Here is a 72,089-nt window from a genome sequence, read left to right on the forward strand (position 1 = left end):
CGTGTTCAGGTTTGAACGTGGCCCTGGCCTCTCTCTGCATCCACCTGGCACATGCAACACACATCCACTCCCTGCTGAGCTGCTTGTATTTGATGTGTTGAAGTTTTGGTAAAGTTTGAATAAATTCCACTTTATTTATAGGAACATTTCATCTGTGGACTCCTGCTTCCCCTCTCCTTGAGCCAGTTTGTGACGGGAACATGACATAAGAAAAGTAATTTATCCCTTTTTGATTCTGTGTATCTGGCGCTCATCCAGTGAGTTCACACTTGGCAGAAACAGACTGAATTTGTCTGGAGAACTTTGGCTTCAGCCAAGTTAGATAAACACACTGTGTCTCTGTCAAAACAGCAGTGTAGTTGTGGCACCCCTGTGAGGGAATGACCACATGAATATTATTTTGTGTAAAACACTCATGTAACGGGACATTTTTCATTGCTATATGTATTTATTTTCAGTTTCTTTAAGAGGATAGAAAATCCATGTAACAGGGATTCATTTTATGTTAGAAAGCAGTGAGGGCGGAACTTTGGTGCTTGCTCCGGGGTTTCGGGGAGCAGTAAGTGGAGCCCACCTTCCGCTGCTTCCTCAGACACGTTCTGGAGGAAAGCAGAGACGCATCGTGTCTTCCTTACTCTGCTCTTCACCTGCTTTTACAGGTCGGTACACGGTGCTCGCACCGAAAATGTTGTTTATTGTCACCATGGTTACCCACGTTAATGTGAATGGGAGAGTTAAGGCGGTCCGCCAAAGTTATTTATATGTAAACACGGGAGAAAACCAGAGGAGTGTCCCGCGCGACCGCACCGCGAGCCCGCTCGTTAGGTGGAGCGCTCGTGAAGCAGAGTCAGTGCGCTCCTATGCTCTGTGCAAACGTGTTGTAATGCTCCAATCAAATCAGTTCTGTGAGATGTGAATGTTAATAGTTCTGTTAAAGTGACTGAGTAGATTAGCTAGTGTAACACAAGCACTCTGAGCAACTCTGTGTAGCTAACAGAGGCATTCATGGGTTGATTAAACAAGCTGTGTTTCATGATGCACTAAATAGTGATTTTGCCAGTAAATTACTGGAGGGAACAAATGTAATGTATTTACCAATGCTGTTATTGAATAGAACTGTTTAGCCAGTAAGACACTGCAGAAGACAATGTGATGTGTTTATTGATATGATAAAAGGATGTAGCTGTTATGGAAAGAAGTGTGAACTTGAGAAACTGAACCAGTTAAAAAGAGTATATTTCACTGATGTTGTGAAATAAGTAAATGTAATTGATGTGAATGAGGAACCAGCTGAACAGTATATTGAAAGCTCATGTTTAGTGTTTTATAGCATTTATTTGTGTGAAATAAATCAGACTCAGACACGTTCTGGAGGAAAGCAGAGACGCATCGTGTCTTCCTTACTCTGCTCTTCACCTGCTTTTACAGGTAACATATTTGTCATCGAGGTCTTCATCCTTGGGACCCGTAACATAGTAACTTCTTCATTGTTATACTTCTATAGTTTTCCCATTTTGTGAGCTGTGGATGTGGAAAGTGTCTCAGTGACACATCCACATGAAAACGGCGTTACCTTCGTTCATTTGCACGTCAAATGAACGAGCTGTTTGGACTTTAACGTCACAGCTGATGCTTCGATACTCGAACTCAAGAGTTCAGCTTCCACTCAGAGGTACAAGTACACACAGCAAAGATAAACGTGTACACAAGGTGGAACCCACAAGTGCACAGCTCCAACCAGAGATGGGCAGTAATCCGATTACTTTTTTCAAGAAACGAGTAAAGTGAGGGATTACTATTGCAAAAAAGGTAATTAGATTACTGTTACTTTCCCGTAAGCACGCTGCGTTACTGCGTTACTAAAACCGCAGCTGTGTGCAGATGAACAATGGATAATCTATCGAGTGTGGAGAGAGTGTGAGCGTGCAGCGTTTAAAGCGTGGAAGCACTGACCTTACTTTGAGTTTGACTCTGTAAAAAGTGACAAAAACATTAGCGTCCGCTGTTCACTGCGTGGGAAGAAAACATGCTCACTCACTATGTGTTAATGGGCATGCTTATTTATAACTTTGATAAAATGTCATAAAAATAATTCCATGCCAGCTCACCATTGGTGATCAGGTAGTTTCTGTTCCAGTTCCAGTCCCATAAATCATGAAGCTTGCTGCCAGAAAAGCTTCAAATCTCCTTTGAAAGCTGTTTGTGGTCTTGATTGTGGGAGCTTCAGTTGTCTGACTCCAGCTGCCACACAGTGCTCACTGATATCATTTGCAAAAACCCCAGTGTGACAATATTTATCAGTGAAGCAGAAATCAGGAAGTGACGACTTTTCTTTGAACATTTGCTAAGGCTAAGCTGTGCTTTCTACCACAGTTGGGAATTTCCTGGTTTACAACAAATTATTGTGTCAACACCGCATAAGATTTCAAACTACAGGAAAATCACTGGAGTTATAAGAGGCAGACAACGACACACACACCACATGCATGCTGTTGCTATTTATTGTGGATTAACCTGTCAAGGGCAAGAACAAAAGAATTCTGCCTCAAATACAGGAAATCATAGCTTTCCTGTATTTCCTCCATTGTTGGCATGCTGGTTAGTGCTGTTGCTCCACAGTAAGAAGGTCCTGGGCTAAATTATCCATGAATGTAAACGGCTGTGTGTTTCTATCTGATAGACTGGTGAGCTGTCCAGGGTGTACCCTGCCTGGTAACCTATCACTTCAGGGTTATTTCCCAGCCCTGCTGCAACCAGGATAGAGATAGGAGGATGGTAGTTGTTGTAGACCCATTCAATTTCAATTGAAGGATTAAAATGTTCCAGGAGCTCAACTTACTCCATCTGAACATGTTTCAATCGTGTTTTATGAACACAACATGCAGCTTTACTGAATATGAAAAGGTTGTGTTGATTTAACTCAGTTGTTTAAGTTTCTGCCAAAGCAAAACCTTTGTGTGCAACCAGTGTCCACTATTGAATCAAGTAAATCCAACATGTTTTTGTCAGTGCAAAAGGAGTTACGGTGCCTGTATTCCTGCACAATATTGTCCCGGGAGGGAGAAAAACTTTCTGGTGAAATTTTGGTTGATTTTTGGGTTTTGCTTGACACTAGGTTGATTTTATCAGTGAGGTTTGGATTGTTTTCTTTCTCTAAGAGAGAGAAAGATGGTTTTATGCTTGGACATGTTTGCAATGGGCCCCAGTATTTGTTACTTTATTAGTATTTTATTGGTTGCGTTTGTTTGTGCTTTTGTTACAGTGCACTGAGATAAGAACATCTGAGAGGTGTGATCCACCGGTGGTGATATTTTGGTATTTTGTGAGTTCCCGATTTAACAAATCAGCTCTTTAATCCAGACCTGAGAGGTTGAACTTTAAAGCGCTATAAAATATTCTTACTGGAAACAGTGGCAAAGTGTTTTTCTCCATGATTATAATGGGCTTGGGAGAAATTCACTTATATGTGACATTGATCACATGAGAAGTCCTGAGCCTAAAAGGATTGCAGCGAGTCAATCCAGTCCAAAAACAAGGAGCTGTTTTCCTTTAAAATGATGACGTCATCTTGCTGGTGATGGAGGCTCGAATAGGCTGCGCGTGAGACTCCATTATCAGCAATATCTGGTATGAATGTGTGTGGATGTATGCATGTGACTGGACTGTGACGGACTGACGACTAAAAGTTTAACTGACTTGATACTGAGACAAAAACGGTGCCGACTTTAGGATTAGTGAATGTCCACAACAATTCACCCAGCCTGTAGAAGAAGGGTGGAGGTTTTGTCTTGCTTTGTTTGTGCAGGAGCAGAAGGATGACAGAGACTAAAGGGGGAGGCTGTAGCTTCACATGAGTGTGATCTGCAGACTGAACCCTTTGGTTGCTAATGTTGAGTCACTGATGTTTGCATTAAGAAAATTGTGTTTTATTAGCTGTGTTTTAATTAAGGTATCACATTATATTGTTGGGAATGTTAAATGCTAAAGTGAAGAAAAGCTTTGATTTCACTCATGACTGAACATGTTATTATTAACCATAGCAGGCCACTGTAAAGAGTCAATTAACTGTTATAGAGGAAAAAAAGGCCAAAAACTCTGTTAATACCTATGAATAACAGGCAATGATAGACTTGTCACATTCAAAATAGAGAGATGTAATAACAAACACGGGTCCGTGTCATTTAGGTTCTCCATTGAAATAGTCAATCATTTAGAAAAGTAGAATATATATATATATATATATATATGTCTCAACGCTGTTTCTCAATAATATTAAAAACCTAAAAACTATTGTTGTGGAAGATAGAAGTCACTGTGACAGCCCTCTGACTGTGGAGGACGTTTGTAATCCTATTTCTGCACTTAAGGCCAACAAATCTCCCGGCACAGATGGTTTAACTGCAGAGTTTTATGAATCATTTTCTAATCTCCTGGCTCCGTTCTTACTGCAGCTTTTCATAGGAAGTGTAGAGAATAACATCCTCCCTCCTACTCTTACTCAGGGTCTCATAACACTTATTCCAAAGCCAAACAAAGACTTACTTATTGACAATTGGAGACCCATCTGTCTGCTCAATGATGACTATGAGATTAAGGCTTTAGTACTTGCTAACAGAATGAAAGAGTTCTTGGACACAATTATCGATGAGACACAATCAGGCTTTATGAGAAACAGACACCTTTCTAAGAACATGAGACTGGTTTTAGATCTACTTGATTACTCTGATTTGGTATCTGACTATAGCTTCATTCTCCTCCTGGATTTTTTAAAGGCTTTTGATACAATTGAACATCAATTTATTTTCCACTCTTTGGAAAAATTTGGCATTTTTCTGTAAAGCTATCAAAACCTTGTACACGAATGGCAATAGCTCAATTAAAATGATTAAGACTCCACCCCGAGATTTGACCTGTTATACAAGGAATCACCACAGCTGATAAGGAGCTCATCATCAGCCAGCTAGCTGATGACACCACACTCTTCTTGAAGAATGCAAATCAAATCCGTCCAGCCCTTAGTGTTATTAGTGATTTCTCTGAGGCATGTTAATACTTTTAGCTATTTTATATCCATAAATGTAAGTTTATTAATAAAACACCATATTTCTGCCTTTTTATAAGGATATGAATTGTACATACAATCAATTTCAGACTCAACCAACAAAAAGCCTCTCAGAACAATATTTATATTGTAACAGTTGCTATTGTAATGCAGTGTATCACCACATGGCGGCGCCTCCTGTCTCACGACTGGTGTCACCCCCTTTTTGTTCTTCTTTGCACTCCTCCTGTAATGGATGCTCCCATGTGTACGCAGACTAGTGTGCTCTTTAGTAATGTGTGGTAGAGGTAGCACTTTTATTTTTGATATTGTAAATAAATGAGTACTTTTTGGAAAGTCAGAAGCTGTTGCTCATTCGCTATCCACCTGCACACCTCCGCGGCTGGCTTCATCTCCACTGCACGTTACAATATGTTGATTTTTTTCGCCTACTCATATCATAATTTTTTTACTCCTGGTTCTGTATGTTCATGTTCTGTTCTTTTGTAAACTTCATCTGTTTGTATGTTGTATACTCATTGTGTTTCAATAAAGTTCGATTTAATAAAAGGTACGTTCTAAACGAAGCTTCAGACGTCACTGATCACGTGACTCTGGCCAAACGAATCAAGCCTCGACACGGTGCTTCTGAAGCAGCGCGTTGATCTTTCTGACACACGCACCGGAGCGTCAGCTTCAAGCTGGCCATCACTACGTCTCACATCTAAAGGTGTCAAGGTAACTTTGAACTGAGTTCAGTCAATCTGGAGTTTTTCCAAGTTTTCTGTTGCTCTCTGTGAGAGAAGAGCGTTAAAGGCGGGGCTCTCCAGAGTCCAGCAAAACAGGAAACCACAGCTGGGTGTGTGTAAGTGTGCAAACCAATAGAATGCATCGTGGTGGGGGGGCATCACGGGCATTGGCAAGAAAAAAAGAAAATAATCGGTCGTACCCATGCTTCCCCGACGTCATGCCAGCGCATATTGGGAAATTCGTAGGCACCGATCGGTTTTCTATCAGCCATTTGCTGGGAGTAAGGGCGCCCTCCGTTTGCGAGGTGCGCCTGCTGCTGGCGGCACAGGGAGGAGAGGGCGGGGCGGCGGGGAGTCTCTGGCTGGCTGGAGCGGCATCTAATAACCAACTCGCAAAACAAAATAAAAACAACAAACAGATATTATGATACAGACTTATAATCTGCACTGATGTTTTTTCTAAATTCTATAAAGTGAGCGCGAGAGCCCTCGGTGCGCCTGCGCGCTGCTGAAGTCAAAGTAAACTTTATTGTCATCTCCGCTACAGACAGTCCAGCATATAGAGAGACGAGACGACGAGGCTGCAGTTACAGCGGTGCAAGTAAACAAACAATAAATATAAGAAGAGTAAGAAAATAAATCTACACTTTAGGACTCGGGGTAAAGGATCAATAACAATTTAAATTTATAATTTACAGTTTGATGATTTAAAGTCTCACACAACCCGTCAAAAGGGGCGGGGCCGGCTGCTTCCAAGTAGAGCACATTTCATTTATAATGATGTAAATCCAAGCCCATCATGGATTCACGATCTGAATCCTGGGTTGTGTGAAATCCCAGAAATCAACCTTAGACAAAGTGAATCTGTGAACTAAGGTGTAGGTCTGTTAGGTTAATTGTGCTGATCCTCGGGTTGGGGGATTTGTGTTTGTACTGGAGCGCAAAATTCAAACCAATGGAAGATGGACAACAAAAGTTCAAAGCCATCAGGTGCTCAGGTTAGAAAAAAGAGAAAAGATGCAGGTAAGCAGACGTGTGATTGGATAATGGCAGGTCATCCTGAACCAATCAGACTAAACTCCAAACAATACATTATGTTACAGATTTTAATATTAATTAGTCATTGTTACTTGTTGATTTGTCCTTTTCTCATTGTGTGACGAATTATGACGACTGTTTGGTAGCTGTTATTGTCTCTCTCTCTCTCTTCATGTGTGTTTCTCTGGTGAAACAATAGTTTTGTGTTAATGTTAGGGCTGCACGATTTTGCATAAAATGAGAATCACGATTTTTTGGCTTAGAATTGAGATCATGATTCTCTCATAACAATAAATAAACATAAAACAACAAATGTCTCACGTTTTGTTGTTGCAGCAAAATGTTGTCCTGCTTGAAATTCCGTCTCCACCGTTGCTCGACGCTGCGTGTACAGAGCAGGTAGTGCAACAATAGAAAAATAGTTGCGGGACGGCACTGTGTAGCGTTTGTCTAGGGTGTTGATCGTTTTCCTAAATCCCTCGTTTTGCACAGTGTTGATGGAGCCATATCTTTGGTCAGGTGATAAGTGATAGCCTCCGTGATGTCTTTGTGCCTGCGGGAGTTCGACGTGTATAGGGAAGCGCTGTATAAGGTTCCCGTTATTAATGTTTGGGTGGTTGACCGGGACGGATTTTCTCCTGTCACTTTCTCGTCATCCCTGACGTGCTCTCCGTTGTTGTTTCCCTGCTAATTTTAGCATCACACGGCACAGCTTCTGTATCACGTGGTATAAGGCTCCGCCCTTGTCATTTGTTGAGCAGGAAGAGTGAGCGCTTGTTTTCATGCAGAGTACGTCCCGGATCAAAATGTGAAGTTTTACAAATCACCACTTCTTTAGTTAATATCATTTCAGTCTCAGACAATCTCGTTTCTCTTACAGAGGTTGAATGCACCTTCTGCGGATGGCGGTACCACACAGTGTGCGTGGACTTCCCCTGCACAGAAGGCAACTACAAATGCTGTGAATGCTAAATAAACAGAAACAAATGATCCCTGTTGTCTTTGCTTGATGATTGGTTTGAGTCTTGACAATCCACATTGCTGGCGTTGCATCTTTCAATGGCAGCAATGGCAGGTATCAGTGCTCAAACCTTTTGTGTTTGTTTCCAACAAGTTGCCCACCTCGGGAAACAAAAATGTGTTCTTTTACTTGTCAGATGAACATATGAGCCACTTTGACTCTTCAGTGCAGTGTGGAGCCTAACAAAGATCTGTTTTGTGTCCCAGCTGATCAGCAGGAGGAGGAGAGTCTGACGGAGCAGCAGAGGAACATTTTCAGCTACTTGGACTCAGCTCAGCTACTACAGAGGAAACAATGAACTCAACACAGAAGGTGACAGACAGAGCAGGACCATATGACCAAAGATATTTATCACCATATACATTTGAACATTTGCCATAACGATGTAGCTGACGATAGAATTGACAGCAGACAAAATACTTTACAGCTGCACAACTTTATTAAAAAGCCATCAATGTATTTTCACTGAAACAAGCAGCTGTTGTTTATGTGCATTAAAGTTATATAAAAATGTAACAGTGCAAATGCAAATTCCTCGCTGACAGTTTAACCAAAAGGCGTTTCCAGTGGAAACTGGCCGACACATCCTGAGCATAACCATGTATAATATCCACTAAACTTCAGAAGAGGTTATACAGTCGTGGCCAAAAGGTTTGAGAATTGCATAAATATTGGAACCTGGAGAAGTTGCTGCTTAAGTTTTTATAATAGCATTTTGCCTGCACTCCAGAATGTTATGAGGAGTGATCAGATGAACTGCATCGTCCTTCTTTGCCATGAAAACGAACTTAATCCCCAAAAAGCCTTACCACTGCATTTCATTGCTGTCATCAAAGGACCTGCTGAGACCATTTCAGTGATCGTCTTTGATAGGTTTTAGAGTATAAACCTATTCGCTGGAACGTTGAAGACAATATAATTACACTGCAAAAGCAAGACACTTGTAGGCAAGCTTCTTCATGTTACTCGTGCACGGGAGAGAACTGGACAACCGCTTGACTCCAGTTGGTCTCGTCCGTCCTCCCATACCACTGTCCTTTTATTGAGGTTACATGAATATGCATAGGTTCATTAACATATGACGTCCACATACACACAAAGAGTACCTTGCCTGGGTGTGTGTATGTGTGTGTGTGTGTGAGGTACTGCTGATCAAAGGGTCATAAAAGCACACAAGCAAACATCCTTGGTCAGGAAGAGGGTAGACTAGACACCCCCCCCCCCCCCCCCCCCCCGGTAAGGAAGTCCAGCAGGTCATCTGAACAGAAAAGCACTCAGACTAGAACAGACATAGCTACGTTAATCCTACCATAAATCAGCAAGGGAAGATACGATCTCTCCTCTCTTCATGCTACACAGAGTTGTTACAGACCTCTTAGGATGAGACATTCTTTAAATCTACAAATGATTATATACTTCTAAGCATATGTGAGTAAATGTTTCTAAGCATAAATGACAATCAACAATACAACTCTAACAGTCTTCTTAACTCAGGTGAGAATGTTGGCGAGCACGAGGCTGGAGATCATCACGGCTGTATCCCGATTCAGGTTCTGCAGCTTTAAAGTCCTCAAGGGCCGCGTACTCAAAGACCGCTAAGGCCGAAGTGCGAGGCTCGTAGGCTCGTGAAATGGGACGTCTAGCCTCCGTCACGCTGCCCAGGTTGCCTAGCAACCATGATACTAACAGCTGGAAACGTTTCATACAGCTTTGTTTGACAGAAATGAAGGAGAACATATTTAGTTCATTTGTTTCTACATGAGCTCTGTGTGATTTGATGAGTATCTGAGGCTGAGACCACAGGACTGTGAAACATGATTGTTGGGCTTCATTTCTGTGCTGAACAGTCGTTTAAGATTAGCTGTAAATAACAATTAGCTGATGTTGTTCATGAGACTAAAGTCATCTCACTGTGGTAATGTAAATATAATGTGACCAATATTATAGTTATTATATTAATCACTTCACTCACAGACAAGTATCTGTGACAGCGTGTATATAGATGTATCATATATAAGAGACAAATATTGTTCATTTAATATGTTGGTACTAAATTTGGCTCAGTGCTTACATATATGTGTAAAAAGCAAATGTAGGAGCTGTGATAACTGTGTCTGATAGAATGAAGAGTAGACTGATAGATGAAATATTCCTTTATTGGGTGAGAAAATCAGACCATGTCATAACTGCTTTAAGTCACACAGAATAGATATCAGAGCCTTAAACAGGCTGACTTCTGCTAAATGGGTCAAACTGGGCAGAAAGTCTACAAACACATAACATCCTTATAGAATATGATGTAACACTATAGATCAACTTAGCTCAGAATATATAAAGCATATAAACAGTTACAGCAATACGTTGGCGATTCTGTTCTCAGACATGTGAAGCTAGAGACACCGGCAACCATAGTCAATTGTCTTCCAGGGGCCAGAGCAGGCGACATTGAAGGAAATTTAAAACTGCTGGCTAAGGGTAAACGTAAATTCAGTAAAATCATAATTCACGTCGGCAGTAATGACACCCGGTTACGCCAATCGGAGGTCACTAAAATCAATATTGAATCGGTGTGCAACTTTGCCAAAACAATGTCGGACTCTGTAGTTTTCTCTGGTCCCCTCCCCAATCAGACCAGGAGTGACATGTTTAGCCGCATGTTCTCCTTAAATTGCTGGCTGTCTGAGTGGTGTCCCAGAAACGATGTGGGCTTCATAGATAATTGGCAAACCTTCTGGAGGAAACCTGGTCTTGTTACGAGAGACGGCATCCATCCCACTTTGGATGGAGCAGCTCTCATTTCTAGAAATATGGACAAATTTATTAAACCCCCCCAAAATATGACTATCCAGAGTTGGGACCAGGAAGCAGAGTTGCAGTCTTACACGCCTCTCTGCAGCTTCTCTCCTCCTGCTACCCCCCCCCCCCCCCCCCAAAAAAAAACCCCATCTCCATAGAGACTGTGTCAGCTTCCAAAAAGACAAAAAACAAACTAAAAACCAGCAACAAACAACTTAAACATAAACAATTACAAAGAAAGAACAATACAGTATCCACATCTGAACCAAAGAGTAAAACAGTGAAATGTGGATTATTAAATATTAGGTCTCTCTCCTCCAAGTCTCTGTTAGTACATGACTTAATAATTGATCAACAAATTGATTTACTCTGCCTTACAGAAACCTGGTTGCAGCAGGATGATTATGTTAGTTTAAATGAATCAACACCCCCGAGTCATTCTAACTACCAGAAATCTCGAAGCACAGGCTGAGGGGGCGGTGTGGCAGCAATTTTTCACACCAGCCTATTAATTAATGAAAGACCAAAACTAGGGATGGGTATTGATAAGATTTTAACGATTCTGATTAGAGCAGGGCGATATGGCCAAAAATATTTATCACGATATATATTTGAAAATTTGCGATAACGATATAACTGACGATATAATTGATGCGAGACAAAATACAACTCCACAACATTACTAGCGCAAAAAGACAACCTTCCATTTATTTTCACTTAAACAAGAAGCTGGTTTTTATGTACATTAAAGCTTTATAAAAATGTAACAGTGCAAATGCAAATTCCTTGCTGAAAGTTTAACCAAAAGGCATTTCCAGTAGAAATGGGCTGACATATCCTGAGCATAACCATGTATAATATCGACTGAAGTTAAAAAGAGGTGCTTTGCAACATTAAACTGCAGTGTGCAGTACGTATTTTTCGGACCATAAGGTGCACGTGATTATAAGGCACATTAAGCGAAACAAAGCAGTCAGATAAATCAAACTTTATTAAACTCATTCTTCTTGCTTCCTCCACTTCTGTACCATTGATTCATTAATGTTGAATTCTCTGGCAGCTGTTCTATTCCCATGTTGTTGCAGTATATTAATGACTAACCTTGTATTGTGGATGGATTATCTCAGTTGTTCTCCTGACTGAAGTTTGGTCCATTTACAGCATCCTGCCATGCGATTGCATTTGTCTCTAACTATCAGGCACGTTAACTTTTCTAAGTGGAAAAGTGTTGGTGTTCGTCCTCCAGCTTCACTGTTTATGTTATGCTAACATAGCTGTGTTGCTAGCGATCACGTAGCATATCGTTATATACCAGTTAGCCCACCTTCAGTAACCCTACAAACGTCACTGCTGTTTAGTTTCCTGTCTTCATTTATGTTGGAAGTGATAGCAGAGCTGTACGTTTGAATTTTTCCAGAAATCTCTGTCAGAACATGCTATATCATGCTTGGGTAACTAGCAAAACTAGTGAGCTAACTTCCGCTAGCTTCCTGCTAACTTCTAACTCCGTTAAATGTAATAACTTTTGTTTTCATGGATGCCTGGAAGCTAAACTTCATAGTTACACCTGGTAAAGCAGCAATGCTGATCGTTTTATTAAAGATGAAAGAATTTAGACAGTTTTTAAGTCTAGGTGATGCTGCAGTGTTCGTTTGACCTATAGCATACGGAGTTTAGGACCCAGATTACTCCCAGATTTAAGAGCATCTTAGTCCGACAAATACGACAATAACGACGGCCGCTTGCATGTTCTGCAAAAAATGTGCTTTGTGTATCTGACGGACAAACACCAAACCAGTTCCACATCACTGAAGTTGCACCATTTTTACAAACCAATTCTGGTTCATTTGTTTCACTCAACAATCGGCCATGTGCGTATGAAAACAAAGGCACTGCGCATGCGCGTTTTACTCATATTCTATCGCGATATTTCATTTTCCTATCGTTGCCTAACTTTATACCGGTATTACCGTGAACGGTATAATATGGCCCAGCCCTAATTCCGATTCCATTTTCGATTCTGTTTAACGATTCGATTCTTTATCGATTCTCTTATCAATTCTTATTTTTAAAAAAGGAGAACACTGAGGTCGATTAGCTTAGAACTTTATTTTTTATCTTCTCTTTGAACAAGATAGAAATTTAGGAGTAACATGGCCTTACAAACCCAACAGTGAGATCTTAAGAGATCCAGCCTGCGGCTCTTCAATGGGGTGTCACAGGGTCCCCAGGAAAAAAATGTAAATGTAAAATAATAAAATAAATATTCTCCTGTAGCAATAACAAAGTGTAACATAAATTATTCTGTAGCAATTACACAAGAATATCCAGTAATGTCCCTGCCTACAATTAAACACATTCACTTACCAAAGTGAAATCGGGGGCATCTGCTGTGGCAAACGGGTGCAAGCCTTTGACCACAAACTCAGTCACTGCTCGGTGACATTCGTCTATCCTGGCCTGAAAGGAGACGCTACCGGTAGACTGCAGTGAGAACTGCCAGCATCTGAGCCAGCCAGACTCTGTCTGTCTCATCACGGTCCCCTAAATGCACAGTAATGGCAGGTTTGTAATAAGGCAGATCGCGCTAACATAATATGCACTGTTAGTTGATTATTTACCTGCCGCATTAACGGGAGAGGACGTGCAAACGTTACTGCTGCTGCTGGGTTGAGATTCACGAGTCCGGAGCGGAATTAAAAACACGACATTCATTTAAGGTTATCACGTGTTTTGTGAGCAAATGCTTTTGCATATTCGTAGTGTTTCCTCCCTTAAATGAAATATCTACTTTGCAAGTATTGCAAGTTGCCCTGTTGTCATCCGTTCTCGTAAAGTATAACCAAGCTTTTGAGCATTTGAGCCGCTGGCGCCGTGTTTCCTGCCAGGTAAATGACGCTCCGCAACGTGGTGACGTCATTCGGGGCGACTGGAATCGATAAGGGAATCGTTTGCAAAAATGGCAAACGATTCCAAGGAATTGAAACAGTGGGAACCGGTTCTCAACAAGAACCGGGTTTCGATACCCATCCCTAACCAAGACAGACTTTTAATTCATTTGAAAGCCTGATGCTTAACATTGTCCACCCCAGCTGTGAAACTCAGAAACCAGTCTTACTTGTTATCATCTATCGTGCACCTGGGCCTTACACAGAGTTTCTGTCTGATTTCTCAGACTGTATATCTAATTTAGTTCTGAGCTCAGATAAAATAATTATTGTGGGTGATTTTAACATCCATGTAGATGCGAAGAATGACAGCCTCAACATGGCATTTAATCTGTTATTAGACTCAATTGGTTTCTCTCAAAATGTAAAAGAACCCACCCACCACTTTAATCACACTCTAGATCTTGTTTTAACATATGGCATCGAACCTGAACATTTAACAGTGTTTCCTGAAAACCCTCTCCTGTCTGATCATTTCCTGATAACATTTACTTTTACAATAATTGATTACACAGCGGTGGAGAGTAGACTTTATCAAAGTAGATGTCTTTCTGAAAGCACTGTAACTAAGTTTAAGAATATAATCCACCCACTGTTATCATCTCCAATGCCCTGTACCAACACAGAGCAGAGCAGCTATCTGAACGCTACCCCAACAGAGGTCGATTATCTTGTTAATAATTTCACCTCCTCACTACGTACGACTCTGGATACTGTAGCTCCTGTGAAAACTAAGGCCTCAAATCAGAAGTACCTGACTCCGTGGTATAATTCTCAAACACGTACCCTAAAGCAGATGACTCGTAATCTGGAGAGGAAATGGCGTGTCACAAATCTAGAGGATCATCATTTAGCCTGGAGAAATAGTTTGCTGCTTTATAAGAAAGCCCTCCGCAAAGCCAGAACATCTTACTATTCATCACTGATTGAAGAAAATAAGAACAACCCCAGGTTTCTCTTCAGCACTGTAGCCAGGCTGACAAAAAGTCAGAGCTCTTTTGAGCCAACCATCCCTTTAACGTTAACTAGTAATGACTTCATGAACTTCTTCACAAATAAAATTTTTATCATTAGAGAAAAAATTACCAATAATCATCCCACAGATGTAATATTATCTACAGTTACTCTTAGTACCATTGATGTTAAGTTAGACTCTTTTTCTCCAATTGATCTTTCTGAGTTAACTTCAATAATTACTTCCTCCAAACCATCAACGTGTCTTTTAGACCCCATTCCTACAAAACTGCTCAAAGAAGTCCTGCCATTAATTAATTCTTCGATCTTAAATATGATCAACCTATCTCTAATAATCGGCTATGTACCACAGGCCTTCAAGCTGGCTGTAGTTAAACCTTTACTCAAAAAGCCATCTCTAGACCCAGCAGTCTAGCTAATTATAGGCCAATCTCCAACCTTCCTTTCATATCAAAAATCCTTGAAAGAGTAGTTGTCAAACAGCTAACAGATCATCTGCAGAGGAATTGTTTATTTGAAGAGTTTCAGTCAGGTTTCAGAGCTCAGCACAGCACAGAAACAGCTTTAGTGAAGGTTACAAATGATCTTCTTATGGCCTCTGACAGTGGACTCATCTCTGTGCTTGTCCTGCTAGACCTCAGTGCAGCGTTCGATACTGTTGACCATAATATCCTATTAGAGCGATTAGAACATGCTGTAGGTATTACAAGTACTGCGCTGCAGTGGTTTGTATCATATCTATCTAATAGACTCCAATTTGTGCATGTAAATGGAGAGTCCTCTTCACACACTGAGGTTAATTATGGAGTTCCACAGGGTTCAGTGCTAGGACCAATTCTGTTTACATTATACATGCTTCCCTTAGGCAGTATCATTAGAAGACATAGCATACATTTTCACTGCTATGCAGATGACACCCAGCTCTATCTGTCCATGAAGCCAGATAACACACAACAATTAGTTAAACTGCAGGAATGTCTTAAAGACATAAAGACCTGGATGGCCGCTAACCTTCTGCTTCTTAATTCAGATAAAACTGAGGTTATTGTACTCGGCCCTGAAAATCTTAGAAATATGGTATCTAACCAGATTCTTACTCTGGATGGCATTACCTTGGCCTCCAGTAACGCGGTGAGGAACCTTGGAGTCATTTTTGACCAGGACATGTCCTTCAACGCACATATTAAACAAATATGTAAGACTGCTTTCTTCCATTTGTGCAACATCTCTAAAATTAGAAATATCCTGTCTCAGAGCGATGCTGAAAAACTAGTTCATGCATTTATTACTTCCAGGCTGGACGACTGTAATTCATTATTATCAGGATGTCCAAAAAACTCACTGAAAAGCCTTCAGCTAATCCAAAATGCTGCAGCAAGAGTACTGACAGGGACTAGAAAGAGAGAGCATATTTCTCCTGTTTTGGCTTCCCTTCATTGGCTTCCTGTTAAATCCAGAATTGAATTCAAAATCCTGCTCCTCACATACAAGGTCTTAAATAATCAGGCCCCATCTTATCTTAATGACCTTGTAGTACCATATCACCCTATTAGAGCGCTCCGCTCTCGCTCTGCAGGCCTACTTGTTGTTCCTAGAGTATTTAAGAGTAGAATGGGAGGGAGAGCCTTCAGTTTTCAGGCCCCTCTTCTGTGGAACCAGCTTCCAGTTTGGATTCGGGAGACAGACACTATCTCTACTTTCAAGATTAGGCTTAAAACTTTCCTTTTTGCTAAAGCATATAGTTAGGGCTGGACCAGGTGACCCTGAATCCTCCCTTAGTTATGCTGCAATAGATGTAGGCTGCCGGGCGATTCCCATGATGCATTGAGTTTTTCCTTTCCAGTCACCTTTCTCACTCACTATGTATTAATAGACCTCTCTACATTGAATCATATCTGTTATTAACCTCTGTCTCTCTTCCACAGCATGTCTTTATCCTGTCTTCCTTCTCTCACCCCAACCGGTCGCAGCAGATGGCCGCCCCTCCCTGAGCCTGGTTCTGCCGGAGGTTTCTTCCTGTTAAAAGGGAGTTTTTCCTTCCCACTGTCGCCAAAGTGCTTGCTCATAGGGGCTCATATGATTGTTGGGTTTTTTCTCTGTATCTATGAAGCGCCTTGAGGCGACTTTTGTTGTGATTTGGCGCTATATAAATAAAATTGAATTGATTTAAATTGAATTGATGCAACAAACACAGCAGCTACTGATCCAAAATACTCAAAGCTTCATAGAACTGAAACCAACATTTATTTTTAGCTCCATTCTGCTGCTGATAGAATGGAGGTTTCTGAACATTAAACTTGTTGCTGCCTTTTATAGTGTGTAACTTGAAGGCCCTGAGTACTTTCTCCCACACTGGAAACACTGGGATGATCACATTATTTGAACATTACCTAATAAGACTCAGGACAGACAGTTATGTTAAACTTTCCTAGCAGTCCTTCACAAACAGGGAACAGTCTGTCTATTCTCTCCATCTGTCAGCTGCTGCTGGCTCTTCCTCCTCCTCTTCCTCAGACACTGCTGAGTTTGTCCTGGTGGATCATCAGGGCTGCAAAGCCTCACAGATGATGTGCAGCAGTGGCTCCCTCAGTCTGTCCTCACTCTGGACACTTGCAGTCGTCACACATGGAAATCAAATGTGTGATGAGCTGCAGGATTCAAACACAAGTGTAACTTATAAACACATGTTCATACTTTTATTCCACAATCAGAGAGAAAGAAACAGAGAGAGAGTGCAGGACAGACACAGGTGACAGTCTCAGGTGTACACACTGCTACACAACAGCACCAGAGAAGCAGGATTTAGTGTTTGTGTTATTACGAGTGTAAACAAGAAGAGTTCCAGATGGTGCAGTGGACACATGTGTGACTGCTGTGATTAAAGCATCTTTCTTTCAGCTTAACGAGTGAACCGTCAGCTCGTTCAAACACACGTTAAAGTGCGTTTGGCTCGACACCAGCGAACAGAGGCAGCAATATAACACAGCTAACATTAACAGTGCAGTGGATCCTGCTTGTGCCGTGATGTTCAGGACTGCAAACCGAGCAGCATCACTGACTTTCTGCTTGTTGTGTTTGTGGATATATGACTGACTTTAATTATCCACAAAATCATCACATTCTCTGTCAGATTAAGGTCGACTATTGAACGGCGTATATTTTAAAGGCTTTAAAACCAAGTTAACGCTGAAAGTACAAACATCACTAATGTCACATAACTCTGCCGACAAGGCATAGCTATGGCTATGAAATGCTCTTTGTGTATCACTTCTTCATTATGAAAGATGTCATTAATGCACTAGTAATGTCTCATCTGGAGTATTGTTCAATCATTTGGTCAGCAGCTAATAAGACAGATCTTAACAGACTTCAGTTAGTCCAGAATAAGGCGTCCAGATTAGTGTGAAGTTGTTCATACTATACTAATATTGATAAAATGCATAATAACCTTTCTTGGCTTCCTGTACAGGCTAAAATATTCTATGGCTTACTTGTAGTTCTAAAAAAAGCAATTCTATTAAACACACCACATTTATTCTGCTCAGCTGCAGTATCCAGATAAAATACATCATCATATTTTTTTTTTTGTCCCGTTTGGATCTATAGCCATCAGAATTGTTGTCTTAAGGCCAAGAAAGATGCCAAGCGGATTTATTTTACCAAGTGGATCATCATGACCTTGCCATATTGGTCCATTTGATTGACCTTTATTATAATTATGAATTTATTTTATTTTCAGTTGCTACAAACGGGACAGACATGACTGTGCGATAGGACAGGGGGAAAGAATGAAAGAGAGGGAGAGAAAGAAAGAAAACCAAAGGGGAGAAGAGACTGTGAGAAGGGGGGGAAGAGAGAAAAAAAACAAACAAATAAAAAAACAAAACTCCTGAGTCACCTGTATGGAGAAAAAAAAACAGAGGAGAAAGCAAACAACAAAGAGCAACATAATAAGAAAAAAAAAAGCACCATCACAATAAACTAGCTAGCAATAAATCTCCATGTAATGATCTGCTAGGGAGTGTGGGGAGCCACAGCCCTGTGCTCTATGGTATCAAGCAGGTATGGAGGAGATCAAAACTCCAGACATCCAGAGGCCCCCAGAACACAAGAGACCAAGGAAGACCCACAGAGGGGCAGCCGCACCACTGTCCCAGTAAGAGCTAAGGAGAGTCCCAGATGAGGGCTCACTCAGCAGCCGCGGAGCAGAAGCCAGGGGGAGTTGCAGCGACGCGTCTGTGAGGTCCGCCGGCAGCCAGCTGTGCCTGAGTGACCGAGCCCCAGGCCGAGAGGCTGGGGGCACCCCACCTCCGAAGTGGCCCGAGCGAGCCCCAATAAGCGGCCGCTAAGGAGTGAGCCGGTGTGTTCCCGGACGCCCACCCCCAGATACAAAGAACCACCAACGCACCGACACCTGAGGGAGTCCGCCACCGGCAGAGGAAGTGGTGGTGGGTGGAGATAGGTCTCCAAACCTTGGAGGGCCCGAGATGTCCCCAGAGAGGTGGCGTCTGATACCCAACCTGACATATAGACACAGACAATAATAATAATAATAATGGATACTTTATTGATCCCCATGGGGAAATTACTTGTTTTTCTCTGCATTTGACCCATTCACTCAGTGAAGCAGTGGGCAGCCCACTAAGCAGGCGCCCGGGGAGCAGTGTGTAGGGACGGTACCTTGCTCAGGGGTACCTCAGGGTAGCCGTTAAGTGGATTCGAACCGCCGACCTTCCGATCATGGGGCGACCACTTTACCTACTGAGCTATCCCTGCCCACATACAGGCACACACAGACACAAACATCTATTCCCACCCTCATGCTCTCATATGCACTTCACACTCAACCGACGTGGAGACAGACATAAAGAGACGCTGTACACACGATCACACTCCCCAAGCGTACTCTACAAACCGGGTCTAGGTACCCTTGCCCCTGGAGGGGGGAACTGCAGCACCCAGACCCAGGTGGTGTTACCCTTTTCCCTGCGGTGGGGAGAGGCAGACTGCCCCGACTCCGCAGCAGCAGGGAGGCCCCACACCCCAGACCGCAGTCGGACGGCCAACTCCTCCTAGCCCCCCCGCTCCAGCAGGCCGCAGAGAATGGGGGTGAGAGAAGACTCCAAACCGCTTATAGTAGTGTTGATGCATGTGTGTTCTAAGGTGCAATTAAAACCCAGGAGGGCATGGAGCTACCTGCCAGAGAGCAGCAGGTAAGCGCATAGTCCCTCCTGCTAGCCCTCAATGTCTACGTGTATTTAATATTGAGAGGTGGGCAACGATGCCAGGTGTGAGGTGTACACCCTGATGGTAACTTGGACTCCGTGTATCGTGCCCACCCCCAAGATCCTATATGTATGTGTAATGAGGGTGTGAGTAATGTGAATGTCTAAGTTGTGGGATAAAATTGAGGCAGAGGCAGCCAGAAGGGGACAGAGGGGGGTAGCCTCCTCTGCACCCTGGTGACATACCCCTACTCCAAGGCCCTGCATGTGTGGGTGGTTGTGGTGGAGCGGGAAGAGGGAGGCAGCTGGAGATGGGGAGGGAAGAAAGGGAGGGGCAGGTGACCCCTCCCTGGGGCCAGCTCCCCCACTGACCCCAGTAGGCACTCCCATACTCCGCGACCCACCAGGGAAAGGGGGCTCAGGCCCATCCAGACCGGGGCCCAGCGCAGCAGCGCCCCCCCGGCCCCACAGAGCCCGGGACAGTCCACCTAAACCCACCATAGAGAAAACTGCACCCACCCCACCATCCACTCATCTTCCAGACTACATGAGACAATAGACACCCAGGCTGAGATCTTCCTTCACTTCTCCTGTATCTCCCCCTCCTGCAGAGAGTTCCTGAGGAGAGGAAAGCTCCTGCAAGGTGTGACAATCTTCCCCACCGGTTGAAGAGCCCCACAGGTGGCTCGACACACCGGCAGCACCCTGCGCCAGGGATGGGCCCCCATGCACCCACCCGCCCACAACCCCGGCAACACACAAACCAGGACCCAAGGCCCCGAGGCCCGGCCAGGGCCCCGGCCCAGAGACGGCGCGCCCCCAGACCCTCACGCCCATCCCGGACCCACCCAGGGGCAGACAGGCTACCAGGTCAGTAACCCACGTCCATCAGCACAGACCCTCCCCTAGCCCCGCTGCACGCAGCCACGAGGAAATAGTCAGAAAAGCCCCCAACCGGACATGACCGCTACCCCGGGTTGAGCCCCCCAACGAAGATGCCTCCGGGGAAACCCCCGACGCCCTAAGCCTGTCCCTACCCCCACACCAATCACAACATTGAAGGCTGGACCAAACTATGACCCCCCACCCCCACTAGGTGATGGAGCTGATCAAAGGAGCCCAGAGCAATTGATCTGATGTGGTGGCAGAGGCTGTATCAAAACTAATGTAATCTAATAGATAATTTCTATATTGGTTAGAATTAAGATTGTTTTTATTTTTCCAGTTCATGAGGACAGTTTTCTTGGCTATGCATAGGGCAGGGAAAACCATATGGGCTATATTCTTTTCTGAAGTGACATTATCTAAGCTGCCCAACAAACACACTAAGGGGGAAGTTGGAATGTTACATTTCAGACACTTTGATAAGTCTTCACATATCTCGCGCCAAAACTTCTGAACTGGTGGACAGAACCAAAGAGCGTGAATGTAATTGTCTGGTGTATTGCTTTGACAGTATGAGCAGTTGTTTGAAGATGTAAAGCCCATCTTGAACATCCGATGACCTGTATAGTGCACTCTATGTAGTATTTTGTATTGTATTAATTGCAGACTGGGATTTTTAATCAATTTAAAGGTTTTTAAGCAAATCTGAGACCAGAAGTTTTGGTCTATACTGACTGATAAATCTGCTTCCCACTTTGCAATAGGAAGTGATATTGATTCATCTAATTTAGAAAGTGTTCTGTATATTTTAGATAATAATTTGGGGGATTTAAGAGTAAGGAGATGTGCCGCACTTGGTGGTGTTTGTAATTCAACTTGACTGAGGTTGAATTTCTTTTTTATTATGGATTTAATTTGTTGATATTCTAAAAATCTTTTCTTGTTGATCCCATATTGTGCAACTAGTCTGTCAAATGGGATAAATTCTGTTCCCTCTAATATATGTTCTAAGTATTTAATTCCTTTACAACTCCATTCTGGGAAATTAATCATATTATTGTTTTGTAATATGTCAGGGTTATTCCAGATAGGTGTACGTTTGCATGGGATTAATGAAGACTCCGTTATTTTTAGAAACTCCCACCATGCTGTCAGAGAGAAGCTGATGTTGATACTTTTAAAGCATTCATGTCTTTTGATGTTTGAGCTAATAAATGGTAGGTCTGAAATCTCTAGATCCTTGCATAGTGCCTGTTCAACATCTAGCCAGGGCTCATCTAAGAAGGTATGTTTTGACCATTCTGAGATGAACTGAAGCCTGTTGGCTAAGAAGTATTGGTGAAAATTAGGCAGATCTAATCCTCCTCTATCCTTGGTTCTTTGTAGCGTTTTTAAGCTGATATGCGGAGGTTTATTTTTCCAAAGGAATTTGGAAATATATGAATCCAGAGATCTGAACCAATCTTGTGATGGTTTGTTAGGGATCATCAAAAATAAGTAATTTATTTTTGGCAAGATCATTTTTATAGTGGCGACCCTTCCCATGAGTGATATGGGTAAAGATTTCCATCTAGTCAGATCGCCTTCTACTTTCTTTAGAAGTGGGATGTGATTTAATTTAGTTAAGTCTGAAAGCTTAGGAGAAACATTAATACCTAAATGTTTAATATTTTCGGATTGCAGTGGGGCAGAGGAAGAATTATGGAAGGAGCAGTTAATGGGGAGAACTGTAGATTTTGGCCAGTTAATTGAATAATCTGAAACTCTTGAAAACCAGTTTATTAGAGTAATTACCTCAGAGAGGTTGGTTTGTGTGTTTTGCAGAAAAAGCAACACATTATCCGCATAGAGACTGATTTTATGCTCTATGTTCTTACATTTTATGCCCTTAATTGTTGTAGCCTGTCTAAATGCTGCTGCTAGAGGTTCGATAAAAATTGCAAAAAGTGAAGGGGAGAGTGGGCATCCCTGTCTGGTGCCCCTCAGGAGACAGAAGCTGGAGGATGTCTGGTCATTTGTTCTGATACGAGCTGTTGGGGAATTGTATAATATTCTTATCCAGTTTATAAAAGAGTTTCCGAAACCAAATTTGTGTAAAGTTGCGAATAAAAATTTCCAGTTAACTCTGTCAAATGCTTTTTCTGCATCTAAAGAAAATATTATGGTTTCGATGTTTTTATTGTATGAGTAGTCTATTAAATTAAGTAATCTACGAGTGTTTGTTGAGGAGTGCCGACCTTTTATGAAACCAGTTTGGTCAGGATGAATTAAGAGGGGGGTTATTTTCTCTAATCTCTTTGAGAGAGCTTTGCAGATTATTTTAAGGTCTACATTTAAAAGAGAAATTGGACGATAGCTTGAGGGAAATAAAGGGTCTTTGCCTGGTTTTAGCAGGAGACTAATGTTGGCAGAATTCATATTTGGTGGTAGTCTGCCATTTTCCTTGATTTCTTGCAACATTCCGTGGAATACTGGTGCCAGAATTGTCCAGAATTCTTTGTAGAATTCTGCAGGGAAGCCGTCTGGACCTGGAGCCTTATTATTGGGCATACTTATCAGGGCTTCCTGGAATTCACTTGGCGTCAGTGGCGAATCCAGTTCCATTGCTTGACTGTCTAGTAATTTTGGGAGAGTTACGTTGTCAAGAAACCGATCAATTTCATTTTTAGATGGGTTTATTTGTGGTGAGTATAAAGTTTCATAGAAATCCCTAAAAATGTTGTTTATTCTTCCAGGGTCATATATTGTGTTCCCCGATAAATCTTTAGCAGCACATATAGTTGTTTTTTCTTTATTTATTTTTAACTGGTTAGCTAGAAATCGGCCTGATTTGTTACTGTGTTCAAAATTCTGCAAGCGAAGTCTTTGTATAAGGAATTGTGGTTTTTTTTATTAATAGTTTCATTTAATTCTAGTTTTGTCTTGCATATTTTGTTCAATGTTTCCTGATCTTGGTCGCACGCATAGGCTTCTTCTAGTGATTTTATGTTTTTTTCTAATTCCTGAATATTTTTGTTTTCTTCTTTCTTTTTGTGTGATGAGAAAGAAATTATTTTACCTCTCATCACAGCTTTCCCTGCTTCCCATAGAACAGAAGCAGATATTCCGGGAGTGTCATTAAAGTCTAAATATGAAGTCCATTCCTTTTTAAAATATGTAATAAAGTCTTCATCTTTAAGCAGTGATGTATTAAATCTCCAGTTTTTACTTAGCGTAGTATTATTCTTGTGCATTAGTGTTAAAGATACAGGAGCATGATCGCTGACAGCTATAGGATGAATCTCAGTGTCTGAAATGTCACTCAGCAGTGAGCTGGTGACCAAAAAATAATCCAGACGAGAGTAAGAGTGATGAACATGCGAGAAAAAAGTATATTCCTTACTGTTGGGGTGAAGGGAGCGCCATGCATCGTGAAGGCCAAAGTCGCTCATATACTGTTTGATTATATTTGTGGATTGCCAATTGCGCTGAGTTCCTGTTGTGTTGAGCCTATCCATTTCTTCATTTAGTCCAAGGTTGAGGTCACCGCCAAGAATGAGTGCGCAATCGAGGTGCTCAGAGAGTGCACTAAAAAATCCGTGGAAGAATGAGGGTTCATCAACATTTGGACCATATATACTTACAATACATAGTTTTTTGTTCAATATTGATAGTTTAATAATTAGAAATCTACCCTCTGGATCTATAACTGTATCGAGTACTGTAAAATTAACATTTTTATGTATTAAAATTGCTACTCCCCGTTGTCTAGAATTATAACAGGCTGCAAACACGTTAGGAAACTCAGGTGTTTTAAGTTCGTTTAAACCTGTGACAGGTCTGTGAGTTTCTTGTAATAAAACATCTGCCTGTAGTTTTTTAAGCTGGTTAAATATCTTTAACCTCTTTCCTCTGGTGCCAGCTCCATTTACATTCCATGTGACAAACCTCAGCATGCCCATAATTGTGTGTGTATGTCGAATGATGTACGCTGGGTGTTTCGTTTAGACAGGTGGAGAGAGTGTGGAAACATCCCTTGTTTGTAAATAGAAAGAGAGAGAGAGAAAAAAAAGTGTGGTGAGAGGCTCCATAAGTCTGACTATGTGTGAATATTCACTAATATGAACAAGCGTGGCTTGCTTATGTGTCCTGCAAGTCTGTGCGTGCTGTGAGGCTGTTGTGAATGTGCTGCCGTTGAGCGGATGTGTTTGCGTGATCGTGGTGTGAAAATATGGAGGAAATAGAGGGTGTTGTTTGTAGGTGAGTGGGGAAGTAGGTGATCACAGCAGTGAAAGACAAGAGAAAGAAAGAAACCGCATGAACTGTGAGCAACAACAAAAAAAAGAAACGAAACGGAAACATTCCAATTAAAGCAATGACGGAGGGTGACGGTGTTATATCTGCTATGACATCATATTGATATTACTAGGTTAAACCCATGTTAAAGGAGAAAGTGTGAATGAATAAGAAAAGAGTGTAGCGGGTTCTTATCTGGAGTGCAGTCAGTATAACCACAGTGTGGTGCCGGGGTCGCGGTACAGCTGTCCGTCCACGTAGAGCCGGTCCACGGCGATGACAGCACGGGAGCCTTTCTGGATGAAGCTACGTCGAACTGGGAACAGGACCTTGCGTCGTTCCAGGATCTCTTTGGGGAACTGGTCGTTCACGCTGAAGTCCGTTCCTTTCAGCTCTCTGCCGCGACTCTTCACCTGTTCCTTCTGTTTGAATTGCCCGAATTTGGCCACAATAGGCCGTGGTCTCCCGGTCCGCGACCTCACGCCCCCCAAGCGATGTACTCTATCGAAGTCGATGTTCTTTACGGTGTCCTCCGGCAGCATCAGGTGGATTTTGATGAAGCTTTTCACCGTTGCCTCCGCATCCTCTCCGACAGATTCTGGAATACCAGAGAACACAAGATTATCTCTCATGCTACGGGCTTGTAGATCGATAACGGACTCTTTTATTTTTTTATTTTCAATGTTTAGCTGGGTCACGTTATCGGTGAGAGATTTGACCGACTCCCGTAGCGTGGCATTTTCAGCGGCAAGCGTTTCCACCTGCTGCTGGCTGAATTCCAGGGATTCTCTCAGAGATTTAAATTCCCGGTGTAAAATCTCCACCAGGGCCAGCCTCGCATCGAAACTGGACAATCGCTTGTCGATTGACTCCAGGATGTCTGCGATGTCTTTGCCGGCAGGCGATGTTGTACCGGGGGAGTCTGCCGGGCGACATCTCTTCGATGACGGCGTCTCAATTTTGGTCGGGGAGGATGCACTGAGGGCCTTCTTCATTACTAGATCTTGAAAACAGCGGTCGATGTAATCTTGGAGAGCGTCTAAACTCTCCCCGTTGTCCTCCAGGGTGTTAGAGATGATAGAACAGATGTTGTTAGTTATATGACAATCGATTAGTATATTTGGTAATACTGAAGCTTGAAAAACCTTTGTTAAACTCTGTGCTACCATTTGCTTTTTTTTTATTCCGCCAAATCTCCGGCGTCTGACGTCACCTACAACATGGGTCGCTTACCTTACTCGTCACTCCGCTTACCTTACTCGTCACTTCCGTCACTTATTGATTGCTTATATTTGAACAATTGTGAAACCTCACTGTGGATGTAAGAGTGAAATTATGTGGATATCTTGAATCCACTTTATTGTGTAATATTTTATGTGAGTATTTGACGGAAGACGAGCAACATCTGTTGTGGAAGCTAACGGGGTTCCTTTAAAATAAACAAACATAGGATTTATTATCACTGAATAATTCTGTATAAATCTATACAAATTATAGAAATATGTAATAGGAAACAACAAAATAATCTAAATTATAAAATAATGTGTGTGTGTGTGTGTGTGTGTGTGTGTGTGTGTGTGTGTGTGTGCATGATTTTAGTGTTTGAACAGTCATGAATTATCTTTAACAGCAGGTTGGATGTAATGTGTTAGAACTACCAGCAGGTGGGGATAAGAGACCTTTAAGGTGTTTGGTGCCACGCTCCACCTTCAGGTTTAAAACTAGTGTTAATGGAGTTTGAAGGTTGAGTTTGTTCCACGACTGCATTTCACTCACTGCCTCTGTTTGTATCTCTGTCACTGCAGGACCAACATGGAGCCAGAAGTCAGCGCTCTCAGGAGGCCGACAAACCTCACAGAAGAAAGGGAGAGAAAAAACACACCTGTGACGAGTGTGGGAAGGGTTTTACTGTGAGGGCTAAACTAAAACAGCATCAGGTCATCCACACTGGAGAGAGACCGTTCAGCTGTGACTTGTGTGGAAAGTCTTTTTCCTTCAAGGGTTCCCTAAGAACACACCAACACATCCACAGTGGAGTTAAAGCGTACAGCTGTGATCAGTGTGGCAGAGCTTTTACTCACAGTAGCAACTTACAGAGTCATCTAGTTACCCACTCTGGAATTAAGGCATACAGCTGTGACGAGTGTGGGAAAGGTTTTACTGTGAGGGCTAAACTAAAACAGCATCAGGTCATCCACACTGGAGTTAAAGCGTACAGCTGTGACGAGTGTGGGAAGGGTTTTACTGAGAAGGCTTCACTAAAACAGCATCAGGTCATCCACACTGGAGAGAGACCGTTCAGCTGTGACTTGTGTGGAAAGTCTTTTTCCTTGAAGGGTTACCTAAAAAAACACCAACTCATCCACAGTGGTATTAAAGCGTACAGCTGTGATCAGTGTGGCAGAGCTTTTACTCACAGTAGCCACTTACAGAGGCATCTAGTTACCCACTCTGGAATTAAGCCATACAGCTGTGACGAGTGTGGGAAGGGTTTTACTGTGAGGGCTAAACTAAAACAGCATCAGGTCATCCACACTGGAGTTAAAGCGTACAGCTGTGACGAGTGTGGGAAGGGTTTTACTGAGAAGGCGTCACTAAAACAGCATCAGGTCATCCACACTGGAGAGAGACCGTTCAGCTGTGACTTGTGTGGAAAGTCTTTTTCCTTGAAGGGTTACCTAAAAAAACACCAACTCATGCACAGTGGAGTTAAAGCGTACAGCTGTGATCAGTGTGGCAGAGCTTTTACTCGCAGTAGCAACTTACAGAGTCATCTAGTTACCCACTCTGGAATTAAGCCATACAGCTGTGACGAGTGTGGGATGGAGTTTACTCTGAAGGCTTCACTAAAACAGCATCAGGTCATCCACACTGGAGAGAGACCGTTCAGCTGTGACTTGTGTGGAAAGTCTTTTTCCTGGAAGGATTCTCTAAAAAAACACCAACTCATCCACAGTGGAGTTAAAGCGTACAGCTGTGATCAGTGTGGCAGAGCTTTTACTCACAGTAGCAGCTTACAGAGGCATCTAGTTACCCACTCTGGAATTAAGCCATACAGCTGTGACATCTGTGGAAAAACTTTCAGCCGGAGAGGAAGCCGAAATACACACCTACGCATTCACACCAGACATGATGTGTACTGCTGTGAACAGTGTGGCAAACAGTTTACAACAGACTCAGTCTTACAACGACACATGTTTACCCACACTGAGGAGAGACCTTATCGATGTGACCTGTGTGAGAAGACTTTTAAAGCTCCACGTTACCTGAGAGAACACCAACAGATCCACACCAGAAAGAGACTCTACAAGTGCAGCTACTGTGAGGTATGTATTTATATTGTTATCTTGTCATTTTAGCCTGACTGTTTGGAACAACTCTGCTCATTAAACTGTGTTAGCATGTTAGCAATTCTACTGCATGGAAAAGCAGCTCTGAGTGATTATTCAGATTTTCCTTTCAGTTATGATTTTAGTATTACTGTAGTATTATGGTGGTAGTATTGTAGTTATTGCAGCCCAGTAAACTGAGTGTGTTAACTGAAACAGTCAAATGTAGTTGGACGTCTGCAGAGATGCTCTTTATTTCAGGCGACGTTCAGGATACAAATGTTGAAGGACTGACTTACACTGTCTTTGTGTCTTTGTTTAGAAGCAGAGCGACACAGATGGATCCAGTTCTCAACCCTGTCATCACTGTGGTGGTGGGAAAGACTTTCATTGTGACCTCTGTGGAAAAACTTTCAGTCAGCAAAAGACCCTAAAACTACATCAACGTAGACACACTGGAGACAAACTGAAATACTGCAAAGAATGTGGGAGAAGCTTCACCACACCAAGTGAGTTAAAACGACATGAACTGATTCACAGTGGGGTTAAAAAGCACCTCTGTGATCAGTGTGGGTCATCTTTCACCACTGAAGGTCATCTTAAATCACACGAACGAGTCCACACAGGAGAGAAACCACACAAGTGCAGACACTGTGAGAGAAGCTTCTCACATTCAGGTCATCGTAACAGGCATGAACGTGCACACATGGAAGGAAACTACAGCTGTGACCAGTGTGACAAGAGCTTCAGGAATCTCAGTTCATACTCTGCACACAAACGATCCCACGTTACTAATAAACTGTTTCACTGTTACCAATGTGCCCAAACATTCACCTCATTGTCTGCTCTGTGCAAACATCAGCGCGATCACTCAGGGCTGAAATCACTCCCATCACTGGATCACAGTGAATCTGAAGACACAGAAAGATCCTCTGGTTTCTGTGTCAGACTCAAAAAGCTTGAGATCAGGCTCCACAGAGTTCAGATAGAATCATTTAAACTTGTGTTGAACTGAACTGGTTGCTGGGCTGAACTTCTACATAATACAGATCTACATGGGATCTTCTTTTCTGTTGTTTTACTGAGTCAGTTTTGTCCTTTTTTCTCTGTCCTGGTTTTGCTCGTCTGTAAATGATTGAAACTCAGTCAAATAGTTCATTGTTCTCCAGCAAAACGTTTTGGAAACTCATGTTTAACCTTTAAAACTCTGACATGTTTTAGCACACAAGGCTTCATCGGGGAGTTCACTCATGATTGGACCATGAGAACAAAGGTTTTTAGTTCTTTCAAAGAGAGTCTTGGAGATGTTTGATGTTTCTGTTTTTCTGAAACCACCTGAAAGAAAAACTATTTTTCTTGCTTTATGTAGTGTGGAAGTTTTTAATGTTTCTTCATCTGTGATGTTCTTGAATGTGTTCACGTGAAGATGGTACAAATAAACTGTCCTTTCAGCTTTAGCTCCTAATTTATTCATTATTTATGGATGTAGCACAGCAGCCGTCTCTTGATTAACACATGGAGGGCTCGGGATCTGATGGTGTCGTCTCCCTAATTTGCCCACTCAGTAAATCTCACTCATGGCCAAGAAATTGAAATAAACCTTGTTTCCCTGCTGGATAGTGATCCACTGTAACTCTGCTCCTCCTTCCTGTTTAGGATTTCTGTGGCTGAAGTAAAATTCCCTCCATCCATCACTTATCCCAGCTAACCCAAAGTGAAATAAAGTTTTGCTCGTCTTAAAAAAGCATTACAATAATGGGCATTACCAATGCAAACTGAATGATACAGAAGATGAAAGAAGATACTTTGATCAGTTAATAAAGCTCATGATCTGGATTCATTGTGGCTGCTACACAGATACTTCTGGGTCACTTCTCTCAGTTAGGAACCTTCCTCACCAAACTGACTGTTGGACCACACCCCTGGTTTCATGAGAAATTGTTTCAGCCATGATTTCTCTTCCTGTATTTCAGAGTAAAGACTGAAGTGACGAATGGAAGCATGTTTAAAAAACACAATGTGAGAGACGTTGAGGTCCTTAGAAGTTACCCTGGGTTTTTCTGTCACCCTGCTAGATGTTACACACCTTGTTATTGGACTGATTTCTACTGCTGGACTACTCCTGCGGAGAGTAACAATACTCTTACTAATTAGCTCCCTTTCACAGCTTTGGGGATATTTATTTTTGTGTTTGCAGCGCTGTGAGCCAGAACAGCGAGAGAAAAATCTGCAACAGCGACGAGCCGAATGCTTACGTGAATCGCAGCAGCTGCACATGTGCTACGCTGAATTAGAGGATATCTTTGCTCTGGATTTCTATTTCTACTTTTTCATTTCTATATGATTCTTCTTGCATCTAAACAAAGATGATTCAATTTGCTAAATGTTGATGGCTCTTCGTGCTCAGGTGTAAATGAGACGTAATATTTGCTCTTGGTTTGGTTCTCCTGTACAGAACCTTGCAGTACAACAGAAACCTAAAAACATTATTTGTAGTTGTTATTCTTAGTTGTTCTGCTGCCTAAATACCACAGGGTCTGATTATGAAGTTATTGAGCTGCACATACGTTACGACCTGCTTAAGTTCGAGGTCACAGCGTCTGTAGAGCAGCTGGAACATAATGAAGTCTACAAGGTTAAAGTTTTCTCTTCAGTTATTGTTCTTTCTGCTGCTTGGTTTGATGGATCTGAGAGCTTTTGTTTTTATTATTGTTATTATAATTATCATTAATATTTTACTCTCTAGAAGCTTTAAAATAGTGTTTGTGTTTGAAAAAATTGATTTAAGAATTGAACAGAAACATCTGTCCTTCTGAAAATCGCCCAAAGGCACGGAGACAAAGTCAAAGGATGCAACCTGTAACTTTCTCTTCCTTCATGTCAGGACCATCATCCATGATTTATATAAAATGCATATAGCAACAGTAGCACTTTAGTTTGGACTTTATGATTTCTGTAACTGGAAAATATTATTTTGTTTAAAGACAGAAGTGACCGCATAGTTGCAACATCAAAGGGAAATATGAATTAATTAGCATCAAGTATATTTGTTGCTTAAGCGTTTGCACTATAACTTAAGTAGGATTATAACTTTTAAGGAAGGAAAGATTTCAGATATTTAGTTCACTGTTTCAGTTATTTTATATGAAATTAAAACATTTACTTTGGTCAAATATGATGCTCTAAATCAAATAAAAGTTTGAAAATAAATGATGTATTTTTAAATGCTGCAACAAATGTTCACAAAAAGTAACTATAATTAAAACCAGTTAAACAAAATCAAATGTTTGAATCATGCTTAACCAAATGCCAGGCTGGAGAGCTGAACCTAAAGTATACGTAGAAAGATTTCAACATCTGAGCAGTTTTTAATGTTTTTATCACATATAAATGTCACAGCAGTGGGTCCTGGCCCAATGCTTTGTGTTTTTGGTTTTCTTTGACTCTTGTTTTTCTTGGTTTTTGTTCTTCTTATTTATCAGGCTCTCAGTAATCTTAGTTCTCCCTCCCTCAGTGTTCATTTCAGCCTGTGTTTAGTTTCTGTTCCCGTGTCCCACGTTTCATCGTTTCATGTCGAGTCAGCCCTGTCTCTCTGTTTCCTGTGTCTCCCCAGTCAGCCCCGCCTCCCTCGGGCACTCATGTGTGATACAGAGTAATAAACCTGACTACATTTGCTACACTCTCTTTATTACCTGTTACTTTAAAATTCATACACTAATTATGTCTGCCCATCTCTCTAATGTGAAGGTCAAAGGTCAACATCCCAGTGACATAAGAATAATCCCAAAGGGGCAAAGGCAGCGGTTAATTTAGCATATTTAGCATTAAGGGTAAAGCAAGGATATACTTTTACTTATTGCGGCAGGGGTGTGGTCTCTGGCCTGCTGCAGTGGAGGCTGGTGGTGGGACGTCGCTATGTGACTGCAAACTAAATTGGGCTGCATTGAGTTCATGACTTTTCTTTTATCCCGCCGCCTACGCATCACTGTGAGAGTTAATATGAGATCTCTCTCTGTGGAAAAATAACTTTAAATCCCACTGACGTGTGTATAAATCTATATATGTATAATGTCCCGCTGGGCAGCAACTTAAAAAAACAAGTTTTTTTGAAGTGTTGTGAACGCAGCGCGCTGGGGCGAATGTCGGCGTTTGCCCAATAGAAAGGAGGAAGCCAGCCAGGCACAGGAAAGAAAGAAACACTCCAGGGCAACGCTGCTGGAACTTTGACTCATTGAGAAATGTTTCCCTGCTTGCATCAAGCCCGGCTGGTGTCCCATGAGATCCATATCCAACCCTGATTGGTGGGTTAATTCAGCTCCGCCCACAACACTGTAAAGTGTCATACGTTATCAAACTAACATTACATTTTCATATTAAGGTGGGGCCAAAAACTATCGTCCTGCGGGCCGCAATTGGCCCGCGGGCCGCGAGTTTGAGACCCCTGGTGTAGGAGGACACCTACTCTGCGTCTGGTTAAGTATAAGAGCCCTTTGTTAGGGGGACCGCTGGACTCTTAGCACCAGCTTTGGGGTCACAGGGTCACATCTGGAACACACACACACACACACACTATGCACAGACTGGTACTCTTTGTTCATACCTGTGTAAGACGTCATAATGAACTTGTGCATATTCATGTAAGCTCAATAAAGAGCAGTGTTACGAGGGAGCAGACGAGAGCGACTGAGGTCAAGTGAAGGAACGGCGCTGTCACAGTTCTCTCCCTCATCAATTGTCTGGTTCCAGCGGTGGGTCTGTGCTAGACGACCCATCACCAGCTTTTTCCACTGGTTACCAGTACGTGGTAGAATCCACTTCCAGATCTGGTTGTCTTTAAATCTGTGAATGGATTGGCTCCATCTTATCTCTCTTTAACAAAATAATCCAAGTGGAGCCCTCAGGTCTGCAGATAAGCAGCTTCTGACCAGAACTAGACGTAAAAACAGAGGTGAGCTTTATCGATGGCTGCAGCCAAACTCTGGAACAGTCGCCCTTCACATCAGGTCGTCACCAACACTGGACATTTTTAAAAGCCGGTTGGAAACACATTTGTACTCTGTAGCTTTCAATCCTGACCAGTCTTTATAGTCATTACTGTGTATGTTTCCTATTTTCTCTCTACTCTGTGCAGCACTTTGGCTCAAGCTGTTTTTAAATGTGCTGATAAATAAATGTAGATTTCTTTGAATAAAACAGTGGAGCCGAGCTTTGAGCTCAGTGTGTAACAGTGTGTGTGTGAGAGCCATGTAATGTCCATGTGTGCATGCTGACTGTGCTGCTCTGACCCCCCTCCTCCTTTCAGGGTGGAGCCTGCTGGAGTCCGATGGTTGAGACCAGGTCTGAGGAAGTGTAAGTGTGTTTTTAATGGGATTCATGAAAACAAAGCAGCACACATTCAACCATCTTCATCATGTCAGGAGTCATCATCAAAGTGTCAATCAATGAACAGATGATGGATCAATAACTGCAGCTGGATTGTGTTTGTTCTCTCCATCAGATTCCTGTCAACTCACAATCGACACAAACACAGTGAACACAAAGCTCCAACTGTCTGACAACAACAGGAAGGTGACACATGTGGAGGAGGTTCAGTCATATCCTGATCATCCAGACAGATTTGATGATGTTCATCAGCTGCTGTGTAGAAATGGTCTGACTGGTCGCTGTTACTGGGAGGTCGAGTGGAGAGGAGACGTTTGTATATCAGTGAGTTACAGAAGCATCAGAAGGAAAGGAGTCAGTTATGACTGTTGGTTTGGATGGAATGATCAGTCCTGGAGTCTGTTCTGCTCTGATCGTGGTCCTCAGTCTGTCTGTCACAATAAAATAAAAACATCCATCTCCTCCTCCTCCTCTGTCTCTAACAGAGCAGCAGTGTATGTGGACTGTCCTGCTGGCACTCTGTCCTTCTACAGAGTCTCCTCTGACACTCTGATCTACCTCCACACCTTCAACACCACATTCACTCAAACTCTTTATCCTGGGTTTATGGTCTGGTTTCCTGGTTCCTCAGTGTCCCTGTGCTGAGTGGAGTGTAAAGAGTGTCTCCTGTTACAGAAACACTCTGACTGTTGAACAGATAGTTCAGTCTGTACATGTCTGTCTCTTTCACTCACAAACACGTTTTCAGATTCATGGATTCAATCAGTTGATGTTTGAAACTCTTCTAAATGATTCCTTGTAAACTTCTTCCTCTTCAGTCACAAACAAACAGGAAGTGATGTCACATGTGTTCCTGTCCACACAGCAGAATGAGTCTATTGCTGACAGTGATGTACAAACAGAGTGAGCATTTCTGAGGCCCAAAATAAACTGAGTAGTTCACTGAATGAACAATGGACTGTGAGCTCAGTTCCTTCATCATTAGTATGGATTATATATGTATATGTATTATATTAGTATCATATATATCAGGTGCTGCTGCTTTCAGTCATTGTGCAAATGTGCTGTTTGTAAGCTTGTAAAGCTGCAGTCAGCTGAGACTGAAGAAGTCACCTGATCAGTGAGCAAACGTTTCTGAAAACGTCCAGATGAACAGAATCAACCTTTTGGGATCAGCCAGCAATGCAGCATCATTGTTGTTCAGCTTCAGAGGTTTGCAGGAATGAACTGATGAGCAGAAACAGCTGCAAAGTCCAAGAAAATACCAGCTGGAGTTCAGCTGCATTTGAAGAAGTCAAAGAAAAGTAAGGATGGCAAAGGGCGACGTTTTCTTCCAAAGAGCTGCAAACATGGTCGACGCCTCATTAGAAGAATCATCTGGACATTTGTGAGGAACTCTAACCAAGAAAGCAACGTCACACAGATCCAACAGACAGTTTCTATGACTGCAAGTGTTCAGTGGAAAAATGCTACATTGCATTATTGCATCCTCTCACCACAGGAGGCGCTGTTGGCACCACTGATTGCTGATCAGCTGTTCTCTGATGATCTGATTGATACTGTGAATAACGGGACTCACTGAACTCTGTGACACAGTGAAGATTACAGAGTTTAACTTCAACATCTGACTGACGTCACACAGACAGAAGGATGAACCAGTGAGGCACAGAACACAGTTACTGGAGATACTGGATCAGCTCCATGTGAACCTCTGATGGAGAAGCTGCTGAGCCAGAGAAACATCAGGACATGACAGCAGCTGCACTTATCTAACAACATGTAGCAGAGCTGATCTATGTTAGAGGATCTATCACAGCAGCTGAAGCCAAAGTCCAACACTGGATACCAGCTGAGCCTGTGCTGAGTGTAGTGTTACAGGAAAAGGGCAGAAACACTGGTAGCTCCCAGTGATGCTGACTGGGGCACAGAGCTGAATGATGCAGCATCAGGACACTGTTTCAGTCTGACTGACAGAGAAACCTGTAGCTGTATCTACATGTGAGGCAGAGGCCACACAAGCAGCTTTCTATGTTTCACAGTGACTGAGATCTTCAGTGGGGGTGGACATGCTCCTGTACAGACCTCTGAGGAGAACCAAGGTGCAGTCAAAGAGTCCAGTCTGTCCTCACAGATGTGAACATGTGCTTTCATCAGGTCTGCTGTCAGCTAGCAGGCTCACATCAGAATCACTGTTCCTGAAAAACACAGTCTGTGTGACATCATCAGTCAGCTGATGGTCCCAGATCTGAATGGTTTCTGTCTCTACTGAGGAAGTCAGAGAATATCACTGAGGTGTGGATCAGGTCTGAGTGAGCTGTGGAGGGACAGCTTTAAACAGTCCACAGGTCTCACATCCTGCTCAGTCTGGTAGCAGATACCTCGTATTGTTCCAGATGTGCTGACATCAGCAGCAGCACAGCTGTGTGATACCATGAATCTCATTTATTGATCCAACACACAGTAAATACAAAGATCAGGATTTCTGAGAGTAATCATTATGAGTCTGAACACATGATCACTGAATGTTAGTCTCCACAATAATAAGCTAACACAAGCAAACACAGCTTTCAGCTCTTATTTTGAAACTGGCTTATTTAGAGAGCTGTGATGTGAGCGTGCCTGGCTCTGAGGCACTTGGGTCAGCCTCTGTTGTTTAGAAGTGTTACAGACTGTGAATGACACAGACCTGTCAGTTTCCATGTTTGTCTGTAACACAGCTCAGGGCTCCATGCTGAACGCATCCATCCAGTGTTATTGATCCAGGACTGATACCAGCATTGGGATCAATACTACAACACACAATCACATGTGTCCACGTGATGCAGTTTGACCAGCTTTATTCATTAATGATCAATCAGCTTATTTACTGCATCTGAGTCCAGCTTCATTTAAATGATCCAACCATGAAAATGACATCAGTCCTACAGAAGCACTTCATGCTAACAGGAAGTCATTTATTAAGGTGGAATAACACAGAGACACAACCACTCACAGCTAACCTGACCCCACTAACTGCATGTGTTTGGACTGTGGGAGGAAGCCGGAGTACCGGAGAGGACGCACACAAACACGGGAGAACATGAAGCACTGAAACAAAGATGGTGGATTTGACCTCAGGACCAGGCGGGGTTACGGGGGTCATGACCCCCCAATAATAGATCCAGCTACACTGAAACTGTCAATTTCATTTACTTTTCCTGTTTTAAAGCTATCAGGCTGCTTTGTGGCTCACTCAATACTAAACTAAGATACTTTCAGTGTGAATCATTTGCAGGAACACAGGCAGGATTTAAGGTGCAGAACTTTACAGTCTCTGTCTCAAAGTTGGTCTGAACATGCTAACAGCTCTTTGTTTTTTTCAGTTTTCACTGGTTTGATGTAATGAAAGAAATTTTAAAGAAGCAGACGATTGTTGTTATTTTAGTTCTATAGTTTCATAAATCGTGGTGTGGATCTAAGTCAACATTCAGAATAAATAAGATAATACAGCACTTTGGTGGTTGCCTTTGTATTTTCCCAGCAGTGCTCAGGTTGGTTCTCAGCTACATTTACATACAGATGTTAATGTGTTCAGCAGCTGGACTCATCTGAGGAAGGAACATTGGAAAGGTGCTCAGTGCACAACTGCATCACTGATTTTATGTAAGACCCTGTGTTTTATTGTATTTATATATTTGTAACATTTGACTCAAACACTTTTGGGAAGGATGAAAATGTTTTCAGGAGGAAGTTTTTCCTTCTGTCCGACTGCAGTACACACAACACTGCGTCTCCCCCCATTATCACACTTCCTCAGGCTGGTGATGAGCGCCCCCTGGTGTCACAGTGTTGATGACGTCATGCACAGTGAAACATAAACAGTGTCTGTTAATAAAAAATCATGTGTCCATCCTCATGTTTGCATCATGTTTCTGTAAAATCATCAGCTGTTTCTGAACCTTCTTCATTGTTTGACTCATTCCAACAGCTGTGAGCTGTGATGGAGTCAGAGCAGCTTCATCACTGATGTTCAGGTGAAGCTGAACTTAATAAACTGTAGAAATGATCAGGATTCAGGCTGGATGTGTAAAACACTTCTGTGTGAGGTCGCAGTGCTTCATATGTGTGTGTGGGCTGAAGCACACACGTGTGAGTCCTCAGAGGTTTCACACACATCACTGCACAGCGAGCGCTGGTGAACATCCAGGCCTCCTCGTAGAACTGATCACTGATTGGATCCAAAACATCGATGGAGGATCTGTGTAAGCGCTGAGGATCGTCCTGATGGACAGAACAGAAGGAGAGTGAGACAAGTGAAGATATACTAAACAACACTGTGACATGAACTGAGCCACACAGTTTGATTCACAGGTGATTGACACATTATTTGACCACGAGCAATCTTTTCTGGTTTGACGCCGTCTTTGTAGCCAGAAACCAGCTCTCTCCTCGGCTTCCTCCACTACACGCTTCCCCCACGCCAGTCTCCTCCGTCACTATAAAGGGGAGAGTCATGAGCTCCATCACCCTCACCTGTGCCGTCCAACGTCCCGCCACCAGCCTCCACTGCAGCAGGCCAGAGACCACACCCCTGCCACAATAAGTAAAAGTATATCCTTGCTGTACCCTTAATGCTAAATGTGCTAAATTAACCGCTGCCTTTGCCCCTTAGATCAGAGAGGCTAAGGACAATTACAGGAGGAAGCTGGAGTGGAAACTCCAGCAGAACAGCATGAGAGAGGTGTGGAGGGGCATGAAGACCATCACTGGATTCAGGCCAACCAACAGCAGGGGAGCTGAGGGAGGTGAGAATAGAGCCAATGAGTTGAATCTGTTTTTCAATAGATTCGACACCACAGTGTCTGCTCCCACCCCCACAACCTCACCTGCAGTCAGCCTGGAATCCAGAGCCACACCACTGTGCCAGCCTCTCTCTTCACATTTTGCCTCCTGTGAGATTCCTGACACCCCTCCCCCACCCATCACCTTCACTCAATACCAGGTTGAGATGCAAATGAGGAGACTTCACTCAGGCAAGTCTGCTGGACCAGACGGAGTGAGTCCCCTTGTCCTCAAGACCTGTGCCCCCCAGCTGTGTGGAGTCTTTCATAAACTGTTTATGCTGAGTCTGAGTCTGCAGAGGGTCCCAGTGATGTGGAAGACATCATGCCTCGTCCCTGTACCAAAGACGCCACGTCCCAGTGGCCCCCAGGATTACAGGCCCGTGGCATTGACCTCCCACATCATGAAGACCCTGGAAAGGCTCATCCTGGACCAGCTGCGACCCATAGTAAGACCACACCTGGATCCCCTTCAGTTCGCTTATCAGCCTCGTCTCGGAACTGAGGACGCCATCATCTACCTGCTCAATCGTGTCTACACCCATCTGGACCAGCCGGCGAGCACTGTGAGGGTCATGTTTTTTGACTTTTCCAGTGCTTTCAACACCATCAGGCCGACCCTCCTGGGTGATAAGTTAGCAGCGATGCAGGTGGATGCTTCTCTGGTGTCCTGGATTGTTGATTACCTGACAGGAAGACCACAATATGTACAGTGGGGCAAAAAAGTATTTAGTCAGCCACCGATTGTGCAAGTTCCCCCACCTAAAATGATGACACAGGTCAGTAATTTGCACCAGAGGTACACTTCAACTGTGAGAGACAGAATGTGAAAAAAAAATCCATGAATCCACATGGTAGGATTTGTAAACAATTTATTCGTAAATCAGGGTGGAAAATAAGTATTTGGTCAATAACAAAAATACAACTCAATACTTTGTAACATAACCTTTGTTGGCAATAACAGAGGTCAAACGTTTACTATAGGTCTTTACCAGGTTTGCACACACAGTAGCTGGTATTTTGGCCCATTCCTCCATGCAGATCTTCTCGAGAGCAGTGATGTTTTGGGGCTGTCGCCGAGCAACACGGACTTTCAACTCCCGCCACAGATTTTCTATGGGGTTGAGGTCTGGAGACTGGCTAGGCCACTCCAGGACTTTCAAATGCTTCTTACGCAGCCACTCCTTTGTTGCCCGGGCGGTGTGTTTTGGATCATTGTCATGTTGGAAGACCCAGCCTCGTTTCATCTTCAAAGTTCTCACTGATGGAAGGAGGTTTTGGCTCAAAATCTCACGATACATGGCCCCATTCATTCTGTCCTTAACACGGATCAGTCGTCCTGTCCCCTTGGCAGAAAAACAGCCCCATAGCATGATGTTTCCACCCCCATGCTTCACAGTAGGTATGGTGTTCTTGGGATGCAACTCAGTATTCTTCTTCCTCCAAACACGACGAGTTGAGTTTATACCAAAAAGTTCTACTTTGGTTTCATCTGACCACATGACATTCTCCCAATCCTCTGCTGTATCATCCATGTGCTCTCTGGCAAACTTCAGACGGGCCTGGACATGCACTGGCTTCAGCAGCGGAACACGTCTGACAGTGCGGGATTTGATTCCCTGCCGTTGTAGTGTGTTACTGATGGTGACCTTTGTTACTTTGGTCCCAGCTCTCTGCAGGTCATTCACCAGGTCCCCCCGTGTGGTTCTGGGATCTTTGCTCACCGTTCTCATGATCATTTTGACCCCACGGGATGAGATCTTGCGTGGAGCCCCAGATCGAGGGAGATTATCAGTGGTCTTGTATGTCTTCCATTTTCTGATGATTGCTCCCACAGTTGATTTTTTCACACCAAGCTGCTTGCCTATTGTAGATTCACTCTTCCCAGTCTGGTGCAGGTCTACAATACTTTTCCTGGTGTCCTTCGAAAGCTCTTTGGTCTTGGCCATGGCGGAGTTTGGAGTCTGACTGTTTGAGGCTGTGGACAGGTGTCTTTTATACAGATGATGAGTTCAAACAGGTGCCATTCATACAGGTAACAAGTGGGGGACAGAAAAGCTTCTTACAGAAGACGTTACAGGTCTGTGAGAGCCAGAGATTTTCCTTGTTTGAGGTGACCAAATACTTATTTTCCACCCTAATTTACGAATAAATTCTTTACAAATCCTACCATGTGAATTCATGGATTTTTTTTTTTTCACATTCTGTCTCTCACAGTTGAAGTGTACCTCTGGTGCAAATTACTGACCTCTGTCATCATTTTAAGTGGGGGAACTTGCACAATCGGTGGCTGACTAAATACTTTTTTGCCCCACTGTACGTCTCCCACAGTGTGTGTCTGACAAGGTGATCAGCAACACAGGGGCACCACAGGGGACTGTCCTCTCCCCCTTCCTCTTCACCCTCTACACCACAGACTTCAGCCACTGCACAGAGACCTGCCATCTTCAGAAGTTTTCTGATGACTCTGCGGTGGTTGGATGCATCAGCAGGGATGATGAGACAGAGTACCGGGCTGTGATCGACTCCTTTGTCACGTGGTGTGAGCAGAATCATCTGCAGCTCAACGTGGCAAAGACCAAGGAACTGATCGTGGACTTCAGGAAGACCAGGAAACACTTGACCCCTGTTTCAATTCAGGGGGTCAGTGTTGACATTGTGGAGGACTATAAATACCTTGGAGTACACATTGACAATAAACTGGACTGGGCTAAAAACACCACAGCACTTTACAGGAAGGGCCAGAGTCGTCTCTATTTTTTGAGGCGACTGAGGTCCTTCAACATCTGCCAGGAAATGCTGAGGATTTTCTATGAGTCTGTTGTGGCCAGTGCGATCCTCTATGCTGTTGCATGCTGGGGGAGCAGGCTGAGGGTCGCAGATGCCAACAGACTTAATAAACTAATCCGTAAGGCCAGCAATGTTGTGGGGATGGTGCTGGACACCCTCAAGGTGGTGTCGGAGAGGCGGATGCTGTCCAAGATAAAGACAATGTTGGATAACACCTCCCACCCACTCCATGACATGCTGGTCAGTCACAGGAGCACGTTCAGTGAGAGACTGAGATTACCGAAAAGCACCACTGAACGACACAGGAAATCTTTCCTGCCTGTGGCCATCTCCCTGTACAACGCATCCACTTAACACACTGTTTGCTGCTACAGCTACACATGTTTCTTTTCCAACTATTTATTTATGAGTGACTTATGTATGTATGTATGTATGTATATATATGTATATATTGTACTATTCTTAGTTAGTGTATTGTCTGTCTTGTCTTAATGTTGGTTTAAAATGGAGCACTGTAACAAAAAATAATTTCCCCCAGGGATCAATAAAGTATTCTGATTCTGATTTGGGATTATTCTTATGTCACTGGGATGTTGACCTTTGACCTTCACATTAGAGAGATGGGCAGACATAATTAGTGTATGAATTTTAAAGTAACAGGTAATAAAGAGAGTGTAGCAAATGTAGTCAGGTTTATTACTCTGTATCACACATGAGTGCCCGAGGGAGGCGGGGCTGACTGGGGAGACACAGGAAACAGAGAGACAGGGCTGACTCGACATGAAACGATGAAACGTGGGACACGGGAACAGAAACTAAACACAGGCTGAAATGAACACTGAGGGAGGGAGAACTAAGATTACTGAGAGCCTGATAAATAAGAAGAACAAAAACCAAGAAAAACAAGAGTCAAAGAAAACCAAAAACACAAAGCATTGGGCCAGGACCCACTGCTGTGACATTTATATGTGATAAAAACATTAAAAACTGCTCAGATGTTGAAATCTTTCTACGTATACTTTAGGTTCAGCTCTCCAGCCTGGCATTTGGTTAAGCATGATTCAAACATTTGATTTTGTTTAACTGGTTTTAATTATAGTTACTTTTTGTGAACATTTGTTGCAGCATTTAAAAATGCATCATTTATTTTCAAACTTTTATTTGATTTAGAGCATCATATTTGACCAACGTAAATGTTTTAATTTCATATAAAATAACTGAAACAGTGAACTAAATATCTGAAATCTTTCCTTCCTTAAAAGTTATAATCCTACTTAAGTTATAGTGCAAACGCTTAAGCAACAAATATACTTGATGCTAATTAATTCATATTTCCCTTTGATGTTGCAACTATGCGGTCACTTCTTTCTTTAAACAAAATAATATTTTCCAGTTACAGAAATCATAAAGTCCAAACTAAAGTGCTACTGTTGCTATATGCATTTTATATAAATCATGGATGATGGTCCTGACATGAAGGAAGAGAAAGTTACAGGTTGCATCCTTTGACTTTGTCTCCGTGCCTTTGGGCCATTTTCAGAAGGACAGATGTTTCTGTTCAATTCTTAAATCAATTTTTTCAAACACAAACACTATTTTAAAGCTTCTAGAGAGTAAAATATTAATGATAATTATAATAACAATAATAAAAACAAAAGCTCTCAGATCCATCAAACCAAGCAGCAGAAAGAACAATAACTGAAGAGAAAACTTTAACCTTGTAGACTTCATTATGTTCCAGCTGCTCTACAGACGCTGTGACCTCGAACTTAAGCAGGTCGTAACGTATGTGCAGCTCAATAACTTCATAATCAGACCCTGTGGTATTTAGGCAGCAGAACAACTAAGAATAACAACTACAAATAATGTTTTTAGGTTTCTGTTGTACTGCAAGGTTCTGTACAGGAGAACCAAACCAAGAGCAAATATTACGTCTCATTTACACCTGAGCATGAAGAGCCATCAACATTTAGCAAATTGAATCATCTTTGTTTAGATGCAAGAAGAATCATATAGAAACGAAAAAGTAGAAATAGAAATCCAGAGCAAAGATATCCTCTAATTCAGCGTTGCACATGTGCAGCTGCTGCGATTCACGTAAGCATTCGGCTCGTCGCTGTTGCAGATTTTTCTCTCGCTGTTCTGGCTCACAGCGCTGCAAACACAAAAATAAATATCCCCAAAGGTGTGAAAGGGAGCTAATTAGTAAGAGTATTGTTACTCTCCGCAGTAGTCCAGCAGTAGAAATCAGTCCAATAACAAGGTGTGTAACATCTAGCAGGGTGACAGAAAAACCCAGGGTAACTTCTAAGGACCTCAACGTCTCTCTCACATTGTGTTTTTTAAACATGCTTCCATTTGTCACTTCAGTCTTTACTCTGAAATACAGGAAGAGAAATCATGGCTGAAACAATTTCTCATGAAACCAGGGGTGTGGTCCAACAGTCAGTTTGGTGAGGAAGGTTCCTAACTACATCGTTCCCTCGCTCACCTGGAGACCGCTGGAAGCACTGTGAGAATCATGTTCTTTGATTTCTCCAGTGCCTTCAACACCATTCTTCCCTCGGTTCTAAAGGACAAGCTGGTGAACTCTGGAGTGGACCATCACCTCACTACCTGGATCCTGGACTACCTCACCGACCGACCACAGTATGTGAGGACTCAGGGCTGTGTGTCGGACAGGGTCGTCTGCAGTACGGGGGCCCCACAGGGAACGGTTCTGGCTCCGTTCCTCTTCACCATCTACACTGCAGACTTCTCCCACAATTCCACCCAGTGCTTCCTGCAGAAGTTCTCTGATGACTCTGCAATAGTCGGCCTCATCACTGATGGGGACGACAAGGAGTACAGAGGTCTGACCCAAGACTTTGTGGACTGGTGCCAGCTGAACTACCTCCAGATCAACGCCAGTAAAACCAAGGAACTGGTGGTAGACTTCCGCAGGCACAAGCATTCTCCACTGCAACCACTGAACATCCAAGGTATGGACATTGAGGCTGTGGACACCTACAGGTACCTTGGTGTTCATCTGAACAATAGACTGGACTGGACTCATAACTCAGACGCCCTCTACAGGAAAGGGCAGAGCAGGCTGTACCTGCTGCAGAGACTCAGGTCATTTGGAGTGGAGGGCCCACTCCTGAAGACCTTCTATGACTCTGTGGTGGCTTCTGCTATCTTTTATGGTGTGGTCTGCTGGGGCGGCAGCATCTCTGCTGGGGACAGGAAGAGACTGAACAGGGTGATCCGAAGGGCCAGCTCTGTTCTAGGATGCCCTCTGGACCCAGTGGAGGTGGTGAGTGACAGGAGAATGGTGGCTAAGCTGTCATCCCTGTTGGACAACATCTCCCACCCCATGCAGCAGACTGTGACAGCACTGAGCAGCTCCTTCAGTGGGAGACTGCGGCACCCACGGTGTGGGACGGAGAGATTTCGCAGGTCTTTCCTACCCACTGCTGTCAGACTCCATAATAAAGACTTTAACTGATCAAGCACACACATCCATACATATGCAATAATACTAAGTGCAATAATCCTTTCTGTCATCGTTGTATTTTTACTCAGTTGTATATAGCATTTGTATTTGTATTCTATTTTTATCTTATTGTATATTTATTTTATTTTATTCTTCTGTATATAGTATTTTATTTTATTCTATTCTGTACAGTTGTGTACTGTATTTATTCTTATTGTATTCTAATTTTTGCCTCATAACTTTTGCACTGTCCACTTCCTGCTGTGACAAAACAAATTTCCCACGTGTGGGACTAATAAAGGTTATCTTATCTTAACTGAGAGAAGTGACCCAGAAGTATCTGTGTAGCAGCCACAATGAATCCAGATCATGACCTTTATTAACTGATCAAAGTCTCTTCTTTCATCTTCTGTATCATTCAGTTTGCATTGGTAATGCCCATTATTGTAACGCTTTTTTAAGACGAGCAAAACTTTATTTCACTTTGGGTTAGCTGGGATAAGTGATGGATGGAGGGAATTTTACTTCAGCCACAGAAATCCTAAACAGGAAGGAAGAGCAGAGTTACAGTGGATCACTATCCAGCAGGGAAACAAGGTTTATTTCAATTTCTTGGCCATGAGTGAGATTTACTGAGTGGGCAAATTAGGGAGACGACACCATCAGATCCCGAGCCCTCCATGTGTTAATCAAGAGACGGCTGCTGTGCTACATCCATAAATAATGAATAAATTAGGAGCTAAAGCTGAAAGGACAGTTTATTTGTACCATCTTCACGCGAACACATTCAAGAACATCACAGATGAAGAAACATTAAAAACTTCCACACTACATAAAGCAAGAAAAATAGTTTTTCTTTCAGGTGGTTTCAGAAAAACAGAAACATCAAACATCTCCAAGACTCTCTTTGAAAGAACTAAAAACCTTTGTTCTCATGGTCCAATCATGAGTGAACTCCCCGATGAAGCCTTGTGTGCTAAAACATGTCAGAGTTTTAAAGGTTAAACATGAGTTTCCAAAACGTTTTGCTGGAGAACAATGAACTATTTGACTGAGTTTCAATCATTTACAGACGAGCAAAACCAGGACAGAGAAAAAAGGACAAAACTGACTCAGTAAAACAACAGAAAAGAAGATCCCATGTAGATCTGTATTATGTAGAAGTTCAGCCCAGCAACCAGTTCAGTTCAACACAAGTTTAAATGATTCTATCTGAACTCTGTGGAGCCTGATCTCAAGCTTTTTGAGTCTGACACAGAAACCAGAGGATCTTTCTGTGTCTTCAGATTCACTGTGATCCAGTGATGGGAGTGATTTCAGCCCTGAGTGATCGCGCTGATGTTTGCACAGAGCAGACAATGAGGTGAATGTTTGGGCACATTGGTAACAGTGAAACAGTTTATTAGTAACGTGGGATCGTTTGTGTGCAGAGTATGATCTGAGATTCCTGAAGCTCTTGTCACACTGGTCACAGCTGTAGTTTCCTTCCATGTGTGCACGTTCATGAATGTTACGACTACCTGACTGTGAGAAGCTTCTCTCACAGTGTCTGCACTTGTGTGGTTTCTCTCCTGTGTGGACTCCTTTGTGTGTTTTAAGCTTCCATGCAGTGGTGAAGGATGACCCACACTGATCACAGAGGTGCTTTTTAACCCCACTGTGAATCAGTTCATGTCGTTTTAACTCACTTGGTGTGGTGAAGCTTCTCCCACATTCTTTGCAGTATTTCAGTTTGTCTCCAGTGTGTCTACGTTGATGTACTTTTAGGGTCTTTTGCCAACTGAAAGTTTTTCCACAGAGGTCACAATGAAAGTCTTTCCCACCACCACAGTGATGACAGGGTTGAGAACTGGATCCATCTGTGTCGCTCTGCTTCTAAACAAAGACACAAAGACAGTGTAAGTCAGTCCTTCAACATTTGTATCCTGAACGTCGCCTGAAATAAAGAGCATCTCTGCAGACGTCCAACTACATTTGACTGTTTCAGTTAACACACTCAGTTTACTGGGCTGCAATAACTACAATACTACCACCATAATACTACAGTAATACTAAAATCATAACTGAAAGGAAAATCTGAATAATCACTCAGAGCTGCTTTTCCATGCAGTAGAATTGCTAACATGCTAACACAGTTTAATGAGCAGAGTTGTTCCAAACAGTCAGGCTAAAATGACAAGATAACAATATAAATACATACCTCACAGTAGCTGCACTTGTAGACTCTCTTTCTGGTGTGGATCTGTTGGTGTTGTCTCAGGTGACGTGGAGATTTAAAAGTCTTCTCACACAGGTCACATTGATAAGGTCTCTCCTCAGTGTGGGTAAACATGTGTCGTTGTAAGTCTGTGTGAGTTATAAACTGTTTGCCACACTGTTCACAGCAGTACACATCATGTCTGGTGTGAATGCGTAGGTGTGTATTTCGGTTCCCTCTCTGACTGAAAGTTTTTCCACAGATGTCACAGCTGTATGCCTTAATTCCAGAGTGGGTAACTAGATGCCTCTGTAAGTTGCTACTGTGAGTAAAAGCTCTGCCACACTGATCACAGCTGTACGCTTTAACTCCACTGTGGATGAGTTGGTGTGTTTTTAGGGAACCCTTCAAGGAAAAAGACTTTCCACACAAGTCACAGCTGAACGGTCTCTCTCCAGTGTGGATGACCTGATGCCGTTTTAGTTTAGCCCTCACAGTAAAACCCTTCCCACACTCGTCACAGGTGTGTTTTTTCTCTCCCTTTCTTCTGTGAGGTTTGTCGGCCTCCTGAGAGCGCTGACTTCTGGCTCCATGTTGGTCCTGCAGTGACAGAGATACAAACAGAGGCAGTGAGTGAAATGCAGTCGTGGAACAAACTCAACCTTCAAACTCCATTAACACTAGTTTTAAACCTGAAGGTGGAGCGTGGCACCACCTATACCCACCTGCTGGTAGTTCTAACACATTACATCCAACCTGCTGTTAAAGATAATTCATGACTGTTCAAACACTAAAATCATGCCCATCACTCCTGATTGTACACACACACACACACACACACACACACACACACACACACACACACACACACACACACTATTTTATAATTTAGATTATTTTGTTGTTTCCTATTACATATTTCTATAATTTGTATAGATTTATACAGAATTATTCAGTGATAATAAATCCTATGTTTGTTTATTCTAAAGGAACCCCGTTAGCTTCCACAACAGATGTTGTTCGTCTTCCGTCAAATACTCACATAAAATATTACACAATAAAGTGGATTCAAGATATCCACATAATTTCACTCTTACATCCACAGTGAGGTTTCACAATTGTTCAAATATAAGCAATCAATAATAATAATAATAATATTAATAACATTGAGGCACATTACACAAATTTCAAAAACAAATCGTGTCTTACAATATTTACAACAACTAAAAGCTCTGTAAATCGGCTTTTAAGTGTTCATTGAAGTTTTGAATAATTCTCTAATTTTTTAAGGCAACTTATTCCACTTAAAAGTTGCTCTAAATGTAACAGTTTTACAAAACGTTACTTTTAACTCGAGCATTTACTAAATTGCAGCTTGTTGAAAACTGTGTAATATGATGATGTATTTCATCTGGATACTGCAGCTGAGCAGAATAAATGTGGTGTGTTTAACAGAATTGCTTTCTTTAGAACTACAAGTAAGCCATAGAATATTTTAGCCTGTACAGGAAGCCAAGAAAGGTTATTATGCATTTTATCAATATTAGTATAGTATGAACATCTTCACACTAATCTGGACGCCTTATTCTGGACTAACTGAAGTCTGTTAAGATCTGTCTTATTAGCTGCTGACCAAATGATTGAACAAATACTCCAGATGAGACATTACTAGTGCATTAATGACATCTTTCATAATGAAGAAGTGATACACAAAGAGCATTTCATAGCCATAGCTATGCCTTGTCGGCAGAGTTATGTGACATTAGTGATGTTTGTACTTTCAGCGTTAACTTGGTTTTAAAGCCTTTAAAATATACGCCGTTCAATAGTCGACCTTAATCTGACAGAGAATGTGATGATTTTGTGGATAATTAAAAGTCAGTCATATATCCACAAACACAACAAGCTGAAAGTCAGTGATGCTGCTCGGTTTGCAGTCCTGAACATCACGGCACAAGCAGGATTCACTGCACTGTTAATGTTAGCTGTGTTATATTGCTGCCTCTGTTCGGTGGTGTCGAGCCAAACGCACTTTAACGTGTGTTTGAACGAGCTGACGGTTCACTCGTTAAGCTGAAAGAAAGATGCTTTAATCACAGCAGTCACACATGTGTCCACTGCACCATCTGGAACTCTTCTTGTTTAGCACTCGTAATAACACAAACACTAAATCCTGCTTCTCTGGTGCTGTTGTGTAGCAGTGTGTACACCTGAGACTGTCACCTGTCTGTCTGTCCTGCACTCTCTCTCTGTTTCTTTCTCTCTGATTGTGGAATAAAAGTATGAACATGTGTTTATAAGTTACACTTGTGTCTGAATCCTGCAGCTTATTACACATTTGATTTCCATGTGTGACGACTGCAAGTGTCCAGAGTGAGGACAGACTGAGGGAGCCACTGCTGCACATCATCTGTGAGGCTTTGCAGCCCTGATGATCCACCAGGACAAACTCAGCAGTGTGTGAGGAAGAGGAGGAGGAAGAGCCAGCAGCAGCTGACAGATGGAGAGAATAGACAGACTGTTCCCTGTTTGTGAAGGACTGCTAGGAAAGTTTAACACAACTGTCTGTGCTGAATCCGTCTTATTAGGTAATGTTCAAATAATGTGATCATCCCAGTGTTTCCAGTGTGGGAGAAAGTACTCAGGGCCTTCAAGTTACACACTATGAAAGACAGCAACAAGTTTAATGTTCAGAAACCTAAAGTCTGTATCAGCAGCAGGATGGAGCTAAAAATAAATGTTGGTTTCAGTTCTATGAAGCTTTGAGTCTGTGAAGGTTCTCAGTCATCCAGGTCATCGTAGTCAAAGGAGCTTGCAAAGAAAAGCGTCTGGACTTCTTTAAGTTACTTGAAGACGTTTCACCTCTCATCCGAGAAGCTTCTTCAGTTCTCTCTCTTCACTTGCATACCCACCACGGAGGCCGTGGAGACGGTCAGAAAACGACTACAAGAAGACAGCTCCTTGGAGGACAGGACCAACTTCACAGCCGATCAGATTTGCACACTGTTAGACCTCTGCCTCACCACTACATATTTCAAATACAACGAAGGCTTTTACAGACAAAAACATGGCTGTGCCATGGGCTCCCCCGTGTCACCTATTGTAGCCAACCTTTACATGGAGGAAGTGGAAAGGAAGGCTCTTGTCTCTTTCAAAGGAAGAGTACCCAGCCACTGGTACAGATATGTGGACGACACCTGGGTCAAAATCAAGACACAAGAAGTGGAATCCTTCACTGCGCACATTAACGCTGTGGATAAAAACATCAAGTTCACCAGGGAAGACACAAAGGATGACTGTTTGCCTTTCCTGGACTGCGCTGTGCACATTGAAGAGAACGGCAACCTCAACATCGAAGTTTACCGGAAGCCCACACACACGGACCAGTACCTCCTCTTTGACTTCCATCACCCTCTGGAACACAAACTTGGAGTAATTAGGACCCTACACCACCGAGCAGAACATGTTCCCTCTCAACCTGAAGGAAAAAAGAAGGAACACACACACATGTAAAGGAAGCACTCAAAACGTGCGGCTATCCTAAATGGGCGTTCTTAAAGTCAGCAAAGAGGCACAGAAAAGAAGACCAGACACCAGCGAGGGAGGATAAGAAGGACAGACGCAACAACATTGTCATCCCCTATGTAGCCGGTGTATCAGAAAAACTCAGGAGAGTTTTCTCCAAGCATGACATCCCGGTGCATTTCAGACCCAGCAACACGCTCAGACAGAAACTGGTTCACCCGAAAGATAAAACGCCAAAACACAAACTTAACAATGTGGTGTATGCTGTACAGTGCAGCGAGGAATGCCCAGACCTCTACATTGGAGAGACCAAACAGCCACTTCACAAGCGCATGGCACAACACAGAAGAGCCACCTCCACAGGACAAGACTCAGCAGTCCATCTGCATCTTAAGGATAAAGGTCACTCTTTCGAGGATGCCAATGTTCACATTTTGGACAGAGAGGACAGATGGTTTGAAAGAGGAGTGAAGGAAGCCATCTATGTCCACTGTGAGCAACCATCTTTGAACAGAGGCGGTGGTTTACAACACCAACTCTCTGCCATCTATAATCCAGTTTTGAGATCCCTTCCCAGACGCCTTAACGCCCACTCACATCCTGGGCCATCTGATCTCAGGAATTCGCATGATAAGGTGGGGCCAGGTTTCACAATGAACTCACCCGAAACTCTGGCTGATTGGGACCCACACCCAGTTTCACACCTTGGCTCAGGCGATTAGAGGATCATCAGGGGGTCCTTTTGTCCCTCTGTGGGGGGGTCACTCCCACTAGGTTTATATCTGGGACTCTCCACCATTTGACCTTAGAACTGAAGAAGCTTCTCGGATGAGAGGTGAAACGTCTTCAAGTAACTTAAAGAAGTCCAGACGCTTTTCTTTGCAAGCTCCTTTGACTATGAAGCTTTGAGTATTTTGGATCAGTAGCTGCTGTGTTTGTTGCATCATGTTGCTGTAACTGTTTATATGCTTTATATATTCTGAGCTAAGTTGATCTATAGTGTTACATCATATTCTATAAGGATGTTATGTGTTTGTAGACTTTCTGCCCAGTTTGACCCATTTAGCAGACGTCAGCCTGTTTAAGGCTCTGATATCTATTCTGTGTGACTTAAAGCAGTTATGACATGGTCTGATTTTCTCACCCAATAAAGGAATATTTCATATATCAGTCTACTCTTCATTTTATCAGAAACAGTTATCACAGCTCCTACATTTGCTTTTTACGCATATATGTAAGCATTGAGCCAAATTTAGTAATGCCAACAATATAATAACTATAATATTGGCCATATTATATTTACATTACCACAGTGAGATGACTTTAGTCTCATGAACAACATCAGCTAATTGTTATTTACAGCTAATCTTAAACGACTGTTCAGCACAGAAATGAAGCCCAACAATCATGTTTCACAGTCCTGTGGTCTCAGCCTCAGATACTCATCAAATCACACAGAGCTCATGTAGAAACAAATGAACTAAATATGTTCTCCTTCATTTCTGTCAAACACAGCTGTATGAAACGTTTCCAGCTGTTAGTACATAAACACATAAACAACAGCTGCTTGTTTCAGTGAAAATACATTGATGGGATTTTAATAAAGTTGTGCAGCTGTAAAGTATTTTGTCTGGTGTCAATTCTATCGTCAGCTACATCGTTATGGCAAATGTTCAAATGTATATGGTGATAAATATCTTTGGTCATATGGTCCTGCTCTGTCTGTCACCTTCTGTGTTGAGCTCATTGTTTCCTCTGTAGTGGCTGAGCTGAGTCCAAGTAGCTGAAAATGTTCCTCTGCTGCTCCGTCAGACTCTCCTCCTCCTGCTGATCAGCTGGGACACAAAACAGATCTTTGTTAGGCTCCACACTGCACTGAAAAGTCAAAGTGTCTCATATGTTCATCTGACAAGTAAAAGAACACATTTTTGTTTCCCGAGGTGGGCAACTTGTTGGAAACAAACACAAAAGGTTTGAGCACTGATACCTGCCATTGCTGGCATTGAAAGATGCAACGCCAGCAATGTGGATTGGTTTGAGTCTTGACAATCCACATTGCTGGCATCTTTCAATATGTTTGAATGCACCAGTGTAAGTGCAGCCACTCAGACTCAATGTGTTCATAGAAACAGGTGCAGATGTGTCACGAGTTCATCCAGCAGTAGCTATGGCACTTGGCCACAGGGGGCAGCAGTGGACTGACCTGCATTCGAGACTGCTCCAGCTGCTCTGTGACAGTCAGTAGATCTGCTACAAATTGCAGATCATATGCAAGTTTTGGAAATGACATTATAAATATTCCTAACTTAGCCACGGCAGCCATGTTGATGTATTACCTATATTGGCTGAAAATGTTCATTTGCAGAGAAAAGACACAGGCAGACTATGCTTACAGGACAACAACAACAACAATCTTTATTTATAGAGCACATTTAAAAACCAACGGCATGCCAAAGTGCTTAACATAGAACAAATTAACACAAGTATAATCAGAGTCATAAAAATAAAAGTGTAGAATTATGTTCACAGGAAAAAGCCACCAATAGAAAAAATATAACTGTCAGGAGTTTTCCTGTAATGCAACTCAGGTCAGAATAAATGACACTCAGACAGGTTTGCAGGTTTAACGTGCACACGGGTGAGAGTTCAAACGAAGACTCACACCCCGCAGCAGTTGCCACCCTTTATTTATACTCAAACATGTTTGCGTCACAGACACATGCAGGAAGAGATAACATACAACAGTAGAGACTTCATCACAGATACATGAGTGGAAGAGATAACATACAACAGTAGAGACTTCATCACAGATACATGAGTGGAAGAGATAACATACAACAGTAGAGACTTCGTGCTGAGCTTGCACAGTGTAACTTCTCTAGTACAAAGAGCAAACACATCTAGAGAACCTCAAATGAAATGTACTTCTATACATAAACATAATAAAATCTTTCAACAATAACTATAGCACATAGCTATAGCACAATATAACTGTGCCATCAACACACAATGGGGATAAGACATACACAGCGCAAATAAAAAGCAAGATAGGAAAATTAGTAAAATAAATCACTGCAGACAAGGCCAGCATTTAACCGGTAGAAAACGCAAGATTAAACAAATACGTTTTAAGCCGTGATTTAAAAGATTGAATAGAGTCAGACGCCCGAATGCAAATGGGAAGGTTGTTCCACAACTCTGGTGCGGCCAGGGCAAACGCTCGATCACCTCTAGACTTCAGCCGAGATCTAGGCTGCACCAACAGTAACTGTGAGGATGATCTTAAAGCCCTAGCAGGAACATATAAGCTTAAGAGTTCCTTAAGATAGCTCGGTGCTGTGTTATTAGTGATTTTAAAAGTAAACAGCAGAATTTTAAATTGGATACGGTATTTCACAGGCAACCAGTGCAAATCAGCTAGGACGGGAGTAATGTGGGCAAACTTCTTAGTTTTGGTTAGAATGCGTGCAGCAGCATTTTGGACTGTCTGTAATCTATGGAGGAGGGCAGAGTGGAGTCCAAAATAGAGTGAATTGCAGTAATCCAGCCTCGAAGTTACAAAGGCATGGATGAGTTTTTCCAGGTCTTTATGCGGGATATACTGCCTGGCCTTAGAAATAAGGCGGAGTTGGTATAAACTGGATCTAACAACAGCAGACACTTGTCTATCAAGTTTAAATGAGCTGTCAAGTAACACGCCCAAATTCCTAACAGTGTCGTAAAAGGAGCTAGTGAGAAAACCAAAAGCATCACGAAGTTTGGCACGAAGGACGTCACTGCCAAAGACCACAATTTCAGTTTTCTTATCATTAAGGATAAGAGTATTTGCCAGGAGCCATTGCCTGACCTCACACATGCACCCTCGAAAACTATTCAAGGACAAAGCTAGGTCATCATTTAACTCAAAGTAGATCTGAATGTCATCAGCATAATAATGAAAAGCGATGTGATATTTCTCAAAGATAGCGCTTAATGGAAGCATGTACAATGAGAACAGAGTAGGGCCTAACACAGATCCCTGAGGGACACCACAACAGACAGGTACAGCGAAGGAAGAGGAAGTGGCCAAGTGAACCGAGGAGAGCCGATTGGACAAGTATGATTTAAACCAATCCAAGGCAACACCCTTGATGCCTACAGTGTGCTCAAGTCTCGCCAATAGGATTTTATGATCAACCATATCGAAAGCCGACGATAAATCCAATAGCACTAGGACCGAGGAGCGTCCATTGTCAGCCATTAGTAGAAGGTCATTGAGAACTCGGAGCAGCGCTGACTCAGTGCTATGATGTGGTTTGAAGGCCGATTGGAATTTATCATTAATGCTATTCTCATCCAGGTAGGCCTGGAGTTGAAGCAACACTATCTTCTCAAGAATTTTGGCCAAGAACGGAAGCTTGGAAATCGGCCTATAGTTCGCATAATCATTATAATCGAGGTTCCTTTTTTTAAGAACAGGCTGAATTATAGCATGTTTAAAGGCTGATGGTACGCAACCAGAGAGCAAAGAAGAGTTCAAAAGGGACAATATACTAGGTCCAATTGCACTAAAACAGTCCTTAACTATACGAGATAGAAGAACATCATATACGAGATTAGTATTGTTCAGTTGTTCAACCAGACGCTTAAGAGTAGGGAGTGAAACGGGTTCAAACTGATAGAAGGAAGAGGAACAGTCAGGGGTAAACGCAGGGCCTGTCATTAAAGGAAGAGCAGATTTAAGAGATGAGACTTTATCTAAAAAATAATTTAAAAATTGTTCGCAAAGAACCGTGGAGCACGGCAGCGGCATAGTGGGGCAGGGGTTGACCACAGAGTTAAAAATTTTAAATAAAATTCGAGGATTGTTACCATTGGTAGAGATAACTTTTGAAAGAAAAGCTGCTTTAGCCATTTTGGCAGCAGTTTGAAACTTCAAGCGACTAGTACGTAGGATGTCGTAAGATGCCTGGAGTTTATCTTTCCTCCACCTTCTCTCATCCCGCCGACACGCACGTCGTAGAGCGCGAACAGAGTCACTTAACCAACATTGTGAGTAAGTTCTGGGGCGCTTCATTTTAATAGGTGCCACAGTGTCGAGGATGGAGGAACATGTAGTTAACAGGGTATTGGCAAAATTCTCAACCATATGAGGGGTAAGACAATCTGACGTAATAGATGCAGAATACACAAAAGAAGCAGAGAATTTCACCACAGTATCAGCATTAACAGTACGCACATCACATAATAACGTTACATGTTATTATGTGATGTTACTGAAATCATCATGAATAACAGGAGTGGTGATTCCTGTAACTTTGTGTATATAATTTGGCATTTCTTACTGATGTAGGCCAAAAATAAATACATAAACTGAGCACCTGATGGCTTTGAACTTTTGTTGTCCATCTTCCATTGGTTTGAATTTTGCGCTCCAGTACAAACACAAATCCCCCAACCCGAGGATCAGCACAATTAACCTAACAGACCTACACCTTAGTTCACAAATTCACTTTGTCTAAGGTTGATTTCTGGGATTTCACACAACCCAGGATTCAGATCGTGAATCCATGATGGGCTTGGATTTACATCATTATAAATGAAATGTGCTCTACTTGGAAGCAGCCGGCCCCGCCCCTTTTGACGGGTTGTGTGAGACTTTAAATCATCAAACTGTAAATTATAAATTTTAATTTTTATTGATCCTTTACCCCGAGTCCTAAAGTGTAGATTTATTTTCTTACTCTTCTTATATTTATTGTTTGTTTACTTGCACTGCTGTAACTGCAGCCTCGTCGTCTCGTCTCTCTATATGCTGGACTGTCTGTAGCGGAGATGACAATAAAGTTTACTTTGACTTCAGCAGCGCGCAGGCGCACCGAGGGCTCTCGCGCTCACTTTATAGAATTTAGAAAAAACATCGGTGCAGATTATAAGTCTGTATCATAATATCTGTTTGTTGTTTTTATTTTGTTTTGCGAGTTGGTTATTAGATGCCGCTCCAGCCAGCCAGAGACTCCCCGCCGCCCCGCCCTCTCCTCCCTGTGCCGCCAGCAGCAGGCGCACCTCGCAAACGGAGGGCGCCCTTACTCCCAGCAAATGGCTGATAGAAAACCGATCGGTGCCTACGAATTTCCCAATATGCGCTGGCATGACGTCGGGGAAGCATGGGTACGACCGATTATTTTATTTTTTTCTTGCCAATGCCCGTGATGCCCCCCCCACCACGATGCATTCTATTGGTTTGCACACTTACACACACCCAGCTGTGGTTTCCTGTTTTGCTGGACTCTGGAGAGCCCCGCCTTTAACGCTCTTCTCTCACAGAGAGCAACAGAAAACTTGGAAAAACTCCAGATTGACTGAACTCAGTTCAAAGTTACCTTGACACCTTTAGATGTGAGACGTAGTGATGGCCAGCTTGAAGCTGACGCTCCGGTGCGTGTGTCAGAAAGATCCACGCGCTGCTTCAGAAGCACCGTGTCGAGGCTTGATTCGTTTGGCCAGAGTCACGTGATCAGTGACGTCTGAAGCTTCGTTTAGAACGTACCTTTTTTTAAATCGAACTTTATTGAAACACAATGAGTATACAACATACAAACAGATGAAGTTTACAAAAGAACAGAACATGAACATACAGAACCAGGAGTAAAAAAATTATGATATGAGTAGGCGAAAAAAATCAACATATTGTAACGTGCAGTGGAGATGAAGCCAGCCGCGGAGGTGTGCAGGTGGATAGCGAATGAGCAACAGCTTCTGACTTTCCAAAAAGTACTCATTTATTTACAATATCAAAAATAAAAGTGCTACCTCTACCACACATTACTAAAGAGCACACTAGTCTGCGTACACACGGGAGCATCCATTACAGGAGGAGTGCAAAGAAGAACAAAAAGGGGGTGACACCAGTCGTGAGACAGGAGGCGCCGCCATGTGGTGATACACTGCATTACAATAGCAACTGTTACAATATAAATATTGTTCTGAGAGGCTTTTTGTTGGTTGAGTCTGAAATTGATTGTATGTACAATTCATATCCTTATAAAAAGGCAGAAATATGGTGTTTTATTAATAAACTTACATTCATGGATATAAAATAGCTAAAAGTATTAACAATTTTTTTATAAAAAAACATTTATCATTCTTCCTGGGGAACTTAAAGAAAAAGAATAAAACATTTTCCCATCGTAAAGAAAACTCCCTTAAACTATAGACAATAACAAAACTGCTAAATTCTTCCAGAATCTCTGTGTAGAGGAACCAAAAGAGATGTGCCAAAGTTTCTGGATGATCCCCACAGAAAGTTCAATTAGTATTTATGTCTCTTTTAAATGTTACCATATAGTGACTGGCTGGGTAACATTTATGAAGAATTTTATATGAGATTTCTTTCACCTTGTTCACAATTAGATATTTATGGGATCATCCAGACTGTCTTCCAGGTGATATCTGGAACATGTCGATTCCAGTAAGATATTCTATATATGGGAGAGACATGATATCTTCTTGGAATAAACTACGTATTCTCTTATTGCTGTTACCAAGTTCCTGTGAAAAGCAGATTTTTCCCACTGCTGACTCAGCTGGATCAGGGAGAGTGACTGAGGCAGATATTGAGCTGTCGGTGTTTTTATATAACATTAAAGTCCCTGAGGGTATGGCACCAAGCACCATTGAGAATTCCCCAACACTGTTTGACAAGTTTGACGAGCATCTTGACTTTTGGTCTTTGGATATTAACAGTCCTGGGTATGTGACTTCTTGTTTAACAGAAATGTTACAGAGAGCATTTGCAGTGCAGCCTTTAATTGCTAGTAATTCACATTTTTTTTAGATTTCGACATAAAGCAGATGCCTCAGAGAAATCACTAATAACACTAAGGGCTGGACGGATTTGATTTGCATTCTTCAAGAAGAGTGTGGTGTCATCAGCTAGCTGGCTGATGATGAGCTCCTTATCAGCTGTGCTGATTCCTTGTATAACAGGTCAAATCTCGGGGTGGAGTCTTAATCATTTTAATTGAGCTATTGCCATTCGTGTACAAGGTTTTGATAGCTTTACAGAAAAATGCCAAATTTTTCCAAAGAGTGGAAAATAAATTGATGTTCAATTGTATCAAAAGCCTTTTAAAAATCCAGGAAGAGAATGAAGCTATAGTCAGATACCAAATCAGAGTAATCAAGTAGATCTAAAACCAGTCTCATGTTCTTAGAAAGGTGTCTGTTTCTCATAAAGCCTGATTGTGTCTCATCGATAATTGTGTCCAAGAACTCTTTCATTCTGTTAGCAAGTACTAAAGCCATAATCTCATAGTCATCATTGAGCAGACAGATGGGTCTCCAATTATCAATAAGAAGTAAGTCTTTGTTTGGCTTTGGAATAAGTGTTATGAGACCCTGAGTAAGAGTAGGAGGGAGGATGTTATTCTCTACACTTCCTATGAAAAGCTGCAGTAAGACGGAGCCAGGAGATTAGAAAATGATTCATAAAACTCTGCAGTTAAACCATCTGTGCCGGGAGATTTGTTGGCCTTAAGTGCAGAAATAGGATTACAAACGTCCTCCACAGTCAGAGGGCTGTCACAGTGACTTCTATCTTCCACAACAATAGTTTTTAGGTTTTTAATATTATTGAGAAACAGCGTTGAGACATTATATATATATATATATTCTACTTTTCTAAATGATTGACTATTTCAATGGAGAACCTAAATGACACGGACCCGTGTTTGTTATTACATATCTCTATTTTGAATGTGACAAGTCTATCATTGCCTGTTATTCATAGGTATTAACAGAGTTTTTGGCCTTTTTTTACTCTATAAAAGCTAATTGACTCTTTACAGTGGCCTGCTATGGTTAATAATAACATGTTCAGTCATGAGTGAAATCAAAGCTTTTCTTCACTTTAGCATTTAACATTCCCAACAATATAATGTGATACCTTAATTAAAACACAATTTTCTTAATGCAAACATCAGTGACTCAACATTAGCAACCAAAGGGTTCAGTCTGCAGCTCACACTCATGTGAAGCTACAGCCTCCCCCTTTAGTCTCTGTCATCCTTCTGCTCCTGCACAAACAAAGCAAGACAAAACCTCCACCCTTCTTCTACAGGCTGGGTGAATTGTTGTGGACATTCACTAATCCTAAAGTCGGCACCGTTTTTGTCTCAGTATCAAGTCAGTTAAACTTTTAGTCGTCAGTCCATCACAGTCCAGTCACATGCATACATCCACACACATTCATACCAGATATTGCTGATAATGGAGTCTCACGCGCAGCCTATTCGAGCCTCCATCACCAGCAAGATGACGTCATCATTTTAAAGGAAAACAGCTCCTTGTTTTTGGACTGGATTGACTCGCTGCAATCCTTTTAGGCTCAGGACTTCTCATGTGATCAATGTCACATATCAGTGAATTTCTCCCAAGCCCATTATAATCATGGAGAAAAACACTTTGCCACTGTTTCCAGTAAGAATATTTTATAGCGCTTTAAAGTTCAACCTCTCAGGTCTGGATTAAAGAGCTGATTTGTTAAATCGGGAACTCACAAAATACCAAAATATCACCAGCGGTGGATCACACCTCTCAGATGTTCTTATCTCAGTGCACTGTAACAAAAGCACAAACAAACGCAACCAATAAAATACTAATAAAGTAACAAATACTGGGGCCCATTGCAAACATGTCCAAGCATAAAACCATCTTTCTCTCTCTTAGAGAAAGAAAACAATCCAAACCTCACTGATAAAATCAATCTAGTGTCAAGCAAAACCCAAAAATCAACCAAAACTTCACCAGAAAGTTTTCCTCCCTCCCGGGACAATATTGTGCAGGAATACAGGCACCGTAACTCCTTTTGCACTGACAAAAACATGTTGGATTTACTTGATTCAATAGTGGACACTGGTTGCACACAAAGGTTTTGCTTTGGCAGAAACTTAAACAACTGAGTTAAATCAACACAACCTTTTCATATTCAGTAAACCTGCATGTTGTGTTCATAAAACACGATTGAAACATGTTCAGATGGAGTAAGTTGAGCTCCTGGAACATTTTAATCCTTCAATTGAAATTGAATGGGTCTACAACAACTACCATCCTCCTATCTCTATCCTGGTTGCAGCAGGGCTGGGAAATAACCCTGAAGTGATAGGTTACCAGGCAGGGTACACCCTGGACAGCTCACCAGTCTATCAGATAGAAACACACAGCCGTTTACATTCATGGATAATTTAGCCCAGGACCTTCTTACTGTGGAGCAACAGCACTAACCAGCATGCCAACAATGGAGGAAATACAGGAAAGCTATGATTTCCTGTATTTGAGGCAGAATTATTTTGTTCTTGCCCTTGACAGGTTAATCCACAATAAATAGCAACAGCATGCATGTGGTGTGTGTGTCGTTGTCTGCCTCTTATAACTCCAGTGATTTTCCTGTAGTTTGAAATCTTATGCGGTGTTGACACAATAATTTGTTGTAAACCAGGAAATTCCCAACTGTGGTAGAAAGCACAGCTTAGCCTGAGCAAATGTTCAAAGAAAAGTCGTCACTTCCTGATTTCTGCTTCACTGATAAATATTGTCACACTGGGGTTTTTGCAAATGATATCAGTGAGCACTGTGTGGCAGCTGGAGTCAGACAACTGAAGCTCCCACAATCAAGACCACAAACAGCTTTCAAAGGAGATTTGAAGCTTTTCTGGCAGCAAACTTCATGATTTATGGGACTGGAACTGGAACAGAAACTACCTGATCACCAATGGTGAGCTGGCATGGAATTATTTTTATGACATTTTATCAAAGTTATAAATAAGCATGCCCATTAACACATAGTGAGTGAGCATGTTGTCGTCCCACGCAGTGAACAGCGGATGCTAATGTTTTTGTCACTTTTTACAGAGTCAAACTCAAAGTAAGGTCAGTGCTTCCACGCTTTAAACGCTGCACGCTCACACTCTCTCCACACTCGATAGATTATCCATTGTTCATCTGCACACAGCTGCGGTTTTAGTAACGCAGTAACGCAGCGTGCTTACGGGAAAGTAACAGTAATCTAATTACCTTTTTTGCAATAGTAATCCCTCACTTTACTCGTTTCTTGAAAAAAGTAATCGGATTACCGCCCATCTCTGGTTGGAGCTGTGCACTTGTGGGTTCCACCTTGTGTACACGTTTATCTTTGCTGTGTGTACTTGTACCTCTGAGTGGAAGCTGAACTCTTGAGTTCGAGTATCGAAGCATCAGCTGTGACGTTAAAGTCCAAACAGCTCGTTCATTTGACGTGCAAATGAACGAAGGTAACGCCGTTTTCATGTGGATGTGTCACTGAGACACTTTCCACATCCACAGCTCACAAAATGGGAAAACTATAGAAGTATAACAATGAAGAAGTTACTATGTTACGGGTCCCAAGGATGAAGACCTCGATGACAAATATGTTACCTGTAAAAGCAGGTGAAGAGCAGAGTAAGGAAGACACGATGCGTCTCTGCTTTCCTCCAGAACGTGTCTGAGTCTGATTTATTTCACACAAATAAATGCTATAAAACACTAAACATGAGCTTTCAATATACTGTTCAGCTGGTTCCTCATTCACATCAATGACATTTACTTATTTCACAACATCAGTGAAATATACTCTTTTTAACTGGTTCAGTTTCTCAAGTTCACACTTCTTTCCATAACAGCTACATCCTTTTATCATATCAATAAACACATCACATTGTCTTCTGCAGTGTCTTACTGGCTAAACAGTTCTATTCAATAACAGCATTGGTAAATACATTACATTTGTTCCCTCCAGTAATTTACTGGCAAAATCACTATTTAGTGCATCATGAAACACAGCTTGTTGAATCAACCCATGAATGCCTCTGTTAGCTACACAGAGTTGCTCAGAGTGCTTGTGTTACACTAGCTAATCTACTCAGTCACTTTAACAGAACTATTAACATTCACATCTCACAGAACTGATTTGATTGGAGCATTACAACACGTTTGCACAGAGCATAGGAGCGCACTGACTCTGCTTCACGAGCGCTCCACCTAACGAGCGGGCTCGCGGTGCGGTCGCGCGGGACACTCCTCTGGTTTTCTCCCGTGTTTACATATAAATAACTTTGGCGGACCGCCTTAACTCTCCCGTTCACATTAACGTGGGTAACCATGGTGACAATAAACAACATTTTCGGTGCGAGCACCGTGTACCGACCTGTAAAAGCAGGTGAAGAGCAGAGTAAGGAAGACACGATGCGTCTCTGCTTTCCTCCAGAACGTGTCTGAGGAAGCAGCGGAAGGTGGGCTCCACTTACTGCTCCCCGAAACCCCGGAGCAAGCACCAAAGTTCCGCCCTCACTGCTTTCTAACATAAAATGAATCCCTGTTACATGGATTTTCTATCCTCTTAAAGAAACTGAAAATAAATACATATAGCAATGAAAAATGTCCCGTTACATGAGTGTTTTACACAAAATAATATTCATGTGGTCATTCCCTCACAGGGGTGCCACAACTACACTGCTGTTTTGACAGAGACACAGTGTGTTTATCTAACTTGGCTGAAGCCAAAGTTCTCCAGACAAATTCAGTCTGTTTCTGCCAAGTGTGAACTCACTGAATGAGCGCCAGATACACAGAATCAAAAAGGGATAAATTAGTTTTCTTATGTCATGTTCCCGTCACAAACTGGCTCAAGGAGAGGGGAAGCAGGAGTCCACAGATGAAATGTTCCTATAAATAAAGTGGAATTTATTCAAACTTTACCAAAACTTCAACACATCAAATACAAGCAGCTCAGCAGGGAGTGGATGTGTGTTGCATGTGCCAGGTGGATGCAGAGAGAGGCCAGGGCCACGTTCAAACCTGAACACGCTGCACAGTGTTTTGTTCCATTTGTTAGGGATGAATGAAATGCTTCCTTGAAAGGATGTGTGCAGTCACCAGTGGGCGTGGAAGCATGTGCGCCCTCATTTGGTGGGTGTGCAAGAAAAGTCATCCTGTCACACAGCAATGCCTACATAAATCACACCACTCTGCTTAAAATAACAATGTTTAGTGAAGCAGGTGAAGCAAAGGGCTGCTTTTAATAGGCTGGGAGACCCAGGTGTGCTGCTTTAGCTGCTGAGCCTCTTATGACAGAACAGCGGAGAGTGGTAAGAAGGGAGGAGGGGGTCTGGCTGTGTTTGTGAACGATAGATGGTGTAACTCTGGGCATTTCTCTATCAAAGAGACGCTATGCTGTAAGGACATTGAGCTGCTAGCGGTTAGCATGAGACCGTACTATCTACCACGAGAGTTTACACACGTGATTATGATAGCTGTGTATGTCCCGCCCTCTGCTAACGCTGCAGCAGCCTGTGAGGTCCTGCACACTGTAACCAGCAGACTCCAAACACAGCACCCTCAGGCCCTTTTCCTGATCTCTGGGGACTTTAAAGATGATGTAACCATTTAATTATGGTTACATAATTAATTATGTAATTAATTATGCAAAATGCAAAACGCTCAGCTGTGTCTCCAGTCAAAGCTCTGTAACTTCAGAGGTGATGTTCATATGTTGACTAATGGTTTTCTTTCATTTTTGATGTACTGCAGAATATTTGTATAAAATCCAGGCCAGGAAAATCTCCTTCATGTGTTTCTGTGTTTTGTCTTCAGCTACGTTGACACAAAGGCCTCTGCTGTGACGCTCACACCTTTGATAAAGTCTGGAGAGTGTCAGCTTCCTGTTTATAGATACAAAAATATGTAATGTTGTGAACTCTGGCCGCAGCGGCGCAAGAAAAAGGAGAATTACGGGAAGCACTCACAACAGGTAAAATCAAAATAACAAAGTAAAGTACGATAAAATAAAAAACAACAAAAGAACAACACAATATACTTCCCCGTACTGTTACTGCTAACCTCTGTTAACCTAGTAACTCTTACCTTCTAACTGACAGCTGGTCAATAAACGAGCTCCATAAACGCTCCATATTCACCTTTACATGGAATATAAAGGGAAAAGAAGAAACACAGTGCTGTGTCAGCGTTAGACATATAGATATATCCTTGCTTTTAATACATTTGAAGGTGGGTGGGAGAGGTGCTTCTCCGCGTAGTCTACGGTCTCTTTGGGATCGCTAAAGCTTTTCCTCACATCACCATGGGTCACTAACAGCTTTGCAGGGTATAGCAGTCTGTACCTGACGCCGGTCATCCCATGTAGTCTTCCTCTCATATTTGCAAATGCGGCTCTGCGTTTCCAACAGAGGGAGGGAAATCTGGGAGGATGTTTATTTTAAAAACCCTTATACATCAGCTTCTTGTTCTCTGCAGCTTTCAGCAGAATTTCCTCACCAATGTGGTAGTAGTGCAATCTCAAGATGATGGGCCGAGGAAGATGACTTTGTTTGGGACGCTGGCGATTCACTCTATGTGCTCGATCGATGAGTGGCTTCTCCTCGAGAGATAGCGCCTCCGCCAACAGGTGTGAACCAACTCAGTCATCTTGGGTCCCTCTGTGCCTTCTGGTATTCCTGCAGTTCTTAAATGATTCCTCCTGGAGTGCCTCAAGAGCTCCACATCTCTCATCTAACTTCTTTACCTCCGCAGACAAACGCTCCACAGTGGCCTGGAGAGTGGCGATGGTGTCAGAGTGGTTCGAGGCACAGTCCTGCAGTTCAGTCAAAGTGTTATCATGCCTGGCCACGTCGCTTTTTATGTCCGAAATTGAGGGCTGGATGCTCTGGTTCAAGGATGATCTCTCGCCTCCTATGGTGGTAGAAATCTCTAATATGCAAGTGTCCAGTGCTAGTTAGTTAGTTCTAGTTCTAGTGGTTAGTGGGGCTTTATTTGATGATTCTAGTGTGTGTTACATTGTTGTCATATTGTTGAGTCGCAGAGCTGTACAGTGTTACAGTTTCTGTAGAGTCTGGTATAAGGAACTCAGATCCCTCTGTGAATAATGTTCACTGAAACTGATCTGTAGTTAATGAACTAGTCAGGATTTACACGAGAGAATGTTTCTGCCATTACATGGCCTGTATTTGTAGAGCGCTTTACTCGTCCCTAAGGACCCCAAAGTGCTTTTTTGCCCAAGGACACAACAACCGAGACTGTCCAAGCCGGGGCTCGAACCGGCAACCTTCCGATTACAAGACGAGCTGCCAACTCTTGAGCCACGATCGGCCCACATATTGTTGTCTTTTGTTGCAGACACCAAGTGTTGAGATCCTGTCTCAACCCTCCTACATTCTTCCAGCAGGTTACACATTATTTTTTGTATTTGGAATCAAATATATGTGTCAGTTGGGCCTAGTGCAGGGGTCAGCAACCTTTAACACCCAAAGAGCCTTTTGGACCCGGTTTCCACGCAAAGGGTCAGGGTTCGGGAAAACACTGGGAGCCGCAAATACTTTGTGACATCTAAAATGAAGATAACACTGTGTATATTGTTTTTACCTTTATGCTTTGTGTGAACAACTACAGTGTGTTGCTAATGAAATCCATGAAGTGCTGCAGAGAAAATTACATTTGATTTATGTAATGAACACATTTTGAGCTCTTAAAGAAATATAACAAAGGAAAGCTGAACTACAATGATCCATGTAGCAAACACAAACTGTTATATCGCCTTTGGGCTTTTGGAGCCTTGACCTGACTTTTAAAAAATAATTGGAAAAAAGCTCTATGCTGCTACAAAATGAAAAATAGATATTTGCAATATTCTGCCCAAGTATGTATTTTACACACATACCTAGTAAATATATAAAACTCACTGTGACACATACTTTAATATTTCGAATCAAAAACAGTTCTTATTTAATTCAGTGACAGCAACGGGGACAAAGCTATTTTTATAACGCTTTGTCCTGCATCTCGGAAATAGAAACCTCCGTCCTGAGGGAAGAAGCTGAAATTCACCCCTTAGAGGATGGGAACCATTTTTAAGGATTGATAAAGCCATCCTCTGTACCTGCTCAGAGTACAGGGAGGCTAAACAAGACTGTGGCTCACCTATCAGACGACTGGACCATCTCACTATCTGATTCAGAGAGTTTTTCTCTGTGACAGAGGTCTGACCGAACCATGCCACCAAACAAAAGGATAAAACAGACTCAATAAAAGAACGATAAACAAAGTTAAAATTTTTTGGTCAATGTGGAAATGAACAAGTTTCCTAAGGCAATAAAGGTGCTGGTGACCCTTTTTACAAACTGATTTGCAATTTTGATCAAAGTTCAGTTTTTCATTGATTATGGTCCCAAGATATTTATATGATTGTACTTGCTCTATTTTCTGACCTTTAATTAAAGTGACTCCGTGCCCATTTTGCTGTTTCCTAAAATCAACAACCATGTCTTTTGTTTTAGATATGTTCAGCTGGAGATAAGACTCCTCCCACCACTGAACAAAGTCATCAATGACTGGGCCGTGGTTAGTTTCACCCTCTTTCAGTAAGCTGACAATAACAGAGACATCTGCATATTTAATAATGACCCTGTTTTCATGTCTGCCCTGACACATGTTTGTATAGAGAGTGAATAATAAGGGCGATAGGACGCAGCCTTGAGGAGAACCTGTGGAGGAGAACACTGGGTCAGACAGAACCCCATTTATTCTCACTCTTTGTGACCTGTCAGTTAGAAAATCTAAAATCCAGCCCACCAGGTTTTTCCTGATTTCAAACTGTTCTAAAAGTCTTTTAATTAAAATATGGGGCTGTGTTGTATTAAAAGCCGAAGAAAAATCAATGAAAAGAAGTCTTGCAAAAGTCCCTTTACTCTCTACATGTTTAAGAATCAGATTTAGTAAAGTCAAAAGTGCGTCCTCCACTCCTCTGTTGGGCCTGTATGCAAACTGCATTGGATCCAGCTGACCTTCAGTCTCTTCATAATCACATTTCTGATGATTTTTTCAAAGACTTTCATGACAACTGAAGTGAGGCAACAGGCCTGAAGTCGTTTAGATTTAGGGACAGGAACCACGACTGCTTCTTTGCAAAGAGAGGGCACATGTTGTGTTTGCAAGGATTTGTTAAAAATAACCTGAAATATAGGACTGAGTTCATCAGCACAAGATTTAATTAGGCGGCCACTAATATTATCAGGACCCTGGCTCTTGTTCACATTGACTGTATGAAAGGCCTTTTTAACATCGCTGAGTTCAATGATAAAGTGCTGAGTATCTCTCAGTTTCTGTTTCAGTTCCCAAATATCCTCGCTGAAATCAGAAGAACTAAAACGAGCATAAAACATGTTTAAAGCATTTGAAAATCTCTGTCTGAATTAAAACCATCTAGAATGACCTGACTGCTGCTCTGGGGATTTTGAAACCCTGCTATGGTTTTCATACAAGTCCAGGCAGACCCAAAAGTTTTTGCAGCAAATTTGCTTTCAAGAAGGTTTTTGTCTGTTTTGCTTTCAAGATCTCGATTTTCATTTCCTTGGTAGCTGTCTGAAAATCGGTAACAGCCCCTCTTTAAAGGCCTGTCTCTTTTTCCTTAAACAGGATTTGACACTTTTAGTGAGCCATGGCTTATTGTTAGCGTAAATTTTAACGCGCTTACGGGGTGTAATCATGTCTTTACAAAATACTGCACAGGAGCTAGTAACATCCACCAAAGCGTCGAGATCATCTCCACAAGACTGAAGACGGGGCTGTACGAAGTCACTTTATCTCTACAGGACTGTAAGCTGTCGTCTGTGAGGCGTGAGCGTGTTTGTTTGAACACAGTTCACGGTGGAGAACAGCTGCTGACATAATGTGGATCCGAAGATCCATAACTGGCCTACCTGGGGCTGAAAGTCTCCATAAATGCAGGCGTTTCGGCGGCTACACCGGCTTCCACGAGTGTGACGCTTATTTTGAGAAAATAATAGAATATAAATGTATTTTTATATTTCAATATCACAATAATCTTCCAATGTAGAACTACAAGTTAAAAAAGAACTAACATAAATCAAATCCACTTCAGCTAAATACTTCTCATTTATTTCCATCTTACATGCTGTGACTGCAGCCATTCCCACATCTCTGTGAATGGGACTCATGGACATGGATCAGTGGTTGTTGATCAATGGTCCTGAGAATCTGCATAATTAAGATGAAGGAACGGAGCTCCCAGCCCATCGTTCCTGCAGCTGCTTTCAGTCTTTATGCAAATGTCCTGTTTGTAAGACTGAAACCTGCAGCTGAGACTGAAGACGTCACCTGATGATGACGACACGTTTCTCCCACAAAACGCTGCGTCCAGATGAACAGAAGCAACAGACTCACTTTCCTGGATGATTGAGATGCATCAAGACTTCATTGTGTGTTACTTCTCATTCAGCACAGACACATTATTCCTGTTAGGTCATGTCAGCTGTCACTCAGTACAAGCACAACTGTGAACAACACAAACTTCTCTTCAATGTGTCACAGAAACACTAAGTGTGAGAGCCTGTATGACACACAGGACAGACTGTAAGCTCTGCTGGCTGCACAGCACTTTGTAGCAGTTTTCCAACATGTCCTCCACCTGTGATGTCAGTGGTGGGACCCCAGTCACAGCACTCAGCACCACCTCCTTTAAATGTATTTTATAGCAGTTACTCCCGTTACTCGGTGCAACGCTTCTTAAATGTGTTTTTGCAGGATAAAACACAGCAGGTGGTGTAGAGAGGACGTCAGCTGACGGAGCAGAGGGAGGCAGACTGTGGATAAATGACAGAGTGAGAGGAGAGCAACCATGACAGAAGCACAGGTGTGTCAGATAGAAGTGGCTTTATAGACACTTATTGTCAGTCCTCGTGCATGCTGTGGAAATAAGTGTCTGTGTCATGAGGTGACATGTGAGCTTATCTTTGGTCAATAAAGCTGAACGACCAGTTTTCACTTTGCTTGTTACGCTTGTTTAGTGACGTCTGGGTTTCTGTGGAGCCCGAATTTTGATGAGTTCTGGTGAAATCATCTGAGATCATCTGAGCATCGGTGAAGAGTCAGCAGAGAAAGTGTGGGACAGAAGTTTGCTTTGGACACATGGACTGAAATCAAAAAGTAACAAACAGGATTTCCAATGGACAGTATGGAGAAGTGAAAGTACACAAAGGCTGTGCTGGAACACGTGTGTTACACTTTTTGACAGCTGAGAACAAAACACAATATTTTGCATCATCTCTGCAGTGTCTCTTCTTTCCTCTGCTGTTGTGCTTTTAGCTCCAAACTGTTTCAAATGGTTTGTCAGCAAGCTGACCTCTGACCTCTGCAGTACTAACTCCTGACCCGTACAAAGAGCGGGCGTTTCTGACCTTTGACCTGCAGCTGTATGTCTCTCAGTCTCAGTCCTTCTCTCCGTCACTGATGGAGCAGGTGTAGTTGCTGCTGACAGTCAGTCGTTTGTTTTCTCAGAGTGAGGCTGAAGTCTGAACTGTTCAGAGCATCAGGTCTCATCAACGTGCGCTGCTGTAACGCCGCTTTGTCCTCTGAGATCACCAGGTATGAAACCTGAGTGCTGACAGAGCAGCATGTTCCCCCTCATTCACCTCCACCACCACAGCCAAGGCATGCTGGGAAACTGAGGACACACAGACGGAGAACTGAAGTGTCTGCTGTGTGTTCATCTCAGAGTCCTCACAGGTGACACATTAGCTCCAGAACACCAAGCCAGGTGTTTGAAGCCTGACAGGGATTCTTCCCATCCAGAGGGAGGATTTAGCTGCACAACAATGAACATTAGTGTGTAGTTTAGAAACACAGACTGTGCCTGCACTGCATCTAGTGAAGAAAAGTGTTACTGCGAGAGAACGAGGCTCCTTTAAAGCAGGTGATATTAAGGTTGAAAAATCAACAATAAGCTGATGTAATCAACGTTTCACAAAATGGTCAGCAGCTGAAATCTGGAGCCGTTCTTTGGTGGTAATTAACAGTTTGTTCTTGTTAGCTAATTATGTCATTAAAGGTAGCAGCAGAAGCCTTGTGTTGAAAGCCCATTCACTCACACATTCACACAGTATGTGTGTGTCTGTGTTACACTGTGGACATCCCTTCTGTTGGAGCGCCATCTTGTGGCAGGTTTAAGAAATGTTCTTCTTGTAAATCCAAACTGATGCACCTCCATAGCAGACTGTGGAGGCTTTCAGTGACATGAAGACTTGATTTATACTGTCATATTCTCCTGTTACACAAAGCACAGCACGCTGAACATGGATGAACTGAAACTCCCAGCATGTGACTGAGGAAAAGCACAAATCATTCTCACACTGACTCCTGCTTGATTTTAGATTTGCTTTCAAATCCTCACACTTTCATATGAAGCACTAAATGGGCTCCAGACTGTTTATCTCAGCTTCCTGTCAAACACACTGCTGCTCACACCGAGGCTCAGTTTACTCCTCCAGCCTGGCTTAACCTGCTGTCTGTTAAAAACAGTCCCACACTCCTCTGTTTAATCCTTCTGATCAGACTCTTTGATTTTGTATTGTTTTTACCTGAAGTTGTGTTTTTGACATGGTTCTGTCTGTGAAATAAAGCTCACACACACACTGCTACAGTCCTTCATACACTTAGAAACGAAGCTGCTCCTTTCCTCAGTGCTGACACATAAAGAAGAGTTGGTTTTATATCCAACACGTCTCTGTTCCAGAAAACAGCTTCAGCAGCCTCTGAGTCTGAACTTGGAGTTGGTTATAAGCCACAGGCCTGTGTGCACAGCAATGAGGAAATATAATGCAGTAAGTGAAACATGGATGTGTGTAACAGATTATCCCAAAGGTTGATTCTGTTCATCTGGGCGTTCTCAGTGAAACATTTCGTCTCTCGGTCAGGTGACTCCTTTAGTCTCAGCTGACTGCAGGTTTCCAAACCTTTGTCACTGGATCACTCACTTCATCTCCAACGTGTCCCTGACACAGACAGCTGGAGCCGTTACAGCAAAATCATTGATCATCGTTTTTAGAACATTAGCTGGTGTTGGTGGGCAGGCTAGCAGTGCTAATTGTTAGCACTAGTTCTGCTGCTCTCCCTTTGTCTCTGTTATTGTTGGTCTTTAGTGAACAATATAAAGTGTCTTCATGAGACTGTTGCCTAATGTTCAAATGTAGATAACACCACCTGCACCAACCTGTTACACAGCACAACCCTCTGGTGTAGCTTTGGCTGGAGCACATATTGGCAGCTCCAGTGACATCACCACTCCATGGTGACATCATCTCTACAGACTGTGGCTGTTACATATCCTCACCTGGTAATAATAAGACTGACCTCAGCTGCACACAGCTCCAAGATGAACAAACTGAAGTAAATACAAATTAGAGTTACGATAGATTGAAATCTTGTAATCAGAGCTAATTCTTAGTGAAACTCTCACAACATCATATCATGATCCTGGGTTAGTGTCTCGGTCTCAGATCACTGGAAACACGAGGAGTCTTTGTCTAGCTTGTCTCGGCAGTTGGCGGCGTCCGAGCAATGGGCAGGCCGAGTTAATGAGACCCTGTCGGCCATTCAAGAGACTTTGGCTCGGCTAGTTCCTCCTACTGCTCCCGCTGTTCCTGCTCCCCCGCCCGTACCGTCTGCCTCACTGAGTGTGGGCTCTGTTCGTGACCCCGCTCCCCCGGCTCTGGTGCCTTTTACGGGAGAGTTGGGCCGTTGCGGGGGTTTTTTGAT

At 42.5% G+C, this 72,089-nt stretch overlaps 1 protein-coding gene and 2 long non-coding RNA genes across 6 annotated transcripts; 2 read left to right on the plus strand and 1 right to left on the minus strand.

The window, feature by feature from the left end:
* Window positions 1-1,168: 1,168 nt before the first annotated feature.
* LOC146712390 (uncharacterized) lies at window positions 1,169-30,037 on the plus strand. Of its 4 annotated transcripts, XM_085442373.1 has the most exons (5): window positions 1,174-1,428; window positions 8,056-8,161; window positions 20,405-20,663; window positions 26,759-28,279; window positions 28,605-30,037. In XM_085442373.1, exons 3-5 carry the CDS (start codon window positions 20,520-20,522, stop codon window positions 29,295-29,297), a joined length of 2,358 nt encoding a protein of 785 aa, XP_085298499.1. In that variant the 5' UTR covers window positions 1,174-1,428; window positions 8,056-8,161; window positions 20,405-20,519; the 3' UTR covers window positions 29,298-30,037. The 4 variants fall into 4 exon arrangements, with proteins under 4 accessions (XP_085298504.1, XP_085298499.1, XP_085298502.1 ...); XM_085442378.1 differs by lacking the exon at window positions 20,405-20,663 and having other exon boundaries at window positions 1,169-1,428; XM_085442376.1 differs by lacking the exons at window positions 1,174-1,428; window positions 8,056-8,161 and adding an exon at window positions 17,324-19,677.
* A 3,402-nt stretch (window positions 30,038-33,439) lies between these two features.
* LOC146712391 (uncharacterized) lies at window positions 33,440-37,155 on the plus strand. Its single transcript, XR_014916932.1, has 2 exons — window positions 33,440-33,631; window positions 33,780-37,155. It is a non-coding gene; the product is annotated as an uncharacterized LOC146712391 (long non-coding RNA).
* Window positions 37,156-45,489: 8,334 nt separating this feature from the next.
* Window positions 45,490-47,112, minus strand: LOC146712392 (uncharacterized). The gene is made up of 2 exons (XR_014919249.1): window positions 46,950-47,112; window positions 45,490-46,624 (listed from the first exon to the last, which is right to left on the minus strand). It is a non-coding gene; the product is annotated as an uncharacterized LOC146712392 (long non-coding RNA).
* Between the last annotated feature and the right edge of the window lie 24,977 nt (window positions 47,113-72,089).

Source organism: Copadichromis virginalis, linkage group LG3 (assembly GCF_057382275.1).
Source record: "Copadichromis virginalis isolate Kocher_CV1m ecotype Utaka linkage group LG3, C_Virginalis_male_GT1.1, whole genome shotgun sequence".
Lineage (NCBI taxonomy): Eukaryota > Metazoa > Chordata > Actinopteri > Cichliformes > Cichlidae > Copadichromis > Copadichromis virginalis.

What these genes read in the sequence shown, in the direction of transcription:
- LOC146712390 (XM_085442373.1), top strand. Translation starts at nt 20,520, where the DNA reads ATGCACCCACCCGCCCACAACCCCGGCAACACACAAACCAGGACCCAA. An exon ending in AGGGGCAGACAGGCTACCAG is followed by an intron (nt 20,664 to 26,758) that starts GTCAGTAACCCA and finishes CTGTCACTGCAG; the next exon opens with GACCAACATGGAGCCAGAAG. An exon ending in ACAAGTGCAGCTACTGTGAG is followed by an intron (nt 28,280 to 28,604) that starts GTATGTATTTAT and finishes GTCTTTGTTTAG; the next exon opens with AAGCAGAGCGACACAGATGG.